General features: G+C 40.8%; 1 protein-coding gene across 1 annotated transcript; it reads right to left on the bottom strand.

Moving 5' to 3' along the window:
• Positions 1-32,567: 32,567 nt before the first annotated feature.
• synj2bp (synaptojanin 2 binding protein) lies at positions 32,568-59,171 on the bottom strand. Its single transcript, XM_060828948.1, has 5 exons — positions 59,076-59,171; positions 49,973-50,210; positions 41,032-41,168; positions 38,848-38,943; positions 32,568-36,407 (listed from the first exon to the last, which is right to left on the bottom strand). The coding sequence occupies exons 1-5, from the start codon at positions 59,169-59,171 to the stop codon at positions 36,291-36,293; spliced, it is 684 nt and encodes a 227-aa protein (XP_060684931.1). The 3' UTR covers positions 32,568-36,290.
• Between the last annotated feature and the right edge of the window lie 12,918 nt (positions 59,172-72,089).

The raw sequence follows: 72,089 nt of genomic DNA, 5'->3' as shown, positions 1-72,089 counted from the left end.
TTTTGCAGATGTATTTGATAAATTTGTAATTAAAGAAATAAGAGACAAATTTTCTTTGTGATTCAGTTTTACTGATTGAGATGGGAATGTGACAGTATAGGTAATAGCTAACTCCATCAATGAAGGGTATAAAGTTTTCTTGAATTTGTCTGTAAATAATATTTTTAAAAACTTAACGACAAAACCTGATAAATAGACTTATTAAAAAAATCTAATTACCGCACCTTGAATTTCAATGGCATTACCGTCACGAAACTCCCCCAGTATCAACAACATGGGTGTTACCATTGACCATAAACTGAACTAGTCTAGCCATATAAATGTAGTGGTTATAGTGGCAGATTGGAGACTAGGAATTCTGCAGTGAGTAACTCACTGTCTATTTCCCTAAAGCCTGTCAACTATCTAGAAAGCACAGGTCGGAAGCAATGGCTGGGTGCATGCTGATTGGTATGCTGATGTGGATCACAGGATTCACTTCTGGTTTAGAAAGGCACTACCACAAATAAACCTTGGAGGTCCATGCAGAAGAGAAATAATTAGAAGGATTGTTAGTCAACAATGTGAATACGTTTAAGGGTGAAATGATGGCTCAGTTGCTAGCACTACTACCTCACAGCGCTAGGGACCTGGGTTCGATTCCACCCTCGGGCAGCTGTCTGTGTGGAGTTTGTACGTTCTCCCTGGGTCTGTTTGGGATTCCTCTGTGTTTCTCCCACAGTCCAAACACATGCAGGTTAGGCAGACTAGTCATGAGAAATGCAAGGTTACAGGGACAGGGTAGGGGGAGTGGGTCTGGGTGAAATGCTCTTTGGAGGGTTGGAGTGGACTCGATGGGCCAAATAGCCTGCTTTCACACACTACAGGGATTCTATGATTCTGTGGTGAGAGCCGACATTGCCTTCTTTGGGGAATTCCTGACATGTTAAATTCCAGTCAGGCACTGAAGTGTTCAGCAATGGGTCTTCCCTGAGGTCTCCCGAGGATGAAACTCCCACCTGCCCTGAGATCTGCGAGTTAATCATAACCCGATTACATCGCCAACACGTTAAGCCCTGTTTCGAAAGCGTGATTTTCCTCTAATGCGGGATTGCACAAGAACAACTACACTGGACAAATTACTGTATGTGTTACTGAGCTGCTGTTTGAGGAAGGCTTGGAAAGGCTATGATTATATCCCTGAGAATTTAGAACAGGAAGATTTGATTGAAATGTGTGAGATCCTGAGGGATCCTGACAGGGTGAATGTGGAGAGTGAAACCTGGAAACAAGGGTAATTGTTTAAAAATCAGTGGTCACCTATTTTAAAAAGCGATAGCTGATCTTTTTACTTTCTCTCATGTGCTCCCATGAGGCTGTGGAATTCTCCCTAAAAAGCTGGTGGAAGCAGATTCCTTGAATATTTTTTAGACAGAGGTGGATGGATTGTTGTTGAGCAATGGGATGATAGGTTATCAGGTGGGCATGCAGATTTGAGTAACCACCAGATCAGCCATAATGTAATTGCATGGCAGAGTAGGCTGGAGGAGCTGAAACTTGTACTCTTGTTCCTAATCTGTATTTTTGTATGAATCTTTGTACAAAATCAGTGGTCACCTATTTTAAAAAGCGATAGCTGATCTTTTTACTTTCTCTCATGTGCTCCCATGAGGCTGTGGAATTCTCCCTAAAAAGCTGGTGGAAGCAGATTCCTTGAATATTTTTTAGACAGAGGTGGATGGATTGTTGTTGAGCAATGGGATGATAGGTTATCAGGTGGGCATGCAGATTTGAGTAACCACCAGATCAGCCATAATGTAATTGCATGGCAGAGTAGGCTGGAGGAGCTGAAACTTGTACTCTTGTTCCTAATCTGTATTTTTGTATGAATCTTTGTACAAAGGACACAAGACACTTAAAAGTGACATTCAGCTTAAAGGGTCTGGAGCATGAACATAGCTGTAAACCAGAGAAGACTGGAATTGAATTTACCAGATTATTGTAGACAAGAGTTTAAAAGGGACAGAGAAATGAGATGGAGTCCAAGAGGTGCAGTTGGAAACCCTGCTTCCCATGATCTGCAAGGCCACAGTTAGCTGCATGCACCCATGCACCATTGCTGTCAATCCCCTCTCAGGATAAATGGGGAGGATTAGTGTCATGAAAGGCATTTGTGGGTATTAAACCCGTGCCAAATCCTAATGTCTGATGGTTGACATTAAGGTTGATCAACCAGCCTTATGATGGCCTCGTGTAACATGAGATAAACCAAAAGAAGAGGTGAAGATATCAGAGAAAGGATGAGTTGTTGACAACATTGCATTATTGTATCACTTGCGAGAAGAATTATCAGAAAGGCCATACAAAGGGTTTGGGTCTGATTAAGGAGTGAAAGGGACACAAGACTCTGGGGGGAGTTGTTTACAGACCTCATGACAGCGATGATTAAATAGCACAGTGTATAAACATGGAGATCTGAGGGGTTTGTTACAGAATACGAGGAGGTAATTAGGAAATAGCATAATGCTCACATAAATGTGAAGAAAGTGAACAAGATTCAAGAAGGCCTCAATTTATTTAACCTGGAAATTTTCACAAATCCAGTAAAACAGTCTGGCAAAAGAAGCAAGGTCAGGACAAATTAAAGGGTTAAAAGCCTGGAACTTAGTAATTAAAATGCTAATGTGGGTGGAAGATTGACAAAGCACTCAGCCAGAGAACCTTATTTCAAAGATTGTGGAAGGTGGTAAAATATCCATTTTTCCTGAGAAGAAGTGAGGAAACATCACCTCTGCTGCAGAAGGTAGCGGAGCCCAGGATAGAAGAGAAAACATTGGAAAATGGTTGAAAATCCCAGTAAGTGGTACAGATATGCAGTATGCAAAGAAATTAGAAGCTTCAGAATAGTACATCACTTTTGGTGTGTTCTTAGCATGTGGGCATCACTGGCGAAGCCAGCATTTATTCACTGTTGCAAATGGCCCAAAGTGTAGTTAAAAGTGAACCACGTTGCTGTGGGCCTGGAGTCACATGTAGGCCACACCAGGTAAGGATGGTAACTTCCTACCCTAAAGGGCATTCGTGAACCAGTTGGGCTTTTTCCTGACAATTGATGATGGTTTCATGATCACCTTGAGACTTTTACTTTCCTTTATCTTTTAGCTGAAGTTCAACTACTTACAATGGCAGGATTTGAACCTGGGTCTCCAGAACATTTCCAGACTATGAGTTTTACAGTAATACCAATAGGTATAGCCTCCCTAGGGTATTCCAGTAATAACATTTAAAGCTTTATTGAAGAATTTAGTTCAGCATTGCACTAATATTGAGTTTAAATTATTATCAAGGAAAATACTGTACAGTATCTAGAAAGCTTTACAGTATTTGAATGCAAAACAGCATTAATGAATATAGAAACACAAGCTTAAAAAAGATTACAACCAGTATTGATTAATAGACACATTGGGAAGGAAGGAAAGCAGAAATAAGTCATGGTTAATGCTGCTAAATAACAGACAATGCCTAGCCATAACAAAAGAATACTACATCTGTAAAACTATGGGTTACTTCAAGAAAATGTGCAGTAGTAGCATACAGTTTCAGAACTGAAACAGTCACATGCTTACACATGCAAAGATGTTAGTGCAGTAGTATGCCCACTTTTAGAAAAATTATCCCAGGCACTTTAAAGGAAATTGTTGTGACAAGGTTTGACAGAACACATATCTGTCAATGGGCATACTATAATGTTTAAGCTTGATGCAGTTTTCTGTGTAATTATCCTTTCAAGTTAAATACCATAACTGAAGGTCTAGCCTTCAATTACAGACTACAGATGTGAAACTACATGAGTAGGAAGAATAACTCCCAAAACTAAAGATATGCTTATATCAGGAAAGTTCCCTCTTGATGACAAGATTCTACACATGATTCAAAAAGTTGAAAATCAGCAACAATACAAAAGTAAAAGTTTCTTTGAGACAGGATACACTAATTTATTCACAGGATTATGTAAACTCAATACTTAAAGCAGCATCATGTTAATGAATGAAGCTAAGCCATTATATCCTCACACATCCAGGAAGATTCTGCATTCCTGATTGAATCAAGTTCAGAAACAACTTGACAAATTGACCAGAATAAGTGCTATTTCCCTGGTGACCATCTGAGTAAGCTGATTCACAGTTACTGCACCCACCAACATCAATGAACCCACCTCTGTATTGAATGGGCCAAAGGGCTAAAGGTTAATGATATTGGACATCTGCATGGAAAATAGATTGCCGAGGGTGGGCTGAAGGGCTAAAATTGTTGATGATATTCAACAAGTTGCATGACCTTGAATGGGTCCTGTGAATGTTTCTTTACAGGCTGAAGATGGCAGCTGCAGTGTGTTTTTCTCTGTAGCTGGGGTTTTTTGTACAGCCAGCAGTTTTGTTTTCTGTATCTATTTGTCAAGCTGTTTAAGAGAGAGAGAGAGTTTCATTCCTAGAGTTCACCTTGGACCAGGATTGTGAACGGAGCCAGGAATGTTTCTAAGCGTCCTGACCAGCCGTTGATCGAGGGGTCCCCAGTGGCCAGAGGGATGTGAGGCTCGTTGCTTTTTCTCCTTTCTTTCCCATTATTATTACTTAATAAACAAGCACATTTAATAGTCGTCCACATTTAATAAACATTCACATTTAATAAACAAACATGTTTAATAAGAACACATATTTAATAATCAAACACATTTAATAAACATCCACATTTAATAAGCACATTTAATAAATTTCCACACTTAATAAACATCCACATTTAATAAGCAAACACATTTAACAAACAAAGGGAAAGTGAGGATTGCAGATGCTGAAGATCAGAGTCGAGAGTGTGGTGCTGCAAAAACACAGCAGGTCAGGCAGCATCCAAGGAGCAGGAGCATCAACGTTTTGGGTATAAGCCCTTCATCAGGAATGAGGCTTGTGGGTTGGAGCTGAGAGATAAATGAGAGAGGATGGGGTTTGGGGGGAAGGTAGCTGAGAAAGCAATAGGTGGATGAAAGTGAGGGAGAAGGTGATAGGTCAGAGGGGGGAGTGATGGACAGTTCTGGAGGGTGTTGCTGAGTTGGAAGCTTGGGAGTGGGATAATGTGGGGGGGAGGGGAAATGAGGAAGCTGTTGAAATCCACATTTATCCCGTGTGGTTGCAGGGTTTCAAGGTGGAATATGAGACGTTCCTCCTCCAGGTGTTGGGTGGTAATGGTTTGGCAGTGGAGGAGGCCCAGGACCTTCATGTCCTTGATGGAGCGGGAGGGGAGTTGAAGTGTTCAGCCATGGGGAGGTGGAGTTGGTGGGTGCCGGTACCCCAGAGATGTTCTCTGAAACAATCTGCAAGAAGGCATCTTGTCTCCCCGATATAGAGGAGACCACACTGGATGCAACGGATGAGTAGATGACATTGGTAGAGGTACAGATAAATTTCTGATAGATGTGGAAGGATCCCTTGGGGCCTTGGAAGGAGGTGAGGGGAGTGGCGTGGGCACAGGTTTTGCACTTCCTGCAGTTCCAAGGAAAGATGCCAGGACTGGGGTGAGGGCTGGTGGGGGCTGTGGACCTGATGAGGGAGTCACGGAAGAATGGTCTTTTTGGAACGCTGATTGGGGTAGGGAAGGAAATATGTCTCTGGTGGTGGGATCAGTTTGGAGGTGGTGTAAGTGGTGGAGGATGATGCATTGTATGCGGAGGTTTGTGGGATGGAAGGTGAGGACCGGGGGGGTGGTTCTGTCCTTGTTGCATTGGGAAGAGTGGATTCAAGGGCGGAGATGTGTGAAGTGGAGGAGTTGTGCTGGAGAGCATCATCAAACACGTGGGAAAGGAAGTTGCGGTCATGGAAGAAGAAGGCCATCTGAACTTTCTGGGTTGGAATTGGTCCTCCTGAGAACAGATGCAGCAGAGGTAGAGGAATTGGGAATAAGGGGTAACATTTTTACAGGAGGTAGGGTGGGAGGAGGTGTGATCTAGGTGGCTGTGGGAGTCGGTGGGTTTGTAGTATATGTCTGTGGTTAGTTGGTCACCGGAGATGGGTGATGGAGAGGTCCAGGAAGGAGAGGGAGGTGTCCAAAATGGTCCAGGTGAATTTGAGGTTGGGGTGGAAGGTGCTGGTAAACCTGATGAACCGTTCGACCTCCTCGTGGCAGCACAAGGCAACACCAATATAGGCTTCGCTGTAACGGAGGAACAAGTGAGGACTGGTGCTCGTGTAACTGCAGAAGATGGACTGTTCCACATATCTGACAAAGAGGCAGGCATAACTAGGGCTCCTTGTGGGTGCCCATGATGACTTTGGTTTGGAGGAATTGGGAGGATTGGAAGGCGAAGTTTCCTTTAAGGTGAACTCTTGGAATGAAACTCTCTCTCTCTCTTAAACAGCTTGACAAATAGATACAGAAAACAAAACTGCTGGCTAGTACAAAAAACACCAGCTACAGAAAAAAACACACTGCAGCTGCCATCTTCAGCCTGTAAAGAAACATTCACAGGACCCATTCAAGGTCATGCAACTTGTTGAATATCATCAACAATTTTAGCCCTTTAGCCCACCCTCGGCAATCTATTTTCCATGCAGATGTCCAATATCATTAACCTTTAGCCCTTTGGCCCATTCAATACAGGGGTGGGTTATTGATGTTGGTGGGTGCAGTAACTGTGAATCAGCTTACTCAAGTGGTCACCAGGGAAATAATGCTTATTCTGGTCAATTTGTCAAGTTGTTTCTGAACTTGATTCAATAAGGAATGCAGAATCTTCCTGGATGTGTAGGGATATAATGGCTTAGCATCATTCATTAACGTGATGCTGCTTTAAGTATTGAGTTTACATAATCCTGTGAATAAATTAGTGTATCCTGTCTCAAAGAAACTTTTACTTTTGTATTGTTGCTGATTTTCAACTTTTTGAATCATGTGTAGAACCTTGTCATCAAGAGGGAACCTTGTGATCCTGATATGAACTTGGAGCATGTCTTTAATTTTGGGAGTTATTCTTCCTACTCATGTAGCTTCACATCTGTAGGCTATAACTGAAGGCTAGGTGTTCAGCTATGGTATTAAATTTGAAAAGATAATGACACAGAAAACTGCATCAAGCTTAAACATTATAGTACATCCACTGACAGATATGTGTTCTGTCAAACTTGGATCATTTGTGTCACCAATTTCCTTTAGAATGCCTGGGGTAACTTATCTAAAAGTGGGGTTTCTACTGCACTAACATCTTTGCATGTGTAAGCATGTGACTATTTCAGTTCTGAAACCGTATCCTACTTCTGCACATTTTCTTGAAGTAACCCATAGTTCTACAGATGTAGTTTTTTTTTGTTATGGCTGGGCATTGCCTGTTGTTTCACAGCATTAAGCATTACTTATTTTCATTCCTTCCTTCCCAATGTGCCTATTAATCAATAATGGTTGTAATCTTTTTTTAAACCTGTGTTTCTATATTCATTAATGCTGTTTTGCATTCAATTGCTGTAAAGCTTTCAAGATTCTGTACAGTATTTTCCTTGACAATCCTTTAAACTCAATATTACTGCAATGCTGCACTAAATTCTTCAATAAAGCTTTAAACGGATACCCTAAGGAGGCTATGGTCTAGTGATATTATTGTCAACTCATAGTCTGGAAACATAGGTAATGTTCAGGGGACCCAGGTTCAAATTCTATCGTGGTAGGTAGTGGAACTTCAACTCAAAGGAAAGTAAAAGTCTAAAGGTGGCCATGAAACCATCATCAACTGTCAGAAGAAAACCCATCTGGTTTACAAATGCCCTTTAGGGAAGGAAGCTGCCATGCTTACCTGGTGTGGCCTACATGTGACTCCAGACCCACAGCAACCTGGTTGACTCTTAACTGCACTTTGGGCCATTTGCAACAGTGAATAAATGCTGGCTTCGCCAGTGATGCCCACATGCTAAGAACGCACCAAAAGTGATGTACTACTCTGAAGCTTCTAATTTCTTTGCATACTGTATCTCTGTACCACTTACTGGGATTTTCAACCATTTTCAAATGTTTTCTCTTTTGTCCTGGGCTCCGCTACCTTCTGCAGCAGAGGTGATGTTTCCTCACTTCTTCTCAGAAAAAATGGATATTTTACCACCTTCCACAATCTTTGAAATAAGGTTCTCTGGCTGAGTGCTTTGTCAATCTTCCACCCACATTAGCATTTTAATTACTAAGTTCCAGGCTTTTAACCCTTTAATTTGTCCTGACCTTGCTTCTTTTGCCAGACTGTTTTACTGGATTTGTGAAAATTTCCAGGTTAAATAAATTGAGGCCTTCTTGAATCTTGTTCACTTTCTTCACATTTATGTGAGCATTATGCTATTCCCAAATTACCTCCTTGTATTCTGTAACAAACACCTCAGATCTCCATGTTTATATACTGTGCTATTTAATCATCGCTGTCATGAGGTCTGTAAACAACTCCCCACAGAGTCTTGTGTCCCTTTCACTCCTTAATCAGACCCAAACCCTTTGTATGGCCTTTCTGATAATTCTTCTCACAAGTGATACAATAATGCAATGTTGTCAACAACTCATCCTTTCTCTGATATCTTCACCTCTTCTTTTGGTTTAGCTCATGTTACATGGGGCCATCGTAAGCCTGGTTGATCAACCTTAATGTCAACCATCAGACATTAGGATTTGGCACGGGTTTAATACCCACGAATGCCTTTCATGACACTAATCCTCCCCATTTATCCTGAGAGGGGATTGACAGCAATGGTGCATGGGTGCATGCAGCTAACTGTGGCCTTGCAGATCATGGGAAGCAGGGTTTCCAACTGCACCTCTTGGACTCCATCTCATTTCTCTGTCCCTTTTAAAATCTTGTCTATAATAATCTGGTAAATTCATTTCCAGTCTTATCTGGTTTACAGCTATGTCTCAGGCTCCAGACCCTTTAAGCTGAATGTCACTTTTAAGTGTCTTGTGTCCTTTGTACAAAGATTCATACAAAAATACAGATTAGGAACAAGAGTACAAGTTTCAGCTCCTCCAGCCTACTCTGCCATGCAATTATATTATGGCTGATCTGGTGGTTACTCAAATCTGCATGCCCACCTGATAACCTATCATCCCATTGCTCAACAAGAATCCATCCACCTCTGTCTAAAAAATATTCAAGGAATCTGCTTCCACCAGCTTTTTAGGGAGAATTCCACAGCCTCATGGGAGCCCATGAGAGAAAGTAAAAAGATCAGCTATCGCTTTTTAAAATCGGTGACCACTGATTTTTAAACAATTACCCTTGTTTCCAGGTTTCCCTCTCCACATCCACCCTGTCAGGATCCCTCAGGATCTCACACATTTCAATCAAATCTTCCTATTCTAAATTCTCAGGGATATAATCATAGCCTTCCTCAAACAGCAGCTCAGTAATAGATACAGTAATTTGTCCAGTGTAGTTGTTCTTGTGCAACCCTGCATTAGAGGAAAATCACGCTTTAGAAACAGCGTTTAAAGTGTTGGTGATGTAATCGGGTTATGATTGACCGGCAGATCTCAGGGCAGGTGGGAGTTTCATCCTCGGGATTCCTCAGGGAAGACCCACTGCTAAACAAACAATTTAATAAACAAACACATTAATAACAATCCACATTTAATAAATGTCCACATTTAATAAACAAACAGATTTAGTAAACATCCACATTTAACGAGCAAACACATTTTATGAACAAACACATTTAATAAACAAATATATTTAATTAATATCCACATTTAATAAACATCCACATTTTTAAAATTAACACATTTAATAAACAAACACATTTAATAAACAAATATATTTAATAAACATCCACATTTCATAAACACATTTAATAAACTGCCAGATTTAATAAACAAATGCATTTAGTAAACATCCACATTTAATGAACAAACACATTTAATAAACAATTATATTTAATAAACATCCACATTTAGTAGACACATTTAATAATCATCCACATTTAATAAACAAACACATTTAATAGACATCCATATTTTAAAAACAAACATATTTAATAAACAAACACATTTAATAAACAAACATATTTAATAATCATTCACGTTTAATAAACATTCACATTTACTAAACAAACACATTTAATAAACACCACATTTAATACACAAACCAATTTAATAAACATCCACATTTAAGCAAATTGCCATTGTCGAGTCTTCTCTTAGCTATATTTACCCAAACCTGAAAAGAACGCTTTGGATACATTCTGTGATCTAAGCCACCATCGGATCATGGATAATCTTATACAGCTCAATAAAGCAGTAGAGAGGGAGACCCATCCAATGCCTACAGTAAATGAGATTTTACTTGCCTAAAAGTAGGGATTTTACTAAACCAATAGTATGTCCTGGCAGGTACTATTGTATGAGCAATTTTGACTATTAATGCACTAATAATGTTCCAACAGACTGCCATCTGGAATGACCTGAGCCCAAAGATGCTACAGTGGATGGTGACCAATATATGTCAACCTGCCATATACCACATGGATAACATAGTGATACATGGTGAGATGGTCAAGGAACATGACCAAAAGGCCTATGTAGTGTTAAAATGTCTACAGACCAAAGGGCTTACTCTCAGCAAGATTTGCAAATATTCCAAGGAACCTGTTTGCTTGTCAACACATATTGTTGACAAAGATGGGATAAGACCATACCCACAGAAAAAAGCATTTTCCATCTCCAAAATTGATCCACGATCTACTGAGATTTCTAGGCATGGTGAACAGTTTTGGTGACATTTTTTGGCTTAGTTGGCAAAGACTAAATCTTTGAGGTAGTCACATAAGAAAACACAAGGATGGTGATAGGACTCAAGTCAAGAGATACTTTCCAAAAGATCTCAGACATGCTGATGTCCTGGTCCACTACACCCTTTCCAAGTATCATTGCATGGATACTTTAGTACAGGAATAGGAGCAGTAAACTTTCACAAACAAGCAGATGGATGCTGGTACTTGATCTATTACAGCACCAGGGCATTGTCAGACATGCAAACATACTACATAGCTTTATAGAAAGAGGCTGTCGAGGTTAAATAGGCATGCAAGAGACTTTCAGACAACATCCTTGGCCTGAAGGTGCTCAGAGACAAAACAAAAAGCCAATGGTCTCCATATTAGATGAGAAAGAATCAGCAAGAGGGTTGCCACAGATACAGAGACTCTAACTCAACATTATTTTATTTACCTGTGAGACCAGATATGTTCAGGGAAAGCTACAATTGATAGCAAGCTATATCTCCAGAGAGAGAGACAGCTGGCAATCTTACAAAGGATTATGAGGAATTTGCTAATGAAGTTAATTCATGTACCAGGCTCATTGTGATAGAGGGGCCAGAAACCCAAAATAGATTAAATCAAATATAACTGGTGTGTATTTATGTTAAGCATGTTGGACTGTCACTTTAATGAACCATGCTAATGTCTTCAGCCATTTTGGAGTGTCACAGTTCAGCCTAGCTTGCTGCCTTGTAAAGTGAACATCTCCGTAAGAAACTTGCTTGTTTTAAACGTCACAGCCTGCTAGTCCTTCTTGAATGCAACAAAGGGAATACAACAAAGAGGGAAAATATGTTAATGAGGATCTAAAATTTGGATTTAGGCAACAAAAATATGTAGATTTGTATTAAAATGGTTTCTCAATTTAAAAGAATACTATAAAATGGCCTGTGGACCATGCTGCTGAATTGTAGAATTAAGTTGCAGTTCAAAGAAAAGAGGACAATAGAGTTTTCAAAAGCTGAATACTGACACATTAATTGACCATTTGAACGAATCTTGAACCAGTACATGGCATGACAATTTACGTAAATAAGATATCTTTTAGCATAGAATACCATTGGATAAGTCTGTCTTCAATCATGTCACTTTATTACGGTTGATTAGACCTTTCTTGTAATTAAGAACCCTTTCCCAGGAAATATCATTGGATTAACTTGCTGTAAATCATGTCACCTTACTATATGTGATTGGTCTTTCTTGTAATTAAGGCTGTACTATTTCTTAAAAAAACATATAAATGATGTGTAATTTTCAACTGTAATTGCGCAACTTCACCACGGAACACAGAAGCTTCAATCTCTGTGTTGCTGGATGAAATTGCGTCAAGGTACCTTAATTCAGTAAACTAATGACCCTTACTTTTTGAATAGACCGCATTTGTCGATTCTTTTGACTGATCTCAAACCAAGAAACCCCTCTTGAGGGGTCGTAGATCTTCACTGCCATCCGTCAGGATTGGTTTAAGGTTGACTTAATTAAAGACCCACTGAGTTGGCCACAATGACCTGATTTGAACAGCAACAGCATTTCATGGTCTTTGATCAAAGGCTGGTTGTTCCAGCTTCACTGTAGGCAGATATAAAGTACCAGAGTGGTAACAGAAAGTAAAAGTTAATCCAGAGGAAAATGTAAGCAGCTTTAGGCAGTTAAAAGTGAGGAAATTATAACTCTCTGTCCTGAGATTTGAACCAATTTTGCTTCACAAATTCACTCTTTTAGATTGAAAAATTGCCAGTGTAATTTAACTACTTTAAAAACTAGGAAATGATCTAATGTTGGCTATGAGGAGTTAGTAAATTTTGTGTTAGGTATGGATTGACCAAGTACATTAACCAGCATGAACAGTGAGAGCCAGCATGTAGTTTGTAAAGGGCAAGTCAGGTCCAGGAGGATTTGTTGGACTTTTTTGAGGAGGTCCGAATGTGATGGAAAAGGGAATGTCTGCAGATGTTAATTTTTTGGGATTTTAAAATGAATTCAGTGAAATTGGGCATACGAGGCTACGAATAAAAATATTAAAGACACATGTAATTGGAGCCAGCTTATTTTCATCAGTGGGTGTAGAATGAAAATAATAGGTAACAGGATGTAATTACTGGTAGCCTGTAGGGATGTGCATTCTGGCCTCAGCTTTTCATTACAATTATAAATGACTTGGATAAAGGCTCAAACAGCAGTATGTCCAAAATACTGCAAATGCTAGAAATCTGAAATTAAAAGCAGAAAATGCTAGAAATATTCAGCAGGTCAGGAAGCTGATGTGGAGAGAAATCAAGTTAACATTTTAGATTGCTGATGACTATGATATATTATGAGACATATATCCATGTTTGTTGACACCACCATGTGGCACAGTGAATAGCATAGATGGGAGCAAAGACCATGAGCGAGGAAAACTGGAGCAGATGGTGTTCAATATAGGGAAATAGGGAATCATTCACTTAAGGCAGTACAGATTACTTCCAAAGATTAGCAGAAACTAGGAGCTGATTGATTTTGGGGTCCGAATACAAAAACAATTCTCTAAAAGCTTGTGGACAGGCAAAACAAGGAGTTTCAAAACCTTAATGGAATTTTATCTCTGTATCGATAGCTGGAATACAAAGGAAAGTCACATAAAAGTTCAGGGGTAGTGTCAGGGAACACTTCCACACACAAAGGGTAGTGGAAGCCTTGAACTCACAAAATCTGTTGAGGCTCGGTTAATTGGAGATTTCAAAATGGAACTTGATAGTTTTTTTCTTAAGCAAGGTGTTATGGCATTTAGCATCAAGGTGGGTACATGAGTTAAGATACAGGATTAACCACAGTCTAATTGAATAATTGACAAGTGTGAGAGGCTAAGTGGTCTCTCCTGTTTCAATATATTCTGTCAAATCCCTTAGTCATTTCAAACATCTTGAAGAGATTTCCCCTCAACCTTGTGCCTTATCAAAGGTTAGACATTTTCTGTGTTGTGCTACTCAGCATCTTGTAGCAAACTTCGTCACTGACAGATTAACACTGCAGAATACCCCAGGGAGCAACACAAAAAGATGCACTAAATCAAGTACCACTCAAAGCAACCCACACATGACAGGATTTATTTGACTGGTTTGAAATCATGAAAAATAGGGCAGCAACTGTCAAAGAAGTAAGATACTATAAAGAATTTGCATTTGTTTATAGAAAACAATTTTCTGGCAGGATAACAGGGGTCTCTGTTATAAGAGAAAATGAGCAGGTCAGGCAGCATCTGTGAGAGAAATGGTTAATGTTTCAGGTCAATGACCCTTTATCATGTTTCATGCATCTGCAGCACAGATTTTGCTTTTGTAGTTAATGGCAATCATCTCACTTGTTCAGCTCATAATTTACATAGTCTCCTGGAGACGTGGTGAACAGCATATGCTATCATGATTTTTGATTTGATTTATTATTGTCACATAGAATCACTACAGTGTAGAAACAGGCCATTTGGCCCTACAAGACCCATCTCCCTATCCTATTCTTGTAGCCTTTCATTTCAAATGGCTCACACATCTAACCTACATCCTTGAACACTATGGGTAATCCAGCATGGATAATTTACCCACTAATGGCAATTCAGCATGACCAATAACTTGCACATCTTTGGATTGTGGGATGAAACTAAAGCACCTAACAGAAACTCACGCAGACACAGAGAGAATGTGTAAACTCCACACAGTTGTGAGGCAGCAGTGTTGATCACTGAGCCACCGTGCCATCTGTCCAAAATACATGTATCAAGATACCCTGCTGAGGCTGAATAGGCTCTAGTTAGATCACATCTGTAATATTGTGAGCAGTTTTGGGCCCTGCATCGAAGGAAGGATGTGTTGGCCTTGCAGGGGGTCCAGAGGAGGTTTACAGGAATGATCTCGGTGATGAAGGATTTGCAATATGAGGACTGGTTGAGGACTCCATGTCTGTACTGAATGGAGTTCTGAAGCATGAGGGGAATCTCGCTGAAATCAGGGCATGAGAACAGAATGCAGAATATAGTATTACCGCTACAGAGAAGGTGTAGAAAAAGGTCAACTCTAATATATTAGAAATCCATTCATAAATCTGATAACAGTGAGGAAGAAGCTGTTCCTAAATCTATTGGTTTGTGATTTCAAATTTTTGTATCTTTTGTCCAGTAGAAAAGGCTGGTTACTGTGTATCTACACAGCTTTCATCATAGACCTAGCTATTCAAAATGAGGCATTGTGGACTCTTAGCAGCTCTGGACTTGCTTACGACATAATGTGTAATTTCATTCATTGGCATATCCTTTTCTTATCATCAAGATAGGCTCAATGAAGAGTATAGGAAAATATGCTAGGGTGCCTGGAAATGGGAAAATATTTTATTGAAGCCATCCTCACAGATGCATGGCAAACAGTGAAAACACAAAGATAGAGCTAAGCGGCTCCACAGCTTGTAGATCATGTCAAAATTGTCCAGTCCTATCACATGAAGTCATGTATGGTGGTTAAACAGCTAACCAGAGGAGAAAGTTCCAGAAGCATCGCCATTCTGACTAAAAAGGAAGCCTGCCACACAATTGCAAAAGTCACAGCTAAATTGTTTGCAGCCAGAAACGCTGAGTAGAAGATTCATTTTGAGCTATAAAATCAGAGGTTAAAGGAGTAGAATTAAGCCATTCATTCCATCGCGTCTGTTCTGTGATTTGGCTGATATATTTCTCACCGTCATTTTCCTGCCTTCTCCCTGTAACCCTTGATCACCTTACTAATCAATAACCTATCTTTCTCTGTCTTAAAGACACTAGCAGTAAGTTCCGTAGATTCACCACCCTCTGGCTGAAGAAATTCCTCCTCGCCTCCGTTCTATAGAATCATTCCTTCACTCTGACGCTGTGCTCCTGGGTCCTGGTCTCTTGTCTACATCTGCACTATCCAGGCCTCTCAGTATTCTGTCAGTTTCAGTGAGATCCCCCTCATGCTTCAGAACTCCATTGAATACAAACATAGAGTCCTCAACCAGTCCTCATATTGCAAATCCTTCATCACTGAGATTATTCCTGTAAACCTCCTCTGGACCCCCTGCAAGGCCAACGCATCCTTCCTTCGATGCAGGGCCTAAAACTACTCATTATGTTACAAATGTGATCGAACCAGATCCTGTACAGCCTCAGCAGCACATCCCTGCTTTTGTATTCTAATCCTCTTGAAGTGAATGCTATTACTGCATTTGTCTTCCTAAGAGCCAACTGAACCTACATGTTAACCTTAAGAGAATCCTGAACTAGAACTCCTAATGTGTCAGATCTTCAAAGCCTTTACCCTTTTAGAAAATATGCCTCTATTCCTCCTATCAAATGTCACACTTCCCATGTTGTATTCCATCTGCCACTTCTTTGCCCATTCTCTTAGCACATCCAAGTCCTTCTGCAGCCTCCCCACCTCTTCAAACACTACCTGTTCCTCCAATCATCTTTGTGTCATTGGCAAACTTCGCAACAAGTCCATCTGTTCCATCATCCAGATTGATTTGGAGATGCCGGTGTTGGACTGGGGTGTGCAAAGTTAAGAATCACACAACACCAGGTTATAGTCCAACAGGTTTAATTGGAAGCACTAGCTTTCGAAGTGCTAGTCCTTCACAACTACCTGATGAAGGAGCGTCGCTCCGAAAGCTAGTGTGCTTCCAATTAAACCTGTTGGGACTATAACCTGGTGTTGTGTGATTTTTAACTTCATCCAGATTGTTAATGTATAATGTGAATAGTTGGGGTCTCAGCACTGACCCTTGAATAACTCAGTAGTCACCGGCTGCCATCCAGAAAAAGACCCCTTTATCCCTCACTTTCTGCCTTTGATCTGTCAGCCAATCCCCTACCTGTGTCAGCACCTTGTCCCCAGCACCATGGGCTCTTATTCACCAGCTTCTGCAGTGACACCTTGTCGAAGGCTGTGATGGAAATTCAAATAGATCATGGTTTCTGGCTGTCCTTTATCTAACCTGCTCATTATATCCTCAAAGAATTTGAACAGATTTGTCAGGCTTGACCTCAGGCTCAGGTATGTCCTGTCCACAAAGTACTGAACAACCCGGCCAATTACTTCCTCAGCAATCGACTCAGCAAAGTAATGGCAAGTGATTTTGAAAGTGTGACCAATTATCTGCCTCACTGATACCCAGTTTAGTTTCTCCCAGGAACGCTCAGATCCTCACCTCGTAAAAGACTTGGTCCAAAACATGGATGGAAGAACTGCATTCCTGAAGTAAGGTGAGAGCACTTGTCAAGGTGACATTTATATTGAATAGGGCATCGAGCACCCTTAGCAAAATGTAAGTCAGTGGGAATCATGAGAAAAATCTCCACTGACTGGAATCATGCTTATCATAAAGCAAGATGTGATTGTTGGAGGTCAATCATCTCAATCTCAGGACATGACCACAGAGTTCTTATCCATCTTCAGCAGCTTCATGACTGACCTTCCCTCCATCCTAAGGTGAGAGGGTAGAGATGTTCACCCAATTGCAGTGTTCAGCTCTATTTACAGTTCCTCAGACAAGGAAGCAGTCTTTGCCTGTCTGCAGCAAAACTTGGACAATATTCAGGCTTGGGCTGTTAAGCGGCAAGTGACTTACAGCACACAGATGCATAATAACTATCACCATCAAGTGTGGATCTCCCCCTCACATTCAATCGTGTGCCATTTCCTGGATCTGCTACCATCAACATTATGGGGCATACCGTTGACCAGAAACTTAACTGGATAAGCTAAACAAATCCTGTGGGCACAAAAGCAGATCCAAGGCTGGAATTCTGCAGCAACTAGCCCATGTCCTGACTTTCCAAAACATGTCTACAGTCATCAAGGTATAGGTCAGGTACAACACTACAAAATTCTTGCAAACATTTAATCTCTGCAGAGACCACTCAGAGGAATGTTGGTCCCATACTTGAAAAAGTAAAACATTGAATATCATTTTTAAGATGCAATACAGTAACTTAATATGATTTCGATGTTAGCATCTTGATCTATCCACCAGAATTACAAGAGCACAAATGTAGCATATGCAAGTGTCCTGCAAACCATACACGGCCATTATTCAACAATGTATAAGATCATAAAATGTAGGAGCAGAAGTGGTCATTCAATCCACCAGGTCTACTCTGCCAAAGAGATAGCTGGTATTTTCTCAACTCCATTTTCCTGCTTTTCCCCAGAAGCCTTGATTTCCTTACTAACTAAAAATCTATCTCACCTTTCAACATACTTAATGTCAAAGCCTCTACAACATCTGTCGCAGAGAAATTCACAAATACATTATCCCTGAGATAAGAAATTCTTTCTCATCTCTGTCTTAAATGTGTGACCTGTTTTTCTGGCATTATGCCTCTGGTCCTATCAACTCTCCCAGAAGAGGAACCGTCATTTCTGCATCATCCGTGTCAATTCCCTTTAGAATCTTATTTGTTGCAGTAAGGTTACCCTTCATTCTTCTTCATTCTTCCAATGAGTACAGATCTAACCTGCTCAAACTCTCCTCATGAGAGAGTCATTTCATACTTGGGATTAACTGATATGCTTCGAATGCCATACATCAGCCCAAAACTGTTCACAGTATTCTAGTTGTAGTCTGACTGGTTTCTTGTATAGTATTAGGCAAAAGTGAGGACTGCAGATGCTGGAGATCAGAGTGTAGATTAGAGTGGTGCTGGAAAAGCACAACAGGTCAGGCAGGATCTAAGGAGCAGGAAAATCAATGTTTCAGGCCAAAGCCCTTCATCAGGAATGAGGCAGGGAGTCTCCAGACTGGGGAGATAAATGGGAAGGGGGTGGGGCTGGGAAGAAGGTAGCTAAGAGTACAATGCGTGGTTGGAGGTGGGGTTGAAGGTGATAGGCCAGAGAGGAGGGTGGAGTGGATAGGTGGGAAGGAAGATTGGCAGGTAGGACAGGACATGAGGATGGCGCTGAGCTCGAAGTTAGGAACTGGGGTAAGGTAGGGGGAGGGGAAATGAGGAAACTGGTGAAGTCCACATTGATGCCCTGGGGTTGAAGTGTTCCGAGGCGGAAGATGAGGCGTTCTTCCTCCAGGCATCATGTGGTGAGGGAGTGGTGGTGGAGGAGGCCCAGGACCTGCATGTCCTCGGCAGAGTGGGAGAGGGAGTTGAAATGTTCGGCCACAGGGCGGTGGGGTCGACTGGTGTGGGTATCCCAGAGATGTTCCCTAAAGCACTCTGCAAGGAGGTGTCCAGTCTCCCCAATGTAGAGGAGACCGCATCGGGAGCAACGGATACAATAAATGATATTGGTGGATGTGCAGGTAAAACTTTGATGGATGTAGAAGGCTCTTTTGGGGACTTGGATGGAGGTGAGGGGGGAGGTGAGGGCACAGGTTTTGCAATTCACACAGTGTCAGGGGAAGGTGCCAGGAAGGGAGGTTGGGTTGTTGGGGGGTGTGGACCTAACCAGGTAGTCACGGAGGGAACGGTCTTCATGGAAAGCGGAAATGGGTGGGGAGGGAAATTTTTGTCTGATGGTGGGGTCCGTTTGTAGGTGGTGGAAATGTCGGTGAATGATGCGGTTTATGCGAAGGTTGGTAGGGTGGAAAGTGAGGATCAGGGGGATGCTGTCCTTGTTGCATTTGGAGGGGTGGGATCTGAGGGCGGAGGTGTGGGATGTGGATGAGATGCGTTGGAGGGCATCTTCAACCACGTGAGAAGGGAAACTACGGTCTTTAAATAAGGGGGCCATCTGGTGTGTTCTGTGGTGGAACTGGTCCTCCTGGGAGCAGATACAGCGGAGGCAGAGGCATTGGGAAAACAGGATAGCATTTTTGCAGGAGGTAGCGTTGGAAGAGGTGTAATCCAGGTAGCTGTGGGAGTCGGGTTTGTAAAAAATGTCAGTGTCAAGTTGGTCGTCATTGATAGAGATGGAGAGGTCCAGGAAAGGGAGGGAGGTGTCAGACTTGGTCCAGGTGAATTTAAGGTCAGGGTGGAATGTGTTGGTGAAGTTGATGAACTGCTCAACCTCCTCACGGGAGCATGAGGTGATGCCGATGCAGTCAACAATGTAGCGGAGGAAGAGGTGGGGCATGGTGCTGGTGTAACTACAGAAGATGGACTGTTCTACGTAGCCAACAAAGAGACAGGCATAGCTGGGGCCCACGCAGGTGCCCATGGCTACCACTTTTGTCTGGAGGAAGTGGTAGGATTCAAAGGAGAAATTGTTAAGGGTGAGGACCAGTTCAGTCAAACGAATGAGAGTGTCAGTGGAAGGGTATTGGTGGGGACGTTGGGAGAGGAAGAAACAGAGGGCATGGAGGCCCTGGTCATGGTAGAGTGAGGTGTAGAGGGATTGGATATCCATGGTGAAGATGAGGCATTGGGGGCCAGGGAAACAGAAGCCTTGGAGGAAATGGAGGGCATGGGTGGTGTCTCGAATGCATGTGGGGAGTTCCTGGACTTGGGGGAATAGGACACTATCGAGGTAAGTGGAGATGAGTTCGGTGGGGCAGGAGGCTGAGGCAATGGGTCAGCCAGGGTAGTCAGGCTTGTGGATCTTGGGAAGGAGGTAGAATCGGGCAGTGCGGGGTCTCCCAGACTGTGAGGTTGTAAGCTGGGGGTGGGAGATCTTCTGAGGTGATGAGGTTGTGTATGGTCTGGGAGATAATGGTTTGGTGATGGGGGGGGTTGGGTCATGGTCAAGGGGCGCTAGGAGGAGGTGTCTTCGAGTTGGCTCCTGGCTTTAGCGATGTAGAGTCTCAAATGCTATATATCAGTGGATATTGAGCCCAAAACTGTTTACAGTATTCCATAGTCTGACCAGTGTCTTGTATAGTGTTAGCAAGACCTCCTTATTTTTATACTCCACTCCCGGTTTATAAAGGTCAACATTCTATTTGCCTTCCCCATTAAATTATATGCTATCCTTCTTGTAATTTATGCAGCAGGACTCCCAAATTCTGTGTTATAGTTTTCTGCAGTCTTTCTCCAAACATAGACTGGGACTGCCATAGTGTTAAGGGTTTGGATGGAGAGGAATTTGTTAAGCATGTTCAAGAAAACTTTCTGATTCAGTATGTGGATGTACCTACTAGAGAAGGTGCAAAACTTGACCTACTCTTGGGAAATAAGGCAGGGCAGGTGACTGAGGTGTCAGTGGGGGAGCACTTTGGGGCCAGCGACCGTAATTCTATTAGTTTTCAAATAGTGATGGAAAAGGATAAACCAGATCAAAACATTAAAGTTCTAAATTGGAGAAAGCTAATTTTGATAGCATTAGGCAAGAACTTTCAAAAGCTGATTGGGGGCAGATGTTCACAGGTAAAGGGACGGCTGGAAAATGGGAAGCCTTCAGAAATGAGATAGCAAGAGTCCAGAGTCAGTATATTCCTGTCAGGGTGAAAGGGAAGGCTGGTAGGTATAGGGAATGCTGGGTGACTAAAGAAATTGAGGGTTTGGTTATGAAAAAGAAGGAAACACAGGATAGATCAAGTGAATCCTTAGAAGAGTAAAAAGGCAGTCAGAGTATACTTAAGAGGGAAATCAGGAGGGCAAAAAGGGGATATGAGATAGCTTTGGCAAATAGAGTTAGGGAGAATCCAAAGAGTTTTTACAATTACATTAAGGAAAGAAAGGTAACTGGGGAGAGAATAGGACTCTTCAAAGGTCAGCAAGGCACCCTTCATGTGGAGCCGCAGGAGATGGGGGAGATACTAAATAAGTATTTTGCATCAGTATTTACTGTGGAAAAGGACATGGAAGATATAGAATGTCGGGAAATAGATGGTGACATCTTGAAAAATGTCCATATTATAGAGGAGGAAGTGCTGCATGTCTTGAAATGCATAAAAATTGGATAAATCCCCAGGACCTGATCAAGTGTACCCGAGAACTCTGTGGGAAGCTAGGGAAGTGATTGCTGGGCCCCTTGCTGAGTTATTTGTATCATCAATGGTCACAGGTGAGGTACCGGAAAACTGGAGGTTGGCAAATGTGCCACTGTTTAAGAAAGGTGGTAAGGATAAGCCATGAAAATATAGACCAGTGAGCCTGGCGTTGGTGGTGGGCAAGTTGTTGGAGGGAAATCCTGAGGGACAGGATGTACGTATATTTGGAAAAACAAGGACTGATTAGGGATAGTCAACATGACTTTGTGCGTGGGAACTTATGTCTCACAAACTTGCTTGAGGTTTTTGAAGAAGTAACAAAGAGGATTGATGAGGGCAGAGGGGTAGATGTGATCTGTATGTAAGGCGTTCAACAAGGTTCCCCATGGGAGACTCATTAGCAAGGTTAGATCTCATGGAATATAGGGAGAAGATGGTAAAAGAGATGGTAAAAGAGGGGGAGGTGTGGCATTGTTAGTAAGGACAGTATTACGGTTGCAAAAAGGACGTTTGAGGACTCGTCTACTGAGATAGCGTGGGCTGAGATTAGAAACAGGAAAGGAAAGGTCATCCTGTTGGGCATTTTCTATAGGTTTCTGAATAGTTCCAGAGATGTTGAGGAAAGAATTGCAAAGATGATTCTGGATAGGAGCAACAGCAACCGTGTGGTTGTTATGGGTGACTTTAAATTTCCAAATATTGACTGGAAATGCTATAGTTCTAGTGCTTTAGATGGGTCAGTTTTTGTCCAATGTGTGCAGGAGAGCTTCCTGACACAGTATGTAGATGGACCAACAGGGAGCGAGGCCACATTGGATTGGAACTGGGTAATGAACCCGGCCAGGTGTTACATTTGGAGGTAGGTGAGCGCTTTGGTGAAAGCAACCACAATTTTGTTATGTTTACTTTAGCGATGGAAAGGGATAAGTAAATATCACAGTGCAAGAGTTGTAGCTGGGGTAAAGGCAATTATAACTGGATTAGGAATGATTGAATCTCTTGTCAAGAGGAAGAGAAAGGCTTAAGTTAGGATGAGATGCGAAGGCTCAGTTAGGGCACTTGACAGTTACAAGTTAGCCAGGAAAGACCTAAAGAGAGAGCTAAGAAGAGCCAGGAGGGGATATGAGAAGTCATTGGCAGATAGGATCAAGGGAAACCCTAAAGCTTTCTATAGGTATGTCAGGAATAAAAGAATGACTAAAATGAGATTAGGGCCAATCAAGGACAGTTGTGGGAAGTGGAGTCAGAGGAGATAAGAGAAGCGCTAAATTAATATTTTTCGTCAGCATTCACACTGGAAAAAGACAATGTTGTCAATGAGAATATTGGGTTACAGGCTACTAGACTAGATGAGATTGAGGTTCATAAGTAGGAGGTGTTAGCAATTCTGGAAAGTGTAAAAATAGGTAAGACCCCTGGGCCAATGGAATTTATCCTAGGATTCACTGGGAAGCCAGGGAGGAGATTGTGGAGCCTTTGGATTTGACCTTTATGTCATCATTGTTCACAGGAATAATGCCAGAAGACCAGAGAATAACAAATGTTCTCTTGTACAAGAAGGGGAGTAGAGATAACCCTGGTAATTACTTTGGTTGTGGGTAAAGTTTGCAAAAGTTATAAGAGGTAGGATTTATAATCATCCAGGAAGGAATAAGTTGATTAGGGATAGTCAACACAGTTATGTGAAAGGTAGGTTGTGCCTCACAAATATTATTCAGTTCTTTGAGAAGATGACCAGACAGGTGGATGAAGGTAAAGCGGTTGATGTGGTGTTTATGGATTTCAGCAAGGCATTTGATAAGGTCCCCCACGGCAGGCTATTGCACAAAGTAGAGAGGCATGGGATTGAGGGCGATTTAGCATTTGGGTCAGAAATTGGCTAGCTGAAAGAAGACAGAGGTTGATGGGAAATGTTCATCTTGGAGTTCAGTTACTCGTGGTGCATCACCATGATCTGTTTTGGGTCCACTGCTATTTGTCAGTTTTATAAAGGACCTGGATAAGGGTGTAGAAGGATATGTTAGTAAATTTGCGAGATGACACTAAGGTTGGTGGAGTTGTGAACAGCACCAAATGATGTTGCAGGTTACAGAGGGACATAGATAAGCTACAGAGCTGGGCTGAGAGGTGGCAAATGGAATTTAATGTGGAAAAGTGAGAGGTGATTCACTCAAGGAGCAACAGGAACAAAGAGTCCTGGGCTAATGTTAAGATTCTTGGCAGTGTAGATGAGCAGAGATATTTCGGTGTCCATGTACGTGGATCCCTGAAAGTTGCAACCATGTTGATAGGGTTGTTCAGAAGGCATATAGTGTATTAGCTTTTACTGGTAGAGGGAATTGAGTTTCAGAACCAGGAGATCACGCAGCAGCTGTACAAAACTCTTGTGCTGCTGCACTTGGAGTATTGCGTACAGTTCTGGTCACCACATTAAAGAAAGGATGTTGAAGTTTTAGAAAGGGTTCAGAGGCAATTAACTTGGATGTTGCCTGGTATGGAGGGAAGGTCTTATGAAGAAAGGCTGAAGGACTTGAGGCTGGTTTTGTTAGAGAGAAGAAGGTTGATAGGTGACTTGATTGAGGCTTTTAAAGATAAGCAGCAGGTTAGGTAAGGAGGACGAGAGCTTTTTTTCCTCAGATGGTGATGGCTAGCAGGAGGGGACATAGCTTTAAATTAATGGGTGATAAATATAGGACAGATGTCAGAGGTAGTTTCTTTACTCAGAGAATAATAGGGGTGTGGAACACCCTTTCTGCAACAGTAGTAGACTTGCCAACTTTAAGAGCATTTAAATGGTCATTGGATAAACATATGGATGAAAATAGAATAGTGTAGGTTAGATTGGCTTCAGATTGGTTCCACAGGTTGGCGCAACATCAAGGGCTGAAGGACCTGTACCGCAGTACTTCTTTGAATATCCAAGTTTGCAATCCATCATGTTCAGGGGACCTTTCAGAGATTTTTAGCCCTGTTACTTAGTTTCTTAGTACTTTTTCTTCAGTAATAATTATTGTATTTATTTCCTTTCTTCCTTTTGCCCTTGACTGTTTAATAATTCTGAAATGCTAGTATTGCCTTCTACTGTAAAGGCAAAAACAAAGGCATTATTCAACTTCTCTACCATTTCCTGATTGCTCATTATTATTCCACTAACTTTGATCTCTCAGGGGTCCATGTCAACTTTGGCCTCTCTCTTCCTTTTCAAACATTTAAAGTAGCTTTTGCTGTCCATCTTGATATTATTTGAAAGTTTATCTCCTTTCCTTTGGTTGTCATTTATTCGTTTTTGAAACGTTCCCAAATCTCCAGCTTAAAATCAAATTTTACCACATTGTGTGCTTTCTTCTTTGAATTTGATGTTATCTTTAACTTTTCTGGTTAACCAGGATTGGTTTATCCCTTCCTAGATTCCTACTGCTTCACATCTTTATTATGACCAATGATCTAAAACATCTGCAATTGTTCCTCAACCATCTTTGCTGCTAAGCTCCATGCACAGTCCACTCCAGCTGTCTTCATTCATTTGTAATTACAGTACTTGTATTTAAATTTAGCAAAGTTGTGATTAGATTAGATTAGATTAGACTTACAGTGTGGAAACAGGCCCTTCGGCCCAACAAGTCCACACCGACCCGCCGAAGCGAAACCCACCCATACCCCTACATTTGCCCCTTACCTAACACTACGGGCAATTTAGCATGGCCAATTCACCTGACCCGCACATCTTTGGACTGTGGGAGGAAACCGGAGCACCCGGAGGAAACCCACACTGACACAGGGAGAACGTGCAAACTCCACACAGTCAGTCGCCTGAGTCGGGAATTGAACCCGCGTCTCAGGCGCTGTGAGGCAGCAGTGCTAACCACTGTGCCTATCTGACCCAAGTTTTTCTCTCTTAAAGTGAATTCTAAATTCTATTGAAATGCTCAGTATTTCCAAAGATATACAATCATAGAACCCGTACAGTGTGGAAGATACTGCCCAACAAGTCCACACCGACCCATCAAAGAGCATCCCACCCACACACAATCCCTACCCTAACCCTGCATTTCCCACAGCTAATTCACCTAGTCTGCACATCCCTGGACACTAAAGCATGGCCAATCTATTTAACCTATACATCGTTGATGTGGGAAGAAACCAGAATATCTGGAGGAAACCCTCACAGACATAGGGAGAATGTGCAAACTCCATACAGACAGTTGCCCAAGGGTGAAATTGAACTTTGGTCCCTACCGTTGTGAGGCAGCTGTGCTAACCACTAAGCCACCGTGCTATATACTTAGAGCTCCATGCAGAACAAAGTACACTCAGCCTCAATCTCTAAATTCTAGCGGGGGGGGGGGAATGGCAGTCACCCGCAATGTTCCTGCGGCTTAAGTAAAATGTTCAGTTTAGTGTACATAAATGCCAAAGAACAAGAGAACTGGACTCATATCAGTACCTTACTCTTGGTTACATCACTTGCCAACATTCACTAATCCATGAAAGTTGGCCATTTGGTCAGTCACAACATTGCCAATACCCAGCATAAATTACTGTAAAAAGCAGAAAAATGTCAGAGAAGGGAGGATTTTGGGGAAGGGAATCCATAATACAATACCTTCAGGAGTTAAATGGATGTTTGCCTAAGCAACAACTGCTTTAAATTATGGTGGTGACTTCGGACTGTACAGGCGCACTATATTCAATAGCTCCCCATATGAAGTTCTGTAAACTGAGAGAAAAAAATCTTAACTCAAGAGCTCCTGCCAAGGATCCAGCTAAAGAATAACAAACGTCACCATATGTTAAAGCAGTTGGCCATGCAATACATTGCTGTTTTCATGTGAAAGAGTTGAGTTTACTTAAATACAGAATCAGGGAATACCACTTTAGTCAGACCTCCAGAGTTAAGCAGAGATTTGGAACATCTACATTGATTTCATTGGCCTCTAATAGGGAAAAGTAAAAAAAATGACTGCATCAGAAATTCAAAGATCTCAAACTGTTATGAAGCAATAAATTATTTTAATGCATTTATTAGACATTTTTACAGTTAAAAGTGACTGCCATTTCAAAACCATTTCCTTTATCAATTAAAATGGGTGACCAGTTAATCTCAATTCGTGGAGGTAGTTGGGAGAAGAGGATTGGCCAGGATATCTCTGAAACAGATGCCAGAACTGAGAGAGAGTGATTGCCCTTGACATCAAGATATAATTTGACTGAGTGCAGCATTCATGAGCCTTAATAAAACTGAAGTAAGATGGTTATAATGGAGAAAAAACTTTTCTGATCGAAGTCTCTCACACAAATGAAGATAGTTGCGGTTGCTGGAAGTCAATCATCTCAGTCCCAGGACATCACTGAGGGAATTCCTTAGCGTAGCATCTTAGGCTGACTCCTTGTTGTGCAATCAATGTTCAGCATCATTTACAACTCCTCAGATACTGAAGAAGTCTGTGTGCATGTGCAGCATGACTTTGACATTCAGGTAATAAGTGGCAAATTACTTTCAAACTACATAAGTGTATAATAACTATCTCCAAAAAATAGAAACTCCCATTGGAATTCAATTGTATTATTATTGCTAAACCTATCACCATCAATATTCTTGGAGATTACCACTGACCAAAAACCTAACTGTCTAAGCTACATATATCCTATGAATACAGGTCAAAGGCTGGGAGTTCTGTGGTAAATAACTCATCCAAATTCCACATTGCATATTTACCATTTACAAGACATAATCAGATATATAATGGGACGCTATGCACTTTGTTATGAGTACAGCTTCAAGATGACTCTAGAAGTTTGATGCCATTTAGGACAAAGCTGCCCAATTGACTGCTTCTTCATCCACCACTGACGAACATCAGCAGTGTGTACAAGATTCATTGCAGCAACTCACTAAAACACCAACCACAGCAACTTCAAAACTCAGGACTAAACCACTTAAAAAGACAATGGCAGCACATTCATGGGAACAACTCTACTTGAAAGCTTATATCCAAGCTACACACCACCTGACTTGGGATTATATCAATATTCCTTGTTTATTGCTGGATCAGTCTTGGAACTCTTTTCTATAATGGCACTGTGGGTACACCTACACCAAATGGACTGCAAAGGTTCAAGAAGGTGCTTCACGAGACATTTTCCAGGCAAATACAGATGGACAATAAATGTAGTCATAGTTGTGTCCTCAGGTCCATGACAGGTTTCTGTGATTTCAGATTCTAGCTATAAACATGAAGATAGTGCAAGTCTTAACATGTGGCAAACATCCAATAAATTGTCTGACCTCTCAACAAAAAGAATCATACAGTCTGAAGGGAACTGGGCCAAAACATTTCATACATTATTGCTTAATTGACTAGATCATGCAGCACAATGTACCTATCCCTACTGCTCTTATTCCTGAAAATCTCTTCCAACCCAGTACAACAGGAAACTACCAAAAGTCTAAAGTTAACCCCATGCCAGTCACAAACCTCCTACCTTCACTTCACAAACAGCACTGAAATAAGCCTGAGTACATGTTTACTGCCATCCCACTCAATATCTAGTACTGGAGCCTAATTTTGTCCAACTGAGAAAGGAATATCTAGGATATGTGCTGATCTACAAAGTAAAATAATAAACAAATTGCCTGTTGATTGCATAAAATTTACTTTTTGATGAATGATAGTAATGTAGATGCTTTGAGTACAAGTAAAATTAAACAACTGCATCAAATCCCATAATATTACTTAAAAAAAGCATCATTGTGTAGAAACTTAAACTATGTTTAAATCAAATACATTATAGCTTATAGTTGTTTTTATATATCAGTGAATCATTTGAAACAACCATTGCATTGGGTCTGAAATGTATACAAACATCATTCTGATGGTGATTTGAACGCTGTCTGCAAGCTGAGTCGTCATCTGTCCCTTCCTGAGGCAAGCATTATACAAGCTGTATTTGACCCACCAGAGCAACTGAAAGGCACAGCACCAGGTGTCACAAGTTGCCTTATACTTGTACATGTGGGGCAGTATGGTGGCTCAGTGGTTAGCATGGCTGCTTTACAACACCAGGGACCTAGATTTGATTCTGTCCTTGGATGACTGTCTATGTGGAGTTTGCACATTCTCCCTGTGCCTTCGAGGGTTCCCTTTGGGTGTTCTAGTTTCCTCCCAGTCCAAGACGTACATGTCAAGTGGATTTGCTATGCTTAAATTGCCCACAGTGTCCAGGGATATGTAGGATATGTGGATTAACCATAGCATTACAGGATGGGTCTGGGTAGGATGATGTTTGGTCAGTGTGGTCTCTCTGGGCCGTATGGCCTGCTTCCACTCTGTAGAGATTCTGTGTTAAATTCTACATACCAGGTCTGCCAAGTACACCAGCCTATGGCACTCTGAATTGTTGCTGAAGTGTTCTTTGTTTTTTCTTTACTACATTTTTGACTTTGCACTTATGCATACAGGTCATCATTTCAAAGTGTGCAGATGTCCATGCTAATGATATGTTAAGGACAGCCACTGGCAGACACTACAAAAAATTAACCCACATCTGTGAAACAACTATAAATAACTAGGCTTCACATTATGTTCATTAGACAATTTCACATCCACATCCCCACTTTCATCTAACAGGTTTCAATTTTGCTGACATGTCTGAATCAAACGACTTTTAAAAGCCCAAATAGGCATATCAATTGCACTACCATCAGAAACCCTCTTCTCACTACATCTGAGATTTGTGTGTCTAACATGACTCGACTCTTAACAACCCATGACTATCATTTATTAACTAACTGGCTGGGGTTATTGAGTTCATCTTCTGCTTTCTGAGAAGGGGCATAAATATTTGCAATACTCCAGTGCTCTGGGACCACTTCTCTATCAATGGAGAATTGGATTATTATGGCTATTGTTATTTCCATCTTTACCATTGGGGGAAGAGTTAGGGAACCAAACGTCTAATGAGGAGGAGGAATTGAAGGATATCAATATTAGGGAGAAAATAGTACTGGGGAAAGTAATGGGGTTAAAGGTTGACATGTCAGCAAGACCTGGTAGTCTGCATCCAGAGTACTAAAGAAAGGTGCCCTTCAAATATCGATGCACTGGTGGTCAACTAACAAAATTCAATAGACTCTGGAGCAGTTTGTATTGATTGGACTGTGGCAAATGTAACCTCATCATTTAAAAAGGGACAGAGAGAGAGAGAAAAAAGAGAATTACAGACCAGTTAAATAATGGGATACAGGGCAGATTGAGAATTAGTTGATCGAGAGGAAACAAAATAAAAAAAAAATGGTCTTTTTCCAGCTTGCAGATAGAGGGTTAGCTCAAGGATTAGTGTTTGGGCTCAGCTATTTAAGATTCACTTAAATGGCCTGGTTGAGGAAACCAATGCAACATTCAACAATTTGCTGATGACACAAAACCAGGCAAGATTGAGTCATGAGAACGATGTGAGGAGGCTTCAAGTGATGTAGACAAATTCAGTGAGAGGTCAACACATTGCAGATTCATTACAATGTGGCAAAGTGTGAAGTTATATACTTATGAAAATCAGAATACGGAGTATTGTTTAATATTAGAAAGTGTGAATGTAAAGAGAGTTCTGGGTGTCCTTGTGTACTACTTTAGAAAAGTAGACAGTCCACTGCAGCAAGCAATTAAATCAAATGGTATATTGGCCTCCTTGCAAGGGGATTTGAGTTCAGAAACAGAATTTTCTTACTGTAGGTATACAGGGCGTGAGTGAGACCACACCTACAATATGTGCACTTTTGATCTCCCTACCCAAGAATGGATGAATTTGCTAGAGAAAGAAAGGAACATTCACTGCATAGACACCACAATGGCAGGACAGTCCCAAGAGTTGCTCAACTAAAGTGGAGAAGGATGAGAGAGGACAAAATTAAAATACATAAAATTCTCACAGGGCTGGACAAACTACATACAGAGAGAATGTTTTTGCTGGTTGTTGAGCCGGGAATCAGAGTCGAATTCTCAGGATAGGATTGAAATGAGAAAATAATGCTTCATTCAAAGGGCAGTGGACCTATGGAATTCTCTACCACGAAAATCTTTGGAAGCCAAGTCACCGAATATATTCAAAAAGAGAGATTAATTCATTTTAAGATAAAGATATCAAGGGATATGGGGAGAAAGTGGGAACATGGCAGTCAGCCATGATCATACTGAAATGGTGGAAGACAAATGGGTTAAATAACCTAGCTGCTGTGTTGAGGAGAGAATTTCTATTGAGTGCTGCCAACGTCTATCCTCTTTCTCTAATTGTATCCTGTGTAATTTCTCTACTACTTTAACTACGGTAATGGCAGCAGCCTCTTTATAAGGAAAATACAATATACTTAGTCAATACCTCAGCTATGTGCATAGCTGCATATCATTTTTATTTTGGTCTGTGATTATCGCCACCCAACTTTCGACTCCTGTTTTGCAATTTACAAAGCGATATGACAGTTTAGGACTTCCTTTTATGTACTTATACTCTATTTGCTTCTTAATTCCTTCCCTCAGCTCATCTTCCTATTCTATTATTTGCCTGATGTTAATTGTTAGCGTCCCTTTTCTGTCTTACTTGCCTCTGTCTTTAGTCACCCAGATCAAACTTTGTATGCGGTTTCTCCTTTCTAAGGATGCTCCTAGCCTATACCTAAAGTATCTCTGAATATTAATTATCTGAAAGCACAGGCAAATTGTGGAAACTTCAGCCTTCAAAAGTGATTAGGTAGAAGTCAAGACAAAGTGAAAATAGCCAAATTAGTCAATCTCTTTCCTATTTCCTTGGTTTTCCACAGCTCTCCTTGAAACAACACATTCAAACCTTAAAAATTCAACATATGAATTTGAGATTTTAGTGCATATTGCTTCAGCCGTCTGATTGGTGCTCATTTTCCACCACAGCACCACACTGTCTTTTAGTGCCATAGGACAAAGCGATGTTAATCCAGATGCAGACAGTTGGTGGTAATGTGGGAGGATATTTGTTAATCTCAAATAATTTAACTAACCTTCTCCAAACAATATTTGAATTTTAGTATACAAAATCAAAGTTGATTCATTTTGAGATACTGATTTCTTAAACTATTTAATATTTAATTTCTCTAATTTTATGCATTTGCAAATTGACAGGTACGCTTATCTCGCTTATCAAAAAACAAATTATCAAGATACCTTTTGAGCAGACCCAAACAACTCTTATTTGCCACTTGACTGTTTCGATGCTGCAACAAATTGGAAAGGCATTGGATTACCTGATAGGGTAACCGTTTAGTGTGGTAAAACATAACATAATGTTACAAACCTATTCCATCTCTCGCTCTGCTCTTCTCTCCTCTTGCAGGAATGCTTTCAGCAGGCCAAAGCATCAAGCATACTTTAAAACCCTTTCGGTGGCATCGAAGAAAAGTGCAGCAAAACCTTTTCTAAGCAGGATACACTTGCAATATCAGAAAAGATGGTTGATATAAAGGAACTGCGAGTGCTTTAACGAAAAATGTCAGAGGTATTTGGTGTGGGTATCAACAGTTTACAACATTAAGTGTGAAAATATGGAATCACAATATTTTAATATAAAACAATTCTTTTGCCTCTGTTTTATATCTCAGGCAAATGCTTACATTCATGGTGTTCTCCAGTTCATACACTTGTTGTAAGCATTCTAACATTCTATAATCCAGAACATAGCTTAGCATGGAAGTGACATGATCTGAAGCATTCTGGGCAGGAGATATTATCACATTGTTAGTGTTTCTAATTAAACATCTGTGTCATTACAAAAATATTTGGGGGTTGTATGCAATTTTCACCAGTTTGAAAAAGTTCTAACAGACGATAGCATAATTCACTTCAAATGAATAAATAAATTAAAATTCTTTTGAAAAGAGTCAATATTTAACAAGTAGCTTTATGAATAGCATTACAATAAGTTCTATTTCAAACATTTCCGGTACAGGAATTGTATATAAATAAATTTGAATGTGGACATTTATTTTACAGCAATTTTCACCAAGCAACTACTTAAACTGTAGTGACAGTTAGACCTTCATAACATGCTCATTAACATTAGCTTTGTCATAAAAGACCATTTTTTGAATCATTACACAGTTTTTAAAGTTATTTAGCAGCATTTCAGGCCAACCAAGTTACTATGTAAAAATCAAACTCTAGGATCGAAATGACCATTGATTGCACACCCATTAAAATGGTCAATTCTGGCAGTTTATTTTTATCTTCAAAGAAAAAGTTATTATATTGAAACAGATATTAAAACATCGTTAAACAGAAAATTCTTCATTACTAAAAGGACACATGTGGCATTTGTCCAACTGTAGGCACTGGGTCTAGGAAAACAGTTTCAGCACAGTTGATGTGTACAGATGCAGCAATGGTAGCATGAAAGAAACATCTACATTTGAGATAAAGTTATCAATGATCTGGTGCACCAAATGAAGATTTACATACCAATATATAGCCTATATTAGCACAATATTGGAAGGTACAGTGGTGAAACATAAATTGCCATTTATGTGGCTATTGCTAAACCCTTGAGTTCACACAAATTGAGGATTAAATTGGTGATGAAATACCTCTGTTAAATGACATTTACATGAACATTATTATAAGTTTTAAATATTTTTAGCAGATCTATTATGGATTTTCTTGTGAGGTATATTAGTTTAATAGCAGATTTATACATTTATTTTCCAAATTCAGTTATCGATTTAGTGTGTGCAACCAAAACATTATTTTTATCGTCAGAACAATTCTTGAAAGCCAATTCTTGAGGACCTTACAGGGTTACAAACAAGCTTTATGATAAAATGAAAATAACAGAATCTTGGATAATAAAAAGGATCAAGAACAAACAAAGCTAATACCAATTATGAGGGATGTACTGCTACTATAATGTTTAGTGTCCCATGTTTACTGAGCATAAACGTCTATAAACCTATATAGTACACATATATCCCTGCCTAAACATTCATGGTTGGCAAATTATTAAATAACAAAAGCTTCCGTACAGAAGCAGGTAATAGTTCAGCTAGATGTTAAGACATTTTAATTAGGTCAAGGTTTAGAATTTAACGATAGGCTCCAAATGTTCAAAGTAGCTAATACAGAGGGTCACCTACAAATATATGAAATACTAATTTGAATTTATAATCAGATTTCTATAGATGGGACCCTATTTACTGCCAAGATAAACTTTATATTGAAGTACTCCTTTACTTAAGAGACGTATGAGCAGCATATTCTAACCCTATCACAAGATGTGCAGGGTTTAACTTGAAAATGTTTCTGCATGAGCCCTTAACATTACTACCGATGAAGTTCTTTAAGAATTCCAGTGGAAATGAGACATATTTTCTTTAAATATAAGAAGCAAAACTTTGCTATTTGATTTGCTATTCAAACCACATGAATTGAGTAGAGATGTGGAGATAACTTGAATTTTCTCCTTTGAATAACCCAAAGCAATATACATTCTATTGGTCTAATATATACAATCCCACAAATCTCTGCAGGTGGTGTGGTACTAACATGTCAACCAAATTTGGGTTAAAGCATAAAAAAAAGCACAGCCCCAATTATGTATTTGGTACAATATTTGCTTTTTTTTAAAAAAAACATAAAAATAGATTTGTTATTAAACAGGCTTCAAATGAAAAAACACAAAAGAAATTAGATTGAAGGCTTGTGATCACCTTACGTGAATGTACTCTGGGAAAGTATTGATATGTCGGTATACCATTGCCTGTGACCTTATCAACAAGAGGCAACGGTTAAATCAGTTTTGCCTATTTTCAAACATGCCTGCTCGAGGGGATTAATGCTCAAACAAAGCAAAGCACATTATCTATTTTATTCCCTTTCAGGATTGTTGAATCACCAAAAGGAAAGGGAAAAGAATGTATACTTCTGCTGAGACTATTTGTCAGTTACCTGCCACAAAGTAGCCATATGTTTTTCGCAAATACACTTCTACTTTAATCAATGATTAGTGCACTGCCAATGCTAGCATTTAAGTATTAAAATGATTGGGAAGGAAAAGACAGCGAAAGCACACATCATTTTTGTGGGCGACAGGCAGTCTGAACAGGGGTCACGTAATCGTTGGTGACACCTGCAGACAAAGGACAGATATTATTATTCAGCAGTTACGCAGATTATTCAAAAAAACTGATAGAATGAATTTATTTGCCAAATGCTATTATTCAATTAGTTGGCAACAAGTCTCACAGTTTCTTTCAACTGGAACAGTAGGTCAGTGAGCCCCAAAGACTTATCCACAATTTTCACCATTGCTTGGTGATCAGCCAGCTGAAGTGATGTGACTCAAGCAGGGTTAGCAACTGTATTAGCCTATGGTAACATTTGACAAGTAGTATATCCAGTAGCCCAAGGACCTGCACCAGAGTAATCATCTGAAGCACTACACATATAATTAACTGTCAGCAGATAAACATTTATATGCTGAAAGAGACACATAGTTTTAAAGTTATGGAATGCTCATGTTTATATGCAGAACTAGTTTCTTAGGGATTTGTCCAACTCTTGTACTTAAGAACACTGCGAAGGAAGCATACTAGGGCAACAAGACATCTAAATTGTAATATAATATAGAAAAGATAAAAACCTTTTATACGAAAATTAACCAAGTTAAAAGTATTCCATTCCACAAAAGATCACATTAAAACTTGCCAATTAGGTGACACTTATTGTACCCAAAATTACAAAAAATTATTTGATTTTAATACAAAGGCTGTAGTGAAAATTAAGAATGACAGAAAACAAAACAAGTATCATAGCATACTGTAAACTCTCATACTGGCATCTGCCAACAGTTGAGTCCATGTTTTCATGTGCTTTGTCTAAAAAAGCCGAGTTAAAAAAATTACAAAGGTATCTTTGATTGTACACTGTTGTAATGACTATGGAAATTTGCTAAGTGAAATACTATACCATTATTTTGTCCATACTTATTGTATGTTTTAAACTGTTCAATCACATTTTGAGAAATGAGATTTCATCTGAACAAAATAATGCAGGCATTACATTTGCCAACAGATTTCTCAACTGTTTGTGGACAGTACTTACAAAAGCAGCTGTTGATAGACATTAACAGTCTCAATGTTGATTATTAATCTGAATTCTAAACACTATCCACTCCAGTGTATAAGAGAACACACATGCAGTTTGTTGAATTTTCTAAAAATTTAACTTAATTTTTCCAAGTCATATAACTTTGAAATCGTTACTTGATTGATTACTCCTGCAGAATCTTCCAAGTGTCTTTACAAAAATTTCAAGCACATAGGTTACACTGTCATTCATGTTTATGTCTTAAAATTTATGGTAGATGTTTAATTGTCTGTTACAAAAATAAATTACATCCAGGAGATAAAAGGAAGCAGTTGCAAGGTAATAAACTGGCAACTTATTATCTGTGGTCTATAAATGACTCAGCCATTCTGTACGTATTCCCTTTACAATCCTATAATAGTTAACAAATGTCAGTTAACATCTGGCTAGCCACTCAACCAGCAGCAAATATTGAGTATTAAACATTATTGCCCTACAGGAAAAGACATCAGTTTTTTTTTCATTTTTATAACCTATGACGATATTTCATGTATACAACCATTGCCAACACTGATATACCCAGCGCTGTCAGTACTAGTGATGAGAAACCAGAGATGTGGATTTGGTTATTCTTGGATTTTATCTGAAAGAAAACATTAAATATATTACTGGATTGTAATGAAACATCAAAATATTTAAACTGTACTTTGAAGTGTTCAAAATACTATCCATATTTCCGAGACTTCAGTTTTATCACCATTTTGGGTGCTCACATACTGATTATTTCCCATTAGCTTCTGAACTCTCAGCAATCTGTAACAATGAAAACACTGTCCTGTACCATTAATCTTAAAAAGTTGATTTCAAAAATACTTGTGTTTTTTCTAAAACATAAAGGCCAAGGTAAGCTTTAATTTGCCTTCAATACATTTTCACTGACCACTTGTGAAGTTGTTTATTGTTTTTTCTGTTGCCCAGGCCACATTTGAGCGATTTGGTTGATAAACAGATTTTGCCAGTGGATCTGGATTATCCGCTGGGAGTAAATCTAATGCAACTCTTTTGCTTTCATCTGCTTGTTGTACTGTTTGTTTCCAATTGGTTGCTACAAAATTTCTAATGACATTATAGCAGAAACTCACAATCAGCTACACTTGGTTATTTAGGAATTTAGGAAGATTTTCTCATCTAAAATGTATTTACAGTGGCATTGTTAAATATCTGAACTGGGAAAAAAAAAGACCAGCTAGCAAGAACAATGGCTCATTGGTTAGCATTGCTGCCTCACAGCACTGAGGACATGGGTTCGATTCCCACCTCGAAATTCTATCAATCTGAGCTGTGAATACACACAACTGAGCATCCACAGTTGTCTAGAATAAGGATTGCAAGATTTCACAGGGCCTCAAGCAATAAAATTTCTCTTGATCACATGCCTAAAGGGACACCCATTACTCAGATCACAGAATCCTAGAATCCCTACAGTGTGGAAACAGGCCATTTGGCCCAACAAGTCCACACCAACCCTCCGAAAAGCATCCCACCCAGGCCCATTTCCCTAACTAATGCACCTAACCTATGCATTCCTGAACACTCTGGCAATTTAGCATGGCCAATTCACCCAACCTAAGCTTTGGACTGTAGGAGGAAACCAACGCAAACACAGGGAGAATGTGCAAACTCCACACAGACAGTCGCCCAAGGGCGGCATGGTGGCACAGTGGTTAGCACTGCTGCCTCACAGCGCCAGGGACCTGGGTTCAATTCCCGCCTCAGGCGACTGTGTGGAGTTTGCACGTTCTCCCCGTGTCTGCGTGGGTTTCCTCCGGGTGCTCCGGTTTCCTCCCACAGTCCAAAGATGTGCGGGTCAGGTGAATTGGCCATGCTAAATTGCCCGTAGTGTTAGGTAAGGGGTATATGTAGGGGTATGGGTGGGTTGCGCTTCGGTGGGTCGGTGTGGACTAGTTGGGCCGAAGGGCCTGTTTCCACACTGTAAGTAATCTCAAGGCTGGAATCAAACTCAGATCCTTGGCGCTGTGAGGCAGCAGTGCTAACCACTGAGGCACCGATAGGACCCTTCGTTCTGCATTCTCTACTAAGGTGTCTCAGAATATTACTGTGTGCCATAAACTCATTCTTCTAAACTCCAAGGGAATATCTACTCAACTGAATTCTTCCTCATTAGATTTTTAATTATATCTATATGAATCAAATATTGACACATATACATACAGTTATGTTGTAGACATGGTGGGTGAACTGCCTTTCTTCTGCACTGTAAGCATTGTGATTCTACGACACTGATCTCAATGGCACTTTCCAAGACCTTGCATTTCATGGAATCCCTACAGTGTGGAATCAGGCCATTCAGCCCAGAGTCCATATTGACCCTGCAAAGAGCACCCTACCCAGGCCACTACTCCATCCCTGTAACTCTGCATTTCCCTTGGCTAATCCACCTTGACTACACGTCGCTGGACACTACGTGCAATTTCAGTAGCCAGTCCATCTAACCCTCTCACCTTTGGACAGTGGGAGAAGACTTGAGCACCCAGAGAAAGCCCATGCAGGCCTGGGGAGAATGTGCAAACTCCACATAGACAATGGAGCCAAAGTTCCACCGGCAGCAATGAGATCATTATCAGAGATAATGCGTTTTAGTGATTTTGGTTAAGAGATAAATATTTAACAGGAGAGATGTCCTCACTTTCACTTGAGGTGCAATGGGATCTTTATATCTCAGTCAATTTAGTATCACATTTGAAAGAGGGCACATACGGCTGTCTATCAGTGTTCAGTGACTGAGCTAGAACTTGTATCTGTGGTCCTCTGACTCAACAGACATGTGTACTATCACTCACTATGCCAAGGTGGACAGCAAGGGCCATTCAATAACTCATGTGTTATTACATATATTATTTTCTTAGACAAGTGGTACTTAAGATAGAGGATTCAAAACAATATCAACACATCGAAAAGAATTGCCAAAAAAATTAAATGCCATTTGTTTCTTGCAAGAAGTAGAACCAAGAAACTCCTGATGGAATCAGAGAGTAGAAATTGGGGCAACATACAGACTTTACCTTTTTTAAGACTAGTAGTGTCACCTCGTCACCTGCATTTCGAAATATTTCCACTGCTTCCTGATGAGTCAAGTTGCAGAGCTCTCGCCCATTGATCTAAATGACAGAGGAAATTTATTTTAAAAGGATACTGGTTTATACAAAGTTGTGATGGTGGTAAATATGTCTAATACAGCACAGCAAACTGCATAATCTTAAAGTCAAAAGATTACTTATCTTCTATTGGAACACTTACTGGAGCCATTCAATCATTCCCACAGGGAAACCAACTTCAATTGTGTATTTACAAAGGAGGTAGATCAGTAACATTTAATTTGGTATTCTGCTATAAAGGTGTTCCTAAGTTCAATTTAGTCAATGATGAGTCTGTATGGGAACAGAATCATTCCCACTTCTGAATGTTATCCAGTGAAACATATGATGAGTGCTGCTATAAAGTACATCACAATCAAAACATCAACCAATATTTAAAATCATCAATTGAACACAGTAACTAAGGTCAGTATTATTGGCAAAGAACCCTCCCCCAAGCTACAAACAAATAATCACAATGTGGTAACAGCACAGGGCACCATACAGCCCACTGTGCTCAGCCAAGTGTCTGTAAAAGAATCTTAATTAGTCTTACTCATCTGCTGTTTGCCTTTAGGCCTGCAGTTTCTCTCATTTCAGGTGCATGTCCAATTCCTGCCTGAAAGCCCTCATTGTGTCTGCCTTCATCATACCCTCTGATCGTGCATTTCAAAACTTAACCACTCACTGCATAAAAATGTTTTCTTCATTTTGCTGTTGGCCCTTTTCGAATTCAGTTTATAGCGATGCTTTCTAGTTCTTCAGCCCTTCAGCAAAGGAAATTGTTTATATCTATTCTGCCTAGATCATTTATGATTTTGAACACTTCTTTCATATCTCCTTTCAATCTTTTCTTTAGAAACAGCAACCTTAACTTGTGTAAGATAATCATGTAGCTCAAATTCCTTATCATTGAAACTAATCCTAGACAGTTTTTCTGCATCCTCTCTGAATTCTACATATCCTTTTTAACACCCACTGCCCTGAATCAGACAATTTTCCAGTTATGCCAGAACCTGAGTTTTAACTTCTCTTATAACTTCTTTGCTTTCATTTCGAAAGCTAAGAATCTAATTGCTCTTTTAAACCATTTTCTAAACTACCTTAAGTGATGTGTGCACTTATGCTCCTGGATTGCTCTGTTCCTGCACTCCTTTCAAAATTGTATCCTTTATCTTATCTTGCCTCTCCTTGCTTTACCTACCAAAATGTACGACTTCAATCTTATTTGAATAAAGTTTCATGTGCAACGTGGCTGCATTCCATTTCATGTCTATCAATATTCTTCAGAGCTCACAATACTTCCTAGTTGTATGTCATCTACAACTTTTACAATTATGCCCTGTACACCCAAATCTCATCAATATACATCAAGAAATCAGTGGCCCTAGTACAAATCCCAGTTTGCCTTCACCAGTCCAAACAAAAATGGATCATTACTCAATTTCATGTCACTTGCCAATTTTCATATCCATGCTACCACTCTCCTTTTATACCACTGGCTACAATTTTACTCCAAAGTTAATTCAGCAAGGACCTTTTGAAGCCCATACAGTGTATAAATTGGAAAGTAAAAAATGGCCGTCATAAAGACAAATCGCCCAGCAGCACAAGCTGCAACTAGTGGACCTACTCAAGAAAGAGCAAAATCCACAGAACGCTAACCCGACAGCTGTCACTAACTTCAGTATATAAAAGGAGCTGTGACAGTGGAGAATTGTGAAATTAAAAAATGACAATGGAGACATTCCACCTTTAAGTATCCTTCCAAAAATACAGCTGTATCATTCCATGATTCATGGCAGATAATTCATGTTTCTGTTTCATTTCACTTCTTTAACTGAAAGGCACCACCACAAACCTCTTCTCTCTTACTGCAGGACTTCTGAGTTAGTTAGTACATCAGGTAAAACAGATTACATAGGGGTGAGGAGCAGGATTTTTGAATTTACACCAAATAGAATATTGGATGAGTCAGTCTTTATAGACCTTGTCCATGAAACTAATGGCAAGAAAATAAAGGTGGGAGTGTAAAGACCTACTGATCTAATATGACACACTTTAAACCACTCCTCAACAAAGAACTCAAAATAAACATGTTGGATGCCTTACTGCTAAGATTTGGTCTTGCTCCTTTAAACGTCCATCAAGAGCTGCAGGTCCATCTTCTTTAATTTTGGTAACATAGATTGCAGAATCATTACAAAAGTGCCGGTGGTCAGTTCCTCCGATAATATTGAATCCCAACCCTACATAAGAAACAAAGGACACAGACAAACCTGGTCACAAGTGGGATAAAGCTTGTTCAAACATCTGCCAATGACTATTAAACTACAAATTCCTCAAATAAATTGAATATTTGCAATAAACTCCATTTCTTCAACAAAACATTCACCCAACGATAGCGCTTTGAGCAACTTTAAACAGTGCATATGTATTGTAGAGATGGGTTAGATCAATTCCAGAGTTTGATGAACAAATAAAGGTCTTGTTGGAAATAATGAGCAATAATGCAATATCCCACTTCTGATTTTTAATCAAAATGGAGCAGTTTTCATGCTCTGCATTTATTGAGAATAAACTGTAAAGTGCCTCAGTGGATGTGAGATATTGTTACTCCAGCTTGCATTGGGTTTCACAGCAACACTGGAGCAGGCTAGGATTAAAATGGTGGCACGAGAGTTCAACAGTCTGTTTGAAATAGCAAGCAACTAGATTAGATTGCTGGATTCATTCTTATAGACAGAGCGGAGGTATTCCACAAAGCAGTCACTCAGTCTGTGTTTGATCTTGCCAATATGAAGGAAACTGTACCGTGAGTACAGAAATGCTTCACCATTTAGCTAACAGCTTAGATTTCACTGAGCTGAATGAACAGGGCAAATAACTTAAAATTAGATTAATTCTTGAGAAATAGTAACAAATATGAGGAAGTATAAATTAGCAGGTGAATTTAGTCTCAAATCAGGAAAAGAACAAGGATTAAAAAGCAAACTTAAAGGAAAGAGACTTACATATATATATATATTTAATTATTTTTCATAATCACAGGAAATCTCAAAGCCCTTTACAGCCAATTAAATACTTTTAAGTGCAGATAACTTAAAATTAGATTAATTGAAATGCAGAAAATATGGCAACCTATTGGCACACAGCAAGCTCACACAAACAGCAATGCAAAAATGCCCACAAATTTGCGATGTGGACTGAGGTATAAGTACTGGGACAGAACATTGGGATAACTCCCCTGATCTTCCTTAAAATATTATAGAAGTTTTTACATTCACTTGAGGGCAGAGAAAGCCTTGATATAACATCACATCCCAAAGACTGCACCTCTGACAATGATGATGCCTCCATACAATCAGTTATAATTTTGAATGCTCGAGTCTGGAATGGGACATGTGTCATAGCTGAAAATAAATAAGCAAAAAATAAAGTCTTAAACATGTTATGTTAAAATTTCAAACAAACAATTAAAACATGAAGGAATGAGACACCACACTTGTGTATTTAATTTTTAATGCCGGGGTTGGTAGCACAAATTGACAATTATCACACCATTAAAAAGAGTAGTGTGTGCACAATGGAAAGACTCAACTTGACCGTCACTTTGATTTGCATCTACTGTGCAAACACAGCAACTTCACAACATTCAAATATCAATGAAGCAGATAGCAAAATGTCTTTCGTTAAAATAACAGCACAGCAGCATAACTTAAACACAGCAACTTTTGGACTGTGGCATTTAATTGCACTGCAGCCTGCTAGCTAAGGCTACTGCAACCATTTACACACTAATTGCTAGTGAAATAATTCCACAGAAGTCAGTATCCCATCACTTAGTCACCCTTTATTGACATGTGCATAGTACTTGACACTTGACTGGCTCCTCCCAGAGTGACCAGAACCTCCGGCACTGCAGTTTATATATTTCAGCCAGGACTCCCTGATTAACCTAGGTTAACAGCCTTAGTCAGGGAACTCATTCTATGAACCACCTGGCTGACCTCATTACAATCACTACAGCCAGCACTGCTAACCTTATCACTAATTTAATAGGAAAATCTGAGCTAAAATGCATGGTAATTAATACTCAATTTCCTATTTCAATTCATTTTAAAAATGTATGGACATGCAAAGTGATTGCAAACTAAATATTGCACAAACATTAGGCTACGTAAGTAAACATGCATATCCAGAGAATATAGTGTTGAGCAGATTTCTTAATGGAAACCACAATTGCTAAACAAATGCAATTTCTCTAAATAACAGCAGCAGATAACGCAAACTGCATTCTTTACAGACAGACATGGTTTTACATATTTGGTGTGCCTTATTTTCACAATGCTCTTTGTTGGAAATATTTTACAATGCGCACAATCTTGAAGAACCAACTGATATCAATTCAACTGCAACAATTCAAAGAATAACCTCCTGTGGTCCAACAGTCTCTCTAAACAGACTCTTCACAATCTAAATTGCCATTTTAATTCAAACAATTCACACACTCACTTACAGAAGTGTACTTTTAGCAAAGCTCTGTAGTTTTGAATTTAATATTTCAACATCTCCCATGAAAAATTTAACATCTGAATAGAATGAGATGCCACACAGTTTAAATTGCTCACTGCTGGGTTAGACAGTTTGATCAGCACTGCGTAACAATTATCCTGTTATTGGAAAAGTACTTGCATTTGATTACAAAGGCTTAACTTTCTATGCCAAGTCTAATATCCAATTAGTGTGTGAATCAAACATGTTCTTAACATTGGCTGGAGAGATGGCTCTTGGACAAGAAAAACAGCAGAATGGCTTCAATCAACCAGTAATTTCTAGAGATGAACAACACAGAGCAGGTTGTATATTAATAATAGCCTGTCATTAACATACTGTTATGTGCCCAGCAAGATTCAGCCTCAGTAATACAGTCTGCCTTAAGGAAAACAGTTAAACTTCTTTAGCAAAATATACTTCACACCTGTTACTCTACAAAACAATATATCATCTAAATACATAATTCTCCAATTCCTCTTAAATGTTTCAATTGAATCTGCCTTCACCACACTTTGAAGCAGTGCATCTCTAATCTGAACCATTCAATTTTTGTCAAAAAGTTTTTCTTTTAATTTTGCTTCTTTTGCACATCATTTTGAAATTGTGCCCTCTCAGTTTTGATCCTTTTATAAGCAGGACCAGTTTCGCCCCAACTAGTCAATCCAGGTGATTTTGAAAACTTCTATACATCTCCTCTTCGCTACTTCTCTGCAAAAAAGAACAGTCCCAAACTCACTCATCTATCTTTATAGCTGAAGTGTCTAACCCACAGAACCATTCTTATAAATCACTTCTGCACTCGCTCCAATACGCTGACATGCTTAAAGTAACATGTGCCCTTCCCTCCTCAGTTTACCATGCTCCCAAACTTGTTATCTTTAACAAACTTTCAAATGGTCCTGTACACATCAAGAGATAAACCACAAACTTATGAGGATAAGAAAGGGTAAAAAGTGAGGTCTGCAGATGCTGGAGATCAGAGCTGAAAATGTGTTGCTGGTTAAAGCACAGTAGGTTAGGCAGCATCCAAGGAACAGGAAATTCGACGTTTCGGGCCAGAGTCCTGATGAAGGGCTCTGGCCCGAAACGTCGAATTTCCTGTTCCTTGGATGCTGCCTAACCTGCTGTGCTTTAACCAGGATAAGAAAGGGCCCAATTCTGACCTTGGGGAACTCCACTCAAACTTTTTCTCAAGTCTGAAAAATATCCATTGACCATTTCTATTTCTTACCATTAAGCCAATTTTCTATACAGATCGCTATTGTCCTTTTTATTCTATGAGCTATAACTATTCTCAGATGTCTGCTGCATGGCACTGTATTGAACACTTGCTGGAAGTTCATGAAGACCATATCAACAGTACTATCCTCACTGACCTTTATTATATTTATTCAAAATACTCCAGCAAATTACTCAATTTCCTCAATAACATCAATGCTGACTCTTCCTAGTCAACTCATGCTTTTTCCACATGACTGTTAATTCTATCCTGACTAATTGTTCAAGGAACCATCCCCATCACTGACGCTAAGCTAACTGCGATTGTTGGGCTTATTTTTTCCCCATTTCCCACACTATAAATCCTCTACATAAACTACACTGTGCAAGATGTAATTCCCAGTCCTGAATTTTCTGGAGCCATGTCTCAGTCATCCTTACATTGGCTTCCTTCTGATGCTGCAGCTCCTCTTCCACAGACACTGTGTAAATTGTGCTGGATACTTTAACTCTTTTAAAAGGGTTCTCACTTTTCAACATTAATATGCAGTTCAACAACATGAATTGGGAAAAGATAATGCAGAACTCAATTCTGATGGGTTTTTGCATATCGATTCTCATTCTTCTATGTATTTTGCAACTTTAGTGTTTTCCTATTGGTTTGTGTCTTTTCGTATTTTCCATTTTTGCTGCTGTGAGAATTCTTCAGCTATGAATATTAAGAGAACAGGTGCAGTAATAAGAATGTGAAAGGAAATTCTAAGAGACACATGGGGGAAGAAAAATGGAACAGGTAGATCAAAGCTCTATAGGCCTGTTGCCTGTTGCCTGGTTATAGCAGACGAGGGTAAAGGACCCCGGAGGTGATCATGTGAGGGGTGATAGATGAGATCACAAGGGATTTTAAAAGAGTTAACAATATAAAAGGTGAAAAAAAGTGGAAACTTGGCAAGCTGCTGCAATTGTATTTCTACAAGTCGAGCCAGCTCTAACTGGATGGAAAACCTAGCATGCAAACACAAGGAAAATCCTGACATCCCCCATCTTTCAAAACAAATGCATAGGCAATCTTGGAAAATGGGGGTGTCAAGGTATGATTAAAGTGTTCATTTTAATTTACTATTAGGAATTCAACTGTGACCTATAACAAATGCTTCCAGAAGCAGTCTAGCTGTAAACCAAATGAGACAATGAGTTATCAACATCTGTTTGGGTTTCATTATGTAAATTAAAGTACTTGCTCAACGTTACATATTTCTGACTGTAATGATTCAGCTATTACTCCATCAGGATAAAAATGGGTGCAAGAGTTCAGCTCAATTATCACAACTTGAATTATGCACTTGTTTTCTTTCAAAAAACCGCTTCTTAAATAAATATACAAATAGCAATTAACATACATATGACACATCCCTTGCAGAAATATAAACATCTTCTATACATTAACACAAAGCTTAACAGCTGGCCGGTGTTCCCATAATGTATGTGTACTGTATCTGACTTTATTCATTTAAAGATACCAGTTTATCACTGAACCAAACTATAAAGAAAGTATTTGCCAATTCAAAAGATGACAATTATTTCTAATATTTCTGACAATAATTTATTATTTGGGAAATACCAACATTGATTAAAATAGAATGGATAAACAATATTATGGGACTATCACCCAAGCATCAACTGTGAAAATGACAAATTGAAAACAGTTCTCCATAGGTATGCAAATTAACCAAAGTTTTGATGCAACCCAGTTGAGCATTCATATTTCCCACTATTCAAAATGAATTTCAAGTGTTTTTATTCCTCACTGTCAAAATCATTTGCTTTTCTGTGATTCAGTTGATGTAAATTGCTTGAAACCTGATCACTTATCTAAGAGGTTAATGACACAAATTAAACAGTGCAATGTTAAAATTACCCAAGTATGTATATGAATTAGAACAAAAAATAAATTAAAATGAAAATCTCCATCATCAAGATATATCTCATAGATTTAGACCAAAAGATTTTGTACAATACAGTGCAAAATCCATACAATTTCATGGAATGCAATTGCCCTTGAACTGAACAGCCAACCACACTTTTAAGAATTCAAACAAGAAGAATCAAACATGTTGCCGAGAGTCTGAAGTCAGACACAGGTGTGACAAGTTTGGATGCTGGATTTCCTTCTCAAAAGGATGTCATTGAATCATGAGTTTTTATGGCAATTGACTAGCTATGAATTCCAGATCTTTCATTACTCAAATGAATTTCATTAATTAATTGAATTCAAATTCTACCACTTTCCACAGTGGGATTCAAACCAGTGAACCACTGGATTACAAAACATTACCGCTATGTTACCACCTCAATGCGATAGTGCACAGCATTCTAAAAAAAAGGGGCCCACATAAAGTACTATAAAGAATAGAGTTATGATTATGTATGAGGAAGGTATGTGAAATGTTGCAGATGATAATGCTTTAAAATGCTAGAATTTGCATCAGTATTCCACACACTACTGAGGTTGAGTGCTTTCATTTCCCACATGTTACCTTTCCAATGTGGAGGACTATTTGTACAGTATTGTATGGATTTTATGTTATTCACCTGATTTAGAATGCAGAATGAATTCCACATGACTAAAACTATGAATACAGAAATGCAATGAAGGTCAATCTATTCTTTTGTTTTGTATCTTTTCTCGTGGTTCTTTTGCCCCTTTTCCCACCCTGTTCTGCTTTATTCCATTAACATTGTGTATCAGTAATATTCAGACCTTCAGTGTTCTCTCCTGATTGACACTTCAAACATTTTGATTTTTTTTCACATTTCTAGCTTCTGCAACATTCCTCTTTGTTGTTAAACATAGAGCTTATATCTATATATCATGTTGAGGAATCCCAAATGCTTCACAGGTAATGAAGTCTATGCGAGTTTTGGAACTGAGATTCCACAAATCCGAGATTCCACAAATGGTACTTGTTCAAGAGAAGGCCTAGGAATTATGCTGCTTGCTCTGGTAGCTACCAGGCAAGTTCAAAAACAATATACAGTAATACAAAACTGAATACTGCATTGCAATGTATGAAGCAAATAGTTCTCTATTATTTTCAAGAGTTATTTGCAGTCATAAAATCAAGTTTGCACAGGTGGAGACCTCAACATACCTTTTTCTCCTAATAAACCCCTTTTCAGACACATTAATTAAACTGTGCATAGTTATCACTCAAGAGCATGAAATATTTTGGAAGTAATTAAGTTTTAGAACAATCACATGGTTGCACTGGTTCACAAATGCTTTTGCATTTTGTGATAAGTTTAAGCAGAAACCTGCAGAACTGAAAGTAGAAACTCTTGACTGTAGTGCATTCTCATTTAGGAGAGGTGGTGGCCTAGTGGTGGACTGAACTGTAAATGCAGAGATCGAGACTATGTTCTAGGGACTTGGGTTCAAATCCTGCCATGATAGGTGGTGAATTTAAATTCAATAAAAATTTGGGATGAAGAGTCTAGTGATGACCATGAATCCATTGTCGATTGTCAGAAAAATCCATCTGATTCATTAATTTTCTTCAGGGAAGGAAACTATCATTGTTATCTGGTCTTGCCTACAGGTGACTCCAGCCCTATAGCAACTGTCCTCTGAATCACAGAATCCCTACAGTGTGGAAACATACCCTTCGGCACGGCAAGTCCACACCAACCCTCCAAAGAGTACCCACCCAGAGTCATTCCCCTTTTACCTACATTTACACCTGACTAATGCACCTAGCTTACACATCCCTGAACACTATGGGCAATTTAGCATGGCCAATTCACCTAACCTGCACATCTTTAGATTGTGGGGGGAAACTGGAGCACCCAGAGGAAACCCACGCAGAGAATGTGCAAACTGTGGTCAGCACAGCTGAGTTGGAGCGAAGGGTCTGTTTCCGTGCTGCACAGCTCTATGACTCTACGCACACAGACAGTCACCTGGGGCTGGAATTGAACAAGTGTCCCTGGCACTGTGAGGCAGCAGAGTTAACCACTGAGCCACCGTGTGCCCATGGATGGGCTATACATGCTAGCCTAGTCAGCGATGCCATCATTCTGTGAATGAGTGAATAAAACAAAATTCTCACCACCGCACCTAAATTTCTCCCTGTGCTTGGTCAGTTGATTAAATCAATTGTTTTCCAGCATTCATAGTGCTTTAATTCAACCAAACACTTTGCAAACAAACAACTAATGTTCACACATCACCTGTCAGTTAGTAGAACATCCCAAGGCATATCAAAGAAACGTCAATACAAACAAAAATTGATAGTGAAACTCATTAGGAGATATTAACACAGGTGGGAGGTGGGTTTCAAGGAGTATCATAAAACAGACGTGCAGTGGAATTGAGGCTTAGGAAGGGAATTCCAGAGCTTCAGTTTTTCACAGCTAAAGGCACAGCCATAGAGAGTTAACTGCTTTAAAATCAGGAATGACTGAGACCAGAATTGGAGGAACACAGCTATCCCAGACAATTGTAAAGTTGATGAAAAAAGGCAAGACTAGAGAGAGAGAGAGATCTTAAAGTATGATTGAGAATTTGAAAATCAAGACATTACACAAGAGGGAAATAAGCTCAAGAAGGATGTGATTTGATGAGGAAAGGAGTTAATGAACTGCTCAGACATGGCATGAGCTGCTGATGTCCTGGGAACAAAGTTCCAGATGGGTTTACGTTAAGGCAGAAGTGGAGGATTGGGGCCCGGGTACAAGTGCATCAGCTTGATAAATGACATGGGACAGGAGTCCCAAGTGACAACAGAACTCGCCACTCCACTCTCCTCCCTTACTTCCCCCCTCACAAGTCTTCCCAATTCTTCCCCTCCCTCCTATACCACTCCCCACTCTCCACCTCTCCTAACATTCCCAATTTATTCCCCAAGCTCCACCCCCTCCCCAACCCCAAGCTCCACCCCCTCCCCAAGCTCCACCTCCCCAACCTCAAGCTCCACCTCCTCTCCAAGCTCCACCTCAACTCCTCCCCCTTCCCCAAGCTCCACCCACTCAACTCCCCATGCTCCGCCCCGTCCTCACGCTCCACCTTCTCCCCTCACGGTCCGCTCCCGCGCTAAACTCCCAACCCCACCCACTTCGCCTTGCTCCACGCCCCACCTTCTCTGACGCTCCACCCTTAACCTCACGCTCCACTCCCTTCGCCTCGCACCACCCCCTCCCCCCACAGTCCTCCACCGCCCCCATGCTCCAATCTCCATCCCTCACTCTCTCCGATGTTCCTTACCCTAATTAACTGTACCTGAAGGGCCTCGCTTGAGGCGGATTTCCTGTGTGACGGTGACGTGAGAGGCGGGGTTCATGGTGCCGGAGGCCAGGCCAGGCCCGTGTCCTGGTCCGTTGCTCCAGGCGCCGCGAGCCCTCACGGCCTCAGGGATCCCGAGGGCTTCCCGCGCATGCGCGCCCTGGCCTGCTGGGTGGGGCCAGGGCGCGTGTGGATTAACGCATGCGCACACTCGAAGCCCGGTGCAGGGCGTGGCCTCCCAGTGGGCGGAGTCAGTATGGGATCATGTGACCAGAGCTCAGGGCAGAATATCATCTGTTGATCCATATTAACCTTATTCACGAAATATTCCATCTTAACAAAGGACTGCAGCAATGAACATTATAGGTGCAGCCCTCTGACCCAACATCTTTTCCTGGGCTTCCTCCTACCTTAGAAAAATAATCCATCTGCCAACTCATGAAAATCTACTAGCCACCCAGAAGGAAACACCAGTCAGAGAGTCATAGCTTCAAATAACACGTGTTGGTCCAACTTGTTTTGTGTACTTCAAAACAGTGTTCCAGTACAATTAATCTGTTCACTTGTTTCCTTGTGTTTCCATTCCAATGGGCCAAATGGCCTGCTTCCACACTGTAGGGATTCCAAGGGAGAAACTGAGGACTGCAGATGCTGGAGATCAGAGTCGAGAATATGCCCAAAATGTCGATTCTCCTGCTCCTCGGATGCTGCCTGATCTGCTGTGCTTTTCCAGCACCACACTCTCAACTGTAGGGATTCTATGGTCTGGTTGTTTGAACCCACCGCTAGCTCCAACTCATTTGCCACTCTGCCACGACCCAGTCAGCCGACTTATTCCCCTCAAGTAAACAAAACTCCGAAATTAAGGATCCCGTTTACTGAATGTGGAACTCCCAGATCAGAACCAGTACCATTATTTTCAAGTTTTACTGGTTTTGTAACTTTCATCTCAGAGCTCCACTTGGTGAACTTTCCTGAACAACATCTGACAGCAGACATTCTTTGGGAATGGGAAATGCAAGAAGTTATGAACAAATTCCTATTGACAAGCCTCATCTGTCGACGTGCATGCTTTGACCACGGTGCCTGTTCAGTTGACCTCCAGCACTGGGCCAAATACAAAACTCAATTGTCATATTTACAGTTACACAAGCAGTGCTGTAAATTAGTTAGAAATGTCCCTCCACGGACTGAGTGACTGATTAACAACTTACACTCAACAATGAGGAGGCAATATGGATATTGTCATGACTACCAGGCTTATCCACTAGGTGGTCAAAGGCACTGTAGTTTGATATGTAGCTTGTGACAAACAGTATTGAATCCAAAACAGATCCTTGCAGTACACTACTAGTAAGTGAACTCCAGGGTGAACATTTCCCATCAAGCACCACCCTCTGTCTTTGTACAGCTAGTCAATTTCTGATCCAAACCACTAAATCACCCTAAATCCCATGCCTCTGTATTTTTTGTAATAGCCTACTGTGGGGAATCTTATCAAACATCTTACTGAAATCCATATACACCATATCAACCACTTTACCCTTATCCACCTGTTTGGTCACCTCAAAAAACTCAACAAGGATTAGAGGCATGACTTGCCCTTCACAAAACCATGTTGACTATCCCTAATCAATTTATTCCTTTATAGATGATTATACATCATAGCTCTTATAATCCTTTCAACACCTTACCCACAACTGAAGTAAGGCTCACTGGTCTATAATTACCAGGGTTGTCTCTACTCTCCTTGTACAAGGGGACAACATTTTCTATCCTCCAGACATTTGGCACTATTCCTGTAGACAATGATGACATGAAGATCAAAGCCATGGGTTCTGCAATCTCCCCCCTAAATTCATAGAGAACTCTAGAATACATCCCATCTAGACCAGGGGACCTATCTATTTTCACAATTTCCAGAATTGCTAACATCTCGTCCTTATGAACTTCAATCCCATCTAGTCTAATAGCCAGTATCTCAGTATTCTCCTTGTCAGCATTGTCTTTTTCATGTGTGAATACTGATAAATATTATTCATTTAATGTCTCCAATATCTCTTCAGACTCCATGTACAACTTCCCACTACTGTCCTTGACTGGCCCTAACTACTCTAGTCATTCTTTTATTCCTGATATGTCTTTAGAAAGCTGTTGGGTTTTCCTTGATCCTACTAGCCAAACACTTCTCATGTCCCCTCCGGACTCTTCTTCACTCTCTCTTGTCCTTTCTGGCTAACGTATGTCTCTCAAGCACCCTAGCTGAGCCTTCATGCTTTATCTTTACATAGGGCTCCTTTTTCTTCATGACAAGAGATTCAACTTCTTTATAAACCTCAGTTCTCTCACTCGACCTAACACTCTCTCTCTCACACTTTGGTCTAACATACGAGGAACGGCTGAGGATCCTGGGATTGTATTCATTGGAGTTTAGAAGATTAAGGGGAGACTTAATAGAGACGTACAAGATAATACATGGCTTGGAACGGGTGGACGCTAGGAAATTTTTTCTGTTTGGCGAGGAGACTAGGACCCGTGGACACAGCCTTAAAATTCGAGGGGGTCAATTCAGAACAGAAATGCGGAGACATTTCTTCAGCCAGAGAGTGGTGGGCCTGTGGAATTCGTTGCCGCAGAGTGCAGTGGAGGCTGGGACGCTAAATGTCTTCAAGGCAGAGATTGATAGATTCTTGATGTCTCGAGGAATTAAGGGCTATGGGGAGAATGCGGGTAAGTGGAGTTGAAATGCCCATCAGCCATGATTGAATAGCGGAGTGGACTCGATGGGCCAAATGGCCTTACTTCCACTCCTATGTCTTATGATATTATGGACCACTTCCTCCATGCCTGACAGGTACATACTTATCAAGGATATGCAGTAGCTGTTCCTTGAACAAGCTCCACATTCCAATTATGCCCATCCCCTGCAGTTTTGCTCCCCATCCAATGCATCCTAAATCTTGCCTAATGGCCTCATAATTTCCTTTTCCTCCACTATAACTTTTGCCGTGCGGTATATACCTATTCCTTTCCATCGCTAAAGTAAACATAACCAAATTTTGGTCACTATCGCCAAAGTTCTCACCTGCCTCCAAATCTAAAACCTGGCCACGTTCCAAGACCCAGTACCAAATCCAAAGTGGCTTCACCTCTTGTTGGGGCCTGTCTACATACTGTGCCAGGAAACCCTCCTGCACACATTGGACAAAGACTGACCCATCTAAAGTACTCAAACTATAGTGTTTCCAGTCAATATTTGGAAAGTTAAAGTCATCCATAACGACTACCCTGTTTCTTTTTCCCCTATCCAGAACCACCTTTGGAATCCTTTCCTCTACATCTCTGGAACTTTTCAGAGGCCTATGGAAATCTCCCAACAGCATGACCTCACCTTTCCTGTTTCTAACCTCAGCCCATAACTAACTCAGTAGATGAGTCCTCATCAAACTTCCTTTCTGCTACCATAATACTGTCCTTGACTAACGATGCCACACCTCTGCCTCTTTTGCCACCTTCCCTGATCTTACTGAAACTTCTAAATCCCAGAACCTGCAACAACCATTCCTGTCCCTTTTCCACCCATGTCTCAGAAATGGCCACAACATCGAAGTCCCAGGTACCAACCCATGCTGCAAGTTCACCCACCTTATTCTGGATGCTCCTGGGGTTGAAGTAGACACACTTTAAACCATTGTTCTGCCGGCCGGTACCCTCCCGCAACCTTGAAACCTTATTCATGACCTCACTACTGTCAACCTTCTGTACACTGGAGCTACAATTCAGGTTCCCATCCACCTGCTGAATTAGTTTAAACCCTCCTGAAGAGCATTAGCGAAGTTATTGGTACCCATCTGGTTGAGGTGTAGGCCATCCAGTTTGTAGAGGTCCCATCTACTCCAGAATGAGCCCCAATTATTCAGGTATCTGAATCACTCCCTCCTACATCATCCCTGTAGCCATGAGGTCAACTGCTCTCTTCCTCACTCCTCGCCTCGTGAGCATGCGGCAGTCTGTTTGTTCTAGCTCTAAACTTCCACTCTGGCTTCATGAATTTCTGCCTTACATCCCCATCCCTTTGCCTTCCTATTGTCGTTGGTGCCTATGTTGACTATGACTTGGGGCTGCTTCCCCTCCCCTTAAGAATCCCAAAAACAAGATCCGAGACATCACAGACCGTAGCACCTGGGAGGCAACACACCAACCACAGGTCTCTCTCGTTCCCACAGAATCTCCTAGCTGTCCCCAATGACTAATGCTTTAATTCTCTCCCCCGTTCCCTTTCCATTCCCTGACTGTAACCCATTCACCTTTTTCCTGTACCTGAGGTGTGACTACCCCCCTGTAACTTCTCTCAATTATCCCTCAGCCTCCAGAATGATTCGAAGTTCATCCATCTCCAGCTCCAGTCTCATAATACGGTTTCCGAGGAGCTAGTTGGGTGCACTTCCTGCAGATGAAGTCAGTGGGGACACTAGTGATGACCCTCACCTCCCATATTCTACAGGAGGAACATTCAACTGCCCTACCATCTATTCCCATTGTTCTGAATTCCCAAACAGACTATATAAAAAAAATTAGTAACCTTACCAAATCGGTAAGAGGACCTTTGGTTAGAGGAGCGATGGATGGGAGACACTACCTAAATAGTGTCACGGTAAAGCAACCACCCAAATATATTACCTCATTTACTCTTACAGGTGAGATCAACAAGAGATCCAGAGATTCCCAGATAGGATACTGCAAGCACAGCCAGCAATATAGATGTATTAAAGATGTCATCTGACTAAAACATAGTGTTGTACTTGATTTAGAACAACATGGTCAATATGGTGAAGGATGTACTTCTCCAGGAGAAACATGAAGGCACTCAGGAATGGAGATGAAAGCTCATTTACTCATAGACATCCTCAAAGATATTGAAGGAATGGTTTAGACATGCACGAATGCCAGAAACACACCAGTAGAAAAAGATGATTGATTTTGAAGTACAACCGAACCATGGCATACTGGGAGAGCTAACTTATTTATATACAATCTAGAAAACTAACTTACAGTTGTAGATCACTACTTCAAGTTCCCTTTTATTTGAAAGGTAAATGATTTGAATGCAGCCTCAGCATTGTAAGACTTGCTCACTGAGCAAGGGATTCCTTAAAGAATAATACATGTCAATGGAAGCCTACTCACCTTCAGGTAATTTCAGGAATTTGGAAAACACTATGGATTCCACATCATCACCTCATCATTAGGTTACCCAAGGGGGCAAGGATTTACATGAAACTTGTCCAGACAGTCTAGAGATATTCATAAAATGCAAAGAGGCAAGGGAAGGCCCAGAGTTTGCCCCATTGTTACTCGAAACTGCACCTCGAGACTGAAATGAAATTGCCTGCAGTGCTGTTGAAGGGGGGAAAGTACAACAACTTTGCCAATTTGGATACACCACCCATTCCCTCCCCCCCCCACCTCCAAGTGACGTGAAGGGAGTAAGACAAAAACTAATTAAAGAACAGGTATAAGGAGCCTAACATTCCCAAACATGTTAAAGCCCTGCCTGATCTCTTGAAAGGACAACTGTATGTGTACAGGATCTAATCTTCAAAACCAGAAACCCAGCAAAAGTTAACAACAAAGCTCAGAGTCGAGGGTTAGACTTCATTAAGAGCAAAAATAGTAAGAAAATTAAAATAAATAGATTCCATGTTTGACCTGTGCCTGAGTTCAAAAAGCTAAAATATCACCAATCACAACCCCTACAATGACCGTGACAAAATGGACAAGATAGGCTGTGCAATGTGTCAACTTGCTAATGAGAACGATGAATGCCAAATTTACAAGATGGACATAATGTAAGTTATGAATACTACTTTTAGAACCCAAGTTGTAACAGACTCTGAAAGCTTAACATTTCTTTATAATAAGAAATCAATTGGTAATTTTTATGTTTTGGGAAAATTAATAATTGGATCAGTTAATTGATTCTAGACACTCAAAGTTTGGGAGAAGATTTGTAGCTCGGGTGCTCCTTGTTGTGATTCTGTTCGCCGAGCTGGGAATTTGTGTTGCAGACGTTTCGTCCCCTGTCTAACTGACATCCTCAGTGTTTGGGAGCCTCCTGTGAAGCGCTTCTGTGATGTTTGATCTTTCCTCCGGCATTTATAGTGATTTGTATCTGCCGCTTCCGGTTGTCAGTTCCAGCTGTTCGCTGCAGTGGTCAGTATATTGGGTCCAAGTCGATGTGCTTATTGATTGAATCTGTGGATGAGTGCCATGCCAATATACCGGCCACTGCAGCGGACAGCTGGAACTGACAACTGGAAGCGGCAGCTACAAATCACTATCAATGCTGGAGGAAAGATCACAGAAGCACTTCACAGGAGGCTCCTAAACACTGAGGATGTCACCTAGACAGGGGACGAAACGTCTGATTCTAGAAATTTTATATGTATATTTTTAATGATAAAGGGATGTTATATTGTTTTTTGCAAGAGCATGGGACTGATTCTAATGTGATTATATATTCTAGGATGCCAAATTTCACTGATGCACTGCAGTTGTGTGCCTAGTGACCGTGTATCAGTCCATGGGGAGTGGCATGAAATGTACTCAATAAAGCAGATGCATTTTGAGTCTCAAGTGTAGTTATTTCTAACATCAAGAACCAGCAGATATAACATTCAACTTAAGTTTTTACAAATAAAAAAATCCTACTTCCCTGCTTTGTAAAACTTCATTCTAAATACTATTCCACCAAGAGAAACATTGAATAATAAATCTTTTAACACTAGCGTCCTAATTTTGAAAAGGATTATGTCATCACACTGTTCCTTCCTGAGAACTTGTAATTAACTAATTTAAGTTATCTGCATTCAGCACTCTGATATCTTTTGATTAAATTTATTATCTAAATTGACTGCGGCTTTACGGCTCATCTTAATTTGGGAATAATGAGCTTTCACTCTTGCTCAATGTGTTCTGATTTGACTAGTAAGTTAAATATGTGATCTCAGACACCCCCACATGCCAAGCAGGTGACTTTTGGAGGATCAAGTGTTATGAAACAGGGTACCCCCCCCACCCCCCACACCCCCACCCCCCGTTAATTTAAACCTGCAACACAGAAATGATTTAATCTGTGTTGTAATCTGTTAAAATTCAAGAGGCAAAGAACTATCCCAAAGGTCACTATTTAAAGTAAAAATTAACAACTTTAGTTTTTTAAAGTCTAACGGAGAACAATTAACTAACAACTGTTTACAACTCATTTCTCTAACCTATCTTGTACTTTCCCCTCTGCAATACTAGTCCGATAAAACCCCTGATTAACACGTACCAAAAAATTCATATTTCAAAACCATGTAGCTGTTGAATCTTCGCTTTGTATCTTCCTCTATCTTCTTCTCTTCTTCTTTTGGATTTCTGTTTCACAGGTCAATGATAGATAAAGGTACCTTTAAGAGAGCTATTCTACAGACAGTCTGCATATGTTGGTGGTTTGGCAGTTCTCCTCCAACTGTTCAATTGTTTTTGGTTTCATACCTGAAAGCATTGGTTTGTTTCATTGGTGTTAATATTGTCAAAATACTAAATTCAAACTTCATTGGAGTTTGGTATTTTGGGGCATAATTTAAACTGATTGACCAAATTTGAATTTGTTTTTGTCTCATAGCAGCCCAAGTACTACTAGTTGATGGACCAAATGTTACATTGTAAGTTCTCCAGCAGTCTGTGTGCTTGCTAAGTCCTTCAATTCTGTTAAAGGTAGAGTACACCTTGCACCTTCATAACAGGAGTCAGTACATACTTTGGATGTGTGAACACTCTCTACAGTGCCTCAACTTCACCTTTGTGCCTTTTAAAATGAACTTTCACCATTTTAGTCAGTTACAAATCAGAGATGTCCCCAAGTCATTTGGAATCTTTGACCTTTTCAGAGTTGCTTTAAGCATTTAAGGTATAAACATGATTATCTTGCATGTTTCTCCACTAATCTCTTTCTTTTCTTCTTCTAAGTCTTCAGAAGTAGACCTTCAACCAGTTATGGCTGGCGGGATACTACTCACATACCCTGTTTAAGCTGCACACAATTATAGAGTCCTTGGCAAATAGCCCCAACTAAGAAATTGGATTCAGCCTTTGTCTGAATAGCCAAAAATGATTTTTTTTTGGCAAGCAAGCTGTCAAATGGCTAGACCAATGAATAGTTAGCTGTTCCAACTACCTTTAAGACTTTTCTTTCAGCGTGAAGATCCAACATAGCTCAATGAAATGACCATTTGGCTCACACTTTAGATGGATGTTGAGGGTTTGAAATGCTGTGAGTTGCAAATGTTTAATGGGACTAGCAGATTGCTAACATCAATTCACTGTTTTGCAAGAGTTGACTGAATACCTGATGAACAGATGCTTAGCACCACAGATACTTCCACAGTGATTAAGACATACTGTACTTCTGGCTTCACCAATATTTGAAGGTTGCTTCTGTCCAATGCACATCTCTCCGACAGAAATACAATATTGCATCAGTCGCCCGAGGTTTAGCTATGGCTTGGTGTTTCTAAATCTTGAGCAGCCTATAGACTATGCAGTTGGAATGCTCTTTATAATCAGTAGGTGTCACCATTCATGTTTGCTGGTCATTTTCAAAGTCTGGTAAAGTTACAAATTCTGTAAGACTCACCCTCTTTAAGTCCTGCCTTCTGACCAATATCAAACATAGAACATAGAACATTTATAGAAAGAGGGTGCACAGAAAGGGGTGCAGATGGCCTTGGCAGAATGTTGAGATTAATATATTAAAACCTATTCAAATCTTTATTCAAAAACAGCATCTAACTTTCTTGTAAATAAATTAACAAATAATAACCATTCAATCAAATAGCAACAATTTTCTAGATATAGTATGCTAGATTAAATGTTTCAAGTAATGGACCTCATTTCAAAGAAATGCATTTCAAAAATATGGAAATTGTTTCAGGCTTATAATCCAATCAAGCTAACTGAACCTGGGATACACGAATGTGACCTGATCAATTAGGTTTACAGAATAATGTAACCACGTAATTCCTTTACAGTTCATATTACTTCATTATGGCAATACATGGTGCAGGCCTGGCCTATTCCGCAAGCTTGTGCCACTGCAGTCACCAGAGCCATTTTCCACTTCATCTGGATGTCGAAGATGGATCATGTCCATTTTTCGGGGCACCATGTATAAAGCTCTAGATAAAGAGGAGAAGAATGCATCCGAAGCTGCCCACATCCTGATGGCCACCTTTCTGTATGGCTGCATCAGGCTGTGTGTAGGCCCTCATATTGCAATCACCAAGTATCACTAGGGATTGAGGTTATATCTGGCCTTGTGTTACAAAGGATAGGTCTGGCTTTGTTGCTGTGCAATGCCCCAAGTAGTTGGACTGTCCCATATCACCTGTCCCTCCTGGGATAATTTGTGAAAGAAAACACCTTTGACCACAAGTACACCAGGAAGTGGTCTGCACATAGCGCCTTTGTGACCCTGTGGGAAAAGGAAAGAGTTGATCCTAATGGGTGGTTCTCTAAGCAGACTGTCAGAGTCAGAACGCCTCATGGCCAGAAGTTTCCAAGAAGCACCAATATGTGGCTTGACTGATGGTGAGAAGGGCATTACCAGTGAGATCCTTTATTTATGCCTGGACTCTCTATGCCTCCTCAGGCTGTCCTCAGGGCAGCTGCAGGGGAGATGAGACTGTCACATATCTCCTTCTGAAAAGTGTCTTTGCAATGGACTCTGGAGGGAGATGCAATAGTTTTTGTCAAGATTTGTCCCAAGCAGCTGAGGACTCTACGATCCATGGGCTGTTCCTCATGGCACACACCAAGACAAATATTGACTGGTCTTCCAGGGCAAGGAGTTGACCTCGACCATATGTTGCAGACTGGCATATTCCTAGGTCCAGGACTACCTGCTGAGTGACACACTAAAGTTGAGGCAGCTACTGCCAAGTCACAGTGAAGAAAGACCATTGTCTGAGGACTTTCTGCTGAAGTTAAGTTGAGGTTTCCAGATACACATTTGGGGTTTCTCAAATATAAATATAGTCTTGTGTAAGTAAGAAACACCTTGGGTTGTTTATGCTCCTTAGACAAAGATTGTACAAACTTGATGTGCTCCACTGACTATGTATGGATATAAAGATTTGTTTATGAATAAAATATATACTTGAAATTAAAAAATGTCATGGTGCTGTGGGCATGTCTGGCTGAGCCAGCATTTATTGCTCATCCCTAAATGCCGTGGTTTCTCAGTGGCTAGCGCTGCTGCCTCACAGCACCGAGGACCTGATTCCACCCTCGGGTCGAGAAGCACAGCAGGTCAGGCAGCATTCAAGGAGCAGGAAAATTGACGCTTCAGGCAAAAGCCCCTTTCCTGTCGACTTTCCTGGTCCTCGGATGCTGCCTGATCTGCTGTGCTTTTCCAGCACCATACTCGCGACTCTAATCTCCAGCATCTGCAGACCTCACTTCCACCCTCGTGAGACTGTCTGTATGGAGTTTGTACATTCTCCCAGTGCATGGGTTTCCTCCGGGTGCTCTGGTTTCCTCCCACAATCCAAAGATGTGCAGGTTAGGAATGGATTGGCCATGCTAATTTACCCATATTGTCAAGGAGATGTGTAAGTTAGGTGGATTAATGGGAAATGCAGGGTTACGGGGTGGGGTGAGGCTGGGTCTGAGTGAGATGCTCTTCAGAGAGTCAGTGTGGACTCAATGGCCTGCTTCCACACTGTAGAGATCCTATGATTTTATGAACAGCCTTTGATCTGAGTGGCTTGCTCGGGTCATTTCAAAGGGTCGTTAAAATCAACCATATTATTATGAGTCTTGAGTCAGCCCAGGTGAAGGTGACAATTTTTCCTTCCCAAAAGGACATTAATGAACCAGCTGTTTATTTTTAAACTACAGTTGATAATGGGGTTGCCATTAAGTTAGCTTTGAATTCTAGGTTTTTTAAAATTGGATTCCAATTTTGCCATCTGTCGTGGTGGGATTTGAACTCACATCCCTAGAGATAACTGGATTACTTGGCCAATAACATCGCTGGTACACCACTGCCTGCTTATATTGTCTTGCCCACCCAAGTGTACTTGCAGATGTACATAAAAAGAACAGTATACTTTTAATCACCTTGAAAACTGATCAATGTGCATCAAGTTGACCCTTCCTTCTCATCTGCTATTATGCAGGAATGTCCTCAGGCTGGAATTTAGCTGCTTGTCTCATTACATTAAAATGTAAATGACATTTTTGAGACTTCCTATTGAGAATACATTAAAATGTAATAGGTCTTCCTTGTAGAGTTACAGCATTATTGTCTGAATACTCAAAGAAAGTTGTGCACAACAACTCCACAGATAGTCTGGCTGTAGAGTTGGAATAGAATACATGTGATGAAAACCTATTTATCATGCAGAGATACAAGTTCCAAGTCCAGTGCAGGTGAGAGGCTAGGATTACTGTGGAAAGTAACTCACCTCCCATTTCCCCAAAGCCTATCTACCATCTATAAGGAACAAGTAAGGAATGTGATAGAATATTTTCCATTTGCCTGGATGAGTGCAGCTCCAACAACACTCAAGAAGCTTGACACCATCCAGGAGAAAAGCTCGCTTGATTGGTACTACATCCACAAGCATCCATTCCCTCCACCACCAACGGTCGGTAGCAGCAGTATGCATTATCTACACGGTGTACCATAGAAATTCAACAAAGACCCTCAGACAGCACCTTCCAAACCCATGACCACTTCTGTTGAGCTGCACTCATCCAGGCAAATGGAAAATATTCTATCACACTCCTTACTTGTTCCTTATAGATGGTAGATAGGCTTTGGGGAAATGGGAGGTGAGTTACTTTCCACAGTAATAGTAGCCTCCGTGCCTACTTTTACAACCAAGAAGCCTCTGTGCCTACTTTTACAACCAAGTGAGTTCAACACACGGCGAGATATTGAACAATTCTTCCGCCGCCTTCGCCTCCGTGCCTACTTTTACAACTAAGACTCCCGCCCATCCCCTGACGACCCCTTCTCCCGCCTCCAACGCACCCCATCCACCTGGACACCCCATGCTGGCCTCTTACCTGCCCTCGATCTATTTATAGCCAACTGCCGCCGCGACATTAACCGACTCAACCTGTCTACCCCTCTCCCCCACTCCAACCTCTCACCCTCAGAACGTGCAGCCCTCCACTCCCTCCGCTCCAACCCCAACCTCACCATCAAACCGGCAGACAAGGGAGGCGCGGTAGTAGTTTGGCGCACCGACCTTTATACCGCTGAGGCCAAACGCCAGCTCGCGGACGCTTCCTCTTATCGCCCCCTTGGCCATGACCCCACCTCCCACCACCAAACCATCATCTCCCAGACCATCCATAACCTCATCACCTCAGGGGATCTCCTATCTACCGCCTCCAACCTCATAGTCCCACAACCCCGCACCGCCCGCTTCTACCTCCTGCCCAAAATCCACAAACCTGCCTACCCCGGCCGACCCATTGTCTCAGCCTGCTCCTGCCCCACCGAACTCATCTCCGCGTACCTCGACACGGTTCTGTCCCCTTTAGTCCAAGAACTCCCCACCTACGTTCGGGACACCACCCACGCCCTCCACTTCCTCCATGATTTTCGCTTCCCCGGTCCCCAACGCCTTATCTTCATGATGGACATCCAGTCCCTATATACCTCCATCCCTCATCACGAAGGACTCAAAGCCCTCCACTTCTTCCTTTCCCGCCGCACCAACCAGTACCCTTCCACTGACACTCTCCTTCCACTGACTGAGCTGGTCCTCACCCTAAATAACTTCTCTTTTCAATCCTCCCACTTCCTCCAAACTAAAGGAGTTGCCATGGGCACCCGCATGGGCCCCAGCTATGCCTGTCTCTTCGTAGGATATGTGGAACAGTCCATCTTCCGCAGCTACACTGGCACCACCCCCCACCTTTTCCTCCGCTACATCGATGACTGTATCGGCGCTGCCTCGTGCTCCCACGAGGAAGTTGAACAGTTCATCAACTTTACCAACACCTTCCATCCCGACCTCAAATTCACCTGGACTGTCTCAGACTCCTCCCTCCCCTTCCTAGACCTTTCCATCTCTATCTCGGGCGACCGACTCAACACAGACATCTACTATAAACCGACTGACTCCCACAGCTACCTGGACTACACCTCCTCCAACCCTGCCCCCTGTAAAAACGCCATACCATATTCCCAAATCCTTCATCTCCGCCGCATCTGCTCCCAGGAGGACCAGTTCCAATACCGTACAGCCCAGATGGCCACCTTCTTCAAGGACCGCAGATTCCCCCCAGACGTGATCGACGATGCCCTCCACCACATCTCCTCCACTTCCTGCTCCTCCGCCCTTGAGCCCCGCTCCTCCAACCACCACCAAGACAGAACCCCACTGGTTCTCACCTACCACCCCACCAACCTCCGTATATAGCATATCATCCGCCGTCATTTCCGCCACCTCCAAACGGACCCCACCACCAAGGATATATTTCCCTCCCCTCCCCTATCAGCGTTCCGCAAAGACCACTCCCTTTGTGATTCCCTCGTCAGGTCCACACTACCCACCAACCCAACCTCCACTCCCGCCACCTTCCCCTGCAACCGCAGGAAATGTAAAACTTGCGCCCACACCTCCTCCCTTACTTCCCTCCAAGGCCCCAAGGGATCCTTCCATATCCGCCACAAGTTCACCTGTACCTCCACACACATCATCTATTGCATCCGCTGCACCCGATGTGGCCTCCTCTGTATTGGGGAGACGGGCCGCTTACTTGCGGAACGCTTCAGGGAACACCTCTGGGACGCCCGGACCAACCAACCCAACCACCCCGTGGCTCAACACTTTAACTCTCCCTCCCACTCCACCGAGGACATGCAGGTCCTTGAACTCCTCCATCGGCAGAACATAACAACACGACGGTTGGAGGAAGAGCGCCTCATCTTCTCCCTGGGAACCCTCCAACCACAAGGAATGAACTCAGACTTCTCCAGTTTCCTCATTTCCCCTCCCCCCTCCTTGACTCAGTCGGTTCCCTCAATTCAGCACCGCCTCCTAGCTTGCAATCTTCTTCCTGACCTCTCCGCCCCCACCCCATTCCGGCCTATCACCCTCACCTTGACCTCCTTCCACCTATCACATCTCCATCGCCCCTCCCCCAAGTCCCTCCACCCTACCTTTTATCTTAGCCTGCCTGGCACACTCTCCTCATTCCTGATGAAGGGCTCTGGCCCGAAACGTCGAATTTCCTGTTCCTTGGATGCTGCCTAACCTGCTGTGCTTTAACCAGCAACACATTTTCAGCTCTGACCACTTCTGTCTAGAAGGACAAGGGCAGCAGCCATATGAGAAGACCACGCCCTTCAATTTCCCCTCCAAGCCACTCACTAGCTTGACTTGAAGATATATTGCAGTTTCTTCACTGTTGCTGGATAAAAGTCTGGGAATTCCCTCCCTAATGGCATTATAGGTCAATTGACAGCTTGTAGGCTGTGGCAATTCAAGAAGGCAGCTCACCACCACCTTCTCAAGAGCAACTAGGGACAGGCAAATAATGCTGGCCAGCCAGCAATATCCCACAAACGAGTAAATAAAAAGTTTGGAGTCATCACAGATCATACAACACAAACATGGATGTTATGGTCAGCTGACAAAAACTGAGAAGTCAATATTAATTTTTCCTTTTTCTTAAAACGTATGAGAAAACCTGTCTCTTGCCTGTTCCGGAGAGTGACAACACTCAAAGGATTAGAGCACTTCTTTAAGTCAGATCTTGTGGGGTGGTTAGTTGAGAGGTGAAAGTACGGGAAAGTATCCTCTCATCCCCCTTAGTCTGTAACTAAATCTCATTTCAGTTGCAATGACACATAATTTACTGAAAATTACAATAGCATGTAAAAATCAGAGAAGTCTACCTAGTGGTCAGATTTCTATTGATCTATTTGAATGCGTTGGGGCTGGAAATCTTTGCTGGTTTTGGTGAAATGGAAATGTAGTTCCGACTCCCTCTGCATGCAATCTAGCTGCATACCTTCAATCCAAGGGATGGAGATTTCACTGTATCTCAGTAGTTTCTTCAGCCATCTATCCCAAGTCTGGGAGAACCACATCAGCACCCAGTGCCAAAAGCCACTCTGCAAAGTTGTACGTTGTAAAACCAATCAATTCTCATCTTCATTGCTTAATGTTATTTTCTTGCCATATTTTCACCATACAAGTAGATAAATAATATATCTTTCTGCAGTATTACCAGGTTTTTATAATTTTAACCACACATCCTCTTTCTTAATCTAAAATATCCTGCCACAGGGTCATCTGTTTGCATTTTTGGAAAACTTCCAGTTTAGCTATGACAGCATGCTCTGGAACAAGGTCAGGTTTCTTATAATGTTAATTAGGAGCTCCTGCTGCAAGAATTACAGAAGATTCAGTAAGAACCATATAAAACCAATCAAAAGAATCTCGCAGGCTACATGTCAATCCCTGTAGGCAGCAAAGGATCTCACAATATCAGAAATGATATCACAGTGGGGAACCCCTGTTATACATGTGCTAGTTACTGCTTGATCTGTGGATGTAGAGGCAAACTTCAGCACCATGGTTTATAGTTCCCGTTACACATTTCTGAGTCAGTAATTAGAATGAGGTGGCTACACCAGATAAGATGTTTGAATGAATGAGAACAAAGATATTTGAAGAAAATGATCTAATCAGCTTGTCTTTTTATGTTTTTCATATACATCTTTCAAATCTGTTGTTTTTTGGCTAACTTCAACAACAACCACTGCTTGTTGCTTAAAGCTGTTAATACACCCACTTGTTAAATCAATCTGTTACAAAACTGTCTAGTGTGATACATATGCTGGTTGTTCTCTGATGCGCTTGGGAATGCAATGCAAATCCATAATCAAGAAAGATGAACATTGTGGAATGTGCCAATCACGCTGATCAAGAAACATCCTACAAATAAAATAAATGGACCAATCTTTGTTTATTGATACTGGTCAACTGAGGTACATTGGTTCAAGTGTCTACTGAGTGTCAGCCAAGGTTTTAAGCTCTTGGAGCTACAGTAAGATTTCTGGAAGTAACCTTCAGTTTTACATTTACATGGCCTTTACAGCTAATCAGAGTATTCTTTCTTGTCATCCTCTGGCACAACCATTCAAAAAGGAGAGGGTAGAAACTTGGAAAATTTGAATAGGTTCAGATTTTGGACAATGAATGCAATACTTTTATATATATATATATATAAATATATATATTTTATATATATATATATATATATATATAAAGTTACATGACAGTCTTGTAGTTCTAGTGTTACCAGGAACCTAGTACAGCAGACTAATATTCTGGGGCATGGTTTCCAATCCCATCATGGTAGATAGAGAAATTTGAACTTAATACAAAACGTCTGGAATAAAGATGACAATGATGTATCTATTATTGACTGTTGTAAAAGCCCTCTGGCTTACTAATGTCCTTTATAAAAGGAAATCGACTATCCTCACGTAGTCTAGCCTGTATGAGACTCCAGATCTGCGACAATGTGATTGACTCGAAATTGCCCTCTGGGTAATTAGGGATGGGGATTAAAGGCCGGCCTATGCCATAATGCCAACATTCTGTGCGTGAATTTTGAAAAAAGCTCACTCATACTCAACAATGTACGTTTACAATCACGACGAGTACATTTTTGGCATGAATCTTGTGCTATGAGTGTGAAGAATGTTCCTTGCTTTCTTAGTCAAAACATGATTGACATCCTGCTTGTAGATTTCACAAAAGAAGGATGTTATCTCCCAAGGTCTATCAGACAGCTTGCAAACTTATAATGTAATTTATTTTCACACACTAGAATTCCCTTCTGTGGTATAGCTTCACCTAATAAATCAACCATTTATCCAGTGAATTAATGGACATCTGGGAACAGAGACCTCTGTTGCAAGAATACTGGATGACTTTGTAATGAAATTACTTCTTGGATCAGAGATTTCTTAGAAGTGGTCTAGAGAACCAGGCATTAAATACATGGCAATATCTTTTCTTATTTAAACAGAAATCTCTAACTTTAATAAGTGACTATTTCTCATAAAATTTTTCTTGTTGCTATTTGCTTGAATGATAAAGGTTTATTGAAGAAGAGATGTTCCAGGATAAATTATGTGTTAAAAGAAAATCCAGTACAGAAAAGAGTACTTCTTAAGATATGGGGAACATTTGTCATATTGTTCGACGGGATATGATATTTGTCCCCACTCACAGGATCCAGCAATAAATGGAACATTAAGTAATGCCCCCTTCTCTGAGCCAGAAGCCCTAGATACTAGCCCTTGCTCAGGACCTAAGGAAGGTGTTATCATTGAGGTGGCCAAATATATTGAATGTAAAGAGTTAAAATACCTGGGGACATTGGGTGAATGCACCTTAAAAGCATATAAGTAAAATCAATCATAGGAGCAACCAGTTAAAAAAAAGTTGCCCTCATCCATCAAAGTGACAGAATCGAATTACAAGCTTTTTCTCTCCAGTGATGCAGGATGGAATTACTCTGTTGGTTGGAGGAGCAGAAAGCATTGGGAAGGTGAATGATAACTAATCTTCAGCTATGCAACTGATGCATTGCCAGAAACAGTAGCTGTGGTAGGCGTAGGGGGAAGTCAAGATCTTTGGGATCAGGAGGGTGGTGGTGAGGATGTGGGGGTGGGTGCATCTTACTCAACAGATTAATGAAATAATAGTAACACAGGCTTCATAATCAAGAAATCAAATTATCAAATAGGCATGTTCATAGCATTTAAAGGAGTGACAGATGCATTCAAACAGGCAGTCCACTAGAGTTGAGTGGTGTTGGAAAGGTACAGACGGTCAGGCAGCATCCGAGGAGCAGGAAAATTGACGTTTCGGGCAAAAGTCCTTCATCAGGAATGAAGGGTTTTTTTTCCTGATGAAGGGCTTTTGCCTGAAATGTCGATTTTCCTGCTCCTCAGATGCTGCCTGACCTGCTGTGCTTTTCCAGCGCCACTCTAATCTAGACTCTGATCTCCAGCATCTGCAGTCCTCTTATTTAAAGTTCTCTTATGCCTCATCCACTAGAGTAGCTTTTATGTGGCTACTTATCATGAATTCAATTAAAAGTTTCTTTGAGTTATACTGCATTGTCAAGAATGTTGCAATGTTTACATTTCTACTTCATGCATGTCAAAAATAGCATGCCACTAATCTAAACTGAAAAATTACCACTTTATTTGAAAAAAAGGACAAAACCAATAATTTAATTTAGTTATGAGTACTGAAATCTACCCTGTTGTTGTAATTTAAATCATGTGCATTTCAAATATTAAGTGGTAACTGCAACACCAGCCATCCTTCATTGCTTCTGTGTGTAATATTTGGCAAAATCGTTCATTAGGATTGTCCATTTTTATGTTCTAGTCTTAGATTTGAGCCAGGTCTCAGCAGAAAAAAACTGCTTTCGCTCAATTGGCAGAAAGAGTAATGCATTATCCAAAGCTATGTGTGCTTGCAGTCCAAAGACTGTGCCTACATTGAAGAGAACCAGTATGATAATTTAAAATTAACAGATGAAATTCCTACTAATATAGTAGATCATGAAGATGCCAGAACTTTGCCAAAAACGACACAAAAAGGAATAACTGGGCATTTGAAGATGACTTCAGTTCTGACACTCAATTTGTGAATACTATAGGAATCATGATTTTCCCAAAGTCAATTATTTTTCCTACTGTAAATGCAGAAATCCCAACAACTCAAAAAATATTGACTTTGCATGCATCCATTCAGTGTCTAAATTGCCCTGCAGAGAGTAAAGTCTGGCTTGATGCACCACATGGGCTCCTTTCTGTGCTGCACGAGTTAAAAAGAAGTAGGCAGGCAAAAGGTGGAGTGATCATAGCACCCACCAGCATCATCGACAAGAGTCTGAAACATTTCGACACTGCAGCCAAATTTGTATGAAACTGATGAGTTGCCGCACTTCTGAGCACCAGAAATGTTGGGTTAGGATTTGAGATTCAAAATGTCATTCATAAATCATAGGCTAGCAACAAAGGTAGGGAGGCTGGATTCATCCGAAGGGTATGGTCAAAGAGTATTATTGAAAGAAGGATTAAGACCAAGGTGGAGGGAGATCACTGATGACTGTGAAGTGAAGTGAAGTTAGCACATGTGCCCTATTTATTAGATAGTCATAGAGTCATACAGCAGGGAAACAAACCAATCAGTCCATGCTAACCATAATCCCAAACTAAATTGGTCCTACCTTGGTCTGATCCCTTCAAGCCTTTATTATTCATGTACTTAACCAAATGTCTTTTAAACTGTACACACATCCACCATCTCCTCTGGAAGTTTATTCCTCACATGAACCATTCTTTGTGTTAAAAAAAAGCCTTGCATGTCTTTTTTAAATCTCTCTCCTTTCACCTTAAAAACATACTCCCGAATCTTGAAATGCTCCACCCTAGGGAAAAGACACTGCTATTTACCTTAGCTATATCCTTCATGACTTTATAAACCCCTATAAGGTCATCTCTCAACCTCCTACACTCCAGTGAGAAATGTCCCAGCCTATCCAGTCTCTTCCCATAGCCTGAACCCTTCATTCCCAGCAACATCCTGGTAATTTTGTTTTTCTAATTTAACGTCTCCACCTTAATACCCTTCCTATGTTAATATGACCAGAACTGGACACAGTACTCTAGAAGCGGCCTCACCAATGTCCTGTACAACCTCAACATGACATCCCAAATCCTCAAAGGCCTGAGCAATGGAGGCAATCCTGCTAAATGCTTTCTTAACCTCCCTGTGTACATGTGATATAAACTTCAAAGAATGATGGACCTGAACCCCTGAGTCTCTCTGTCCTACAACATTACTCAAGCCCCTACCTTTCATTGTATAAGTGTTGGTCTTGTTTGCTTTATCAAAGTGCAATACCTCACATTTATCCAAATTACACTCCATCTGCCACCCCTCAGCCCATTTATCAAATTGATCAAGATCTCTTTATAATTTTAGACAACCTTCTTCAATGTCCACGATACCACCAATTTTTTTGTGTCATCCACAAACTTACTAACCAGGCCTTCTATATACCCATTTTATATCATTTATATAAATGACAAGCAGAAGTGGTCTAAGCACCGATCCCTGTGAATCACTGCCGGATAGTGAAACACCTGCCACACTGGTTGCAGTGTTAGATCAATGAAGGGACAATTAAATGGGGACATGACTGAAGCCAGACCTTTCCTGTAGGTAGATTGATTCTCAAATCTGGCAAGTCAAGGCAACTAACTCAAATCAAAAAGGTAATTTAATGCTACAGGAATGTAATGTCCTCTATGAGCATATCTTGAATGTGTTATGAAATATCCTTTAATCACAAGCAATGCATCAACTTAATAATCAAACTCAGGCTGAGACAAATTGTTGCTATATATAAAATGCTTGATTGTGGCCAAATTTGAAATAGTTCCTTAAACTTAGGTAAATATTATGCTCCCATATGATATGTCCCAAATTTTTTTTTGCAAATGCAGCTTAAATTGCTCAATGTGCTATTGAATACCATTTCGCCTTTGGCAGCGAGACATCTCCATTTTGCACGTAGGATTCTGAATTCTCATCCTGATATCCTAGCATTTTTCTTCAGTTCCTCTGCCAGAGTCCCTTTTTCCTTGACCCTGTCCCTTACATTCTATTTACTGTTGCCAATACTCTCTCCACACAAAAAAGACCTGCTGTGCTGCTGTGCACAATACTCTGAGAATTGGGATGCTGCCCACTTGCCATCTGCACAATCCCTGATGCACTAAATTCCTTCTCAATGGCATCCAGAACTGGGTGCAAAAATAGTTTTCCATCTTGTTCTTCTCTAAAAGTCTTGATTTCACATTGCGTCAACAGCCCTCACCGTCGCGTGTTTTACCAGTTTAGGATTGTGCCCTCTGGTGGTTGACCCTTCAGCCAATGGAAAAAATATAAACCTAACTGAACCCTTCATGATTTTAAAACCCTTAATCAAATCTTCTCTCGCTTCTCTGCTGTAATACTATGTGTTGGAATGACCAGAGTAAACAAATTCATGTAGAATTGGATAGGAAAGCTGCACTCTATTTTGCAAACCTAGCAGCAAATACACTTGTAACCATTAACCAGATAAACCACTTTTAATATAAAACTTAAAATTAATCCTGGACAAGAGGCCTTCAGTCACCTCCCACCTCACATAGTCCCAGCAACACAAGGGAATGTGGGCAGAATTGGAGGTATTTTGAAGTCAAAAAATGTATTTTTATGCCTCTGCCACTGATTTATGTGAATCAACCTATTACTAAAGCTTGTAAATATTGTAAAATTCAGTATATGCCCTCCATGTTTACATAAAGGTTATTGAATAACACTGTGTTCAGGCAAAGTCCTGAAGATCAATCCTACAGAAACTAGTCTTGCATATCCTTACATTACAGAAATATCAGGTCAAACCTGAAAAGTCATCTTAAGTATTGCCAGCAGCAGCAGCAGTCATTAATACTGAGCCATGCAGGGTATATCTATCATCAGCTTTTGCAGTGCCATAATGCTAACCACACTGATCGTGGGCGAGCATACTATAGCAGTGCAGTGAGTATGTCTTTGTTATGGATTGGTAGCCTTTGTTTTATTTCCATTCTTGTTTATTTCAGAATATTAGTCATGTGTGCTATATCTGTCATAAGCACAAGCAAAGAGCGATTGTCTGTGGGAGACCTGTTTTGCTTCATAGGATTTACCAATTCAGGAGGCATATCTTTGGTAGAAGCCCTGTATAATTGGTGTATGCTGGGTTCCTGATGAAGTTACAATGTCCGATTGGGAGAACCAAGTAAACTCTTCCTGCTGTCCTGTCAACACCGCACCACCCTTGCCCCTCCACTATTGCCAACCCCATGCAGAATTTCCACTTGATTCAGTCTTTAAGAGTAATTGTGAGAGTATTAACTCAGGCGCTCATTCAACCCTTTTGGCAGAATCATAAGTTGGGTACAACACAG

The sequence above is a fragment of the Hemiscyllium ocellatum genome, chromosome 8 (genome assembly GCF_020745735.1).
Source record: "Hemiscyllium ocellatum isolate sHemOce1 chromosome 8, sHemOce1.pat.X.cur, whole genome shotgun sequence".
Lineage (NCBI taxonomy): Eukaryota > Metazoa > Chordata > Chondrichthyes > Orectolobiformes > Hemiscylliidae > Hemiscyllium > Hemiscyllium ocellatum.
This window is presented reverse-complemented; position numbering and strand designations above follow the sequence as displayed.

Bases quoted from the DNA above. Each gene is read 5' to 3' on its own strand.
- synj2bp (XM_060828948.1), bottom strand. From the start codon at position 59,171: ATGGACATGATCCATCTTCGACATCCAGATGAAGTGGAAAATGGCTCT. The intron at 50,211-59,075 runs GTATTGCCATAA...GCCCACTGGGAG, and splicing joins ATAGGCCAGGCCTGCACCAT to GCCACGCCCTGCACCGGGCT. The intron at 41,169-49,972 runs GTACAGTTAATT...TTTCTTATGTAG, and splicing joins CCTCAAGCGAGGCCCTTCAG to GGTTGGGATTCAATATTATC.